The following is a 55431-nucleotide window of genomic DNA, read 5'->3' as shown; positions in this document are numbered from 1 at the left end:
ATCACTATCACATTTTTACTTACTCTTTATTATATTAGTATTGACAAAAAACAGTATCAGTTGGACCTTCATTGTAAATACTTGGTTCTTCTGAGGTGTCACAGCAGTCTTACTGGTGAATCACAGTGTAAAGCTGATTTAACATGAAAACTTTTATATGGAATCTGTGTCTTATTGTAAGACTGAGAGTGTAAGTATATAGTATATTAACTATAACTACAAATGGCTTTTACACCATCATGCATACACACACACACTGATGTTTATGGAATAACATTGCCACTGGTCTCCTGTATGTGCGTCTCCTGTACACACCGACACATGCAGACACTTACAGTTTATACTCCAAACAAAGAGGAGGAGCAGCCGCTACTTATTCAGGTAAAATAGAAAATACACACTTCTGACCAGGCAGTGTCTTGGAACATTCACACACACTCCTCTGCTCCTGAACCGCCAGCACAGGTAAGCACAGGTACTGTACAGCGAAGCAAGGCAGGATGGGAGTTAGGCTTTAGGGTCAAGGTCACCTTTCTGTGAAAACGGTGTGTATAAGGGATGTGATTCTTGAGTAATTTTCATTGATGCTGAAGGTTTTGGTGTGGGAGCAGAATGTTTTACACTATCAAAGAAATACCTGTGGTGGGTGGAAGCCACCTGAGGAATTTACTGAGAGACGAGCTTTTAAATTGGACATTTGGAGAAAAATTACAACAAACTGAATAGCAAAAATGCCTGTGATGAAAAGTGATTTTTTTTTTCTTGTTTTTACCTGCATTTAGGGGATGTACGGCTTCTTTTTATAATTTATGACATTATGATGAGCATAATGGTTTATGGTATGATTTTTGATTAGTGTTGGCTTATAAAACAGCATTTTTACTCTTTTTAATTAACCTTTTTTCCTTGACAACAGCACATTTTCTAAATTGAATGAGGTTTTGAAAACATTTTAAAAAGTCTAGCACTGCAGTGATTCAGTTAACAAAAGAGTAAAGAATGCAGAGGATGTTGACAGAACAGTAGAATGTGAAGGGCACTGAATTGTAATATCCACATTAGCAAGGGAAAAAATAATTTTATAAAATCACTTCAGATCCAAGCAGAAAAAGTCTGTATGTCGCTGAGAAGTGGGAGGCATTTTAAGACATGAGATTTTAAAGACAGAGGCCTGTCTGCAGTTTAACCTTGACAAATGTCATGCTGTCTTAGCTGCAGTGATGTTTTTTGACAGAGGACAGAGGCTGTCATTGAAGATATATGAACATAAACTCCATTTTAAGGAGTCTGTATTATCCTTGATTTTAGCTGGTGTCCATTTCTTGAATAGTTGGTGTAAACTGTATATCCCTGCAAGACATTATGCACAGAGGATGAAGATAGTACTTAATCTTATTGTAAGACTTATTAAACATCTATAAAAAATGTTAAATATGTTGTATCTATTGATAAGTTCACTATACTTTTGCCATGCAAGGTTTAAACAACAGGCAGACAGAGCAAAGGCACTGAATGCAGTGAATGGGACCATGGAGGACACCCACAGGTGTCCAAGGCCAATTAGAGGTGACAGTGAGGTCACTGAAATGCCCTTTTGCATGCCTAGTTTTCTAATACACATAGTATGTATTTTAAATGTCTGTAAAACATATTTTCATTCATAGAGTTATTTACCAGCATAGGGAGGACAGTGCAGTAAGTCAACTTAGCATTAATGAGCTTTTTTAGGGTTCAAGAACATGACTGTGCATTTGCCAATTTAACAATAATACTTATGTTATGACTATGCATATGTATCTATTTTAAAATGCATATTTTGTTTTATTTTAGTTTAGTTTAGTTTATTCTGTTTTATTTTAGTTTATTTTACTTTAATTTAATTTGAGGGGGACAATGCAAATTTATATGTATATGTGGTAAAAAAAAAAAAAAAAATGCCAAAATGATATTTTTAATCTATTTTAAAAATAAAATTAATTAATTAAAGCAAAAGTTACAAAACCTTCTAAAAAGTTTTATATATTTAATTTCTAAATGTATAAAGTCTATAATAAATTCAGCTGCTGATATTAGTTTGAAATCACAGGGTCAGAAAATCTGTTTAAGTTACTGTAAAGCACATGACAGTGTTTGGCCTGAAGCGATGAAGTCTTTCTGGGGTCTGAAGGAAAATTGTCTGGAGACCCACTGAGTTTTGCCCCAAGACAAAAAATGATCCGCTGTTTACTCTCCAAACACCCAGAATGCATCCCTGCTGACGAGACACTGACCTCTCACACAACAAGGACATTCTGCCTGGGGAGAGGGAGAAGTGTGCGGTTTGCGCTTGCGCCTCTGCAAGTGTGTGAGAAAGAAGAGAAAAATGATCATGGGAAAATGCGCTTTGCTTTTTAATCTTGTCTGTCTCAGAGTCATGTTTTTGTCCTTCTCTCTTTCTGTTTGACTCTTAGTTGTGTTGAAGATGGGACGCCTCACTGTTGTGGCCATTATGGCAGGTAAAAAAAATAGAGAACACACTTTGCATCTATATGCACTTATATACACACACACCTTCTCACATCACCAGTATCCTGCAGAAACAGAGTTCCTTTCTATGACTAACTAAAGAATAAAAACAAGGTCAACAGTTTCATCTGGTTTCAAGGTCATGGATCATTCTGTTTTCTCTGAGAGACTGTGTGAAAGACAGCACTAGAAAGTAACTAAGTATATTTACTCAAGTACAATATTTAAGTACAATTTATTGTTATACTTGTACAATATTTCAATTTCGTGCAAATTTACACTTCTACTCTGCTACTTCACTATGTGCTTATATCAGTCAGACCCAAACACTGGTTCAGGACCCACAGCTGGGTCACCAGAGATTTTATTAGAGACACCTGATAAACAAAAGACCATGCAAGAAATTCCACAAATTGAAGATGTGTATGCCGTGTGTATATTTTTTTACTGATGAGAGGAAAAAACAAGAGCCTGTAAATTTTGCCTAAAGGCAGTTATTTTGTCTCATTTATGAGATACACTGTAAAACATTACAGTCCCATTTAGTTATTTCCACTCTTCTTTAACTCAAGTAGCTCTGACGAGATTTGAATTTTAAACTCTGTAGCTGTAGTTCTGTGGATGTTAAACTTACAGTAATTCGTTGTGTTGATTGTTTGAGATTTTTGTCACATCTGTATGTGCTGATTGATCTCAGGTTTTCAAGTTAGCAGTTGAAACAAGAGAGAAAAATCGCAGGTGTGGGAAGATGGGAGCAAGAGAAAAAAAATGTTCCTGTGGCTTTCGAGTTTGAGAGAAACTTGAAACGATGGCAAGGTTGAAGAATGGACATTATCTAGTTATACACTGCAGAGGGAGGCTATGTATACATGAGGTTGGGTTGTTTTAACTTGAAAATATGAGTTACAATGATACAGAAATGCATGTTTGTTCAACTAAGTAAGAGAGGTTTCCTTGCATTAATAATGTAAAGTTCTTTGTTTTAACTCACAGTATTAAGTTAAAACATCAAGTGAAACCTCAGCTTTGACAACTTAATAACCAATGTTGAGACAACTAGAACATTGTGGTTAAACCAACTTTATTAACTTTAATTTCTGAATTGAAACAAAAGTAATCTTCAAGTTGAGATACATTGCACTTTCAAGGCAGCAGGTGAACTTGCATTTCCATGTTTAAACCAACTTGAAATGTCTCATAGTTACAGGCTAAAATGAACTATGCTGTTTTCCTGATGAGAGGAAATAAAAACAACAAGATGGACAGTCAACTCAGACTAAATACATTTATTTCTCACTTATGAAGTATTTAACATGTGTATATGTTTGTTGTGCATGTTAGCATGCATCCAGATGATATAAAGTGATGCAGTAATGACAGTAAAAATAGTCAGAAATGTTCATTTATGCACACATTAATTATCAAGATTTTTTAATAGGGGAAATTGTAAACTGGGATGTGATGGTTTGTCATTTTTAAAAAGTGGTTCCCCAGAAAAAAGTTTGGGAAACACACTGACGAAGTACAAGATTAAAATGCTCTTACATGTGTATATATTGCTGATAAAAACAGAATAATGTAATAATCTTTGATACTTAAATATCACTGTAAAATAAGCTGTTCTGCATAACTTTTGATACTTGAAGTACGTTTTGCTGATAATATCTCCGCACTTCTTCTTGAATACCATTTTGAATACAGGACTTGTACCTGTAATACTATACTACAGTATTTCTGCTAACACAAACAAAAGATTGTAGGACTTCTTCAACCACTGGTGAAAAATAATAATTTTGACAACAACTAGTAAACACAAAGCAGTTTAAAATTATTTTGAAGCTCAAAGAATTCAAGTCTGTGCATCAAGGATTATATTATATGCCACTGATTAATTGGGCATACTTAAAGGGACAGTTCACCCCAAAATCAAAACTCAAAACACACACTGTGGCCTGTAGAGGTATTTATCTTTCTAGATAGTAGTTGGTGTGAGTTGCAGAGTTTCAGAGATACTGGCCGAAGAGATATTCACCTTCTCTCCAATGTAATGGGCCTAAATGGCACTTGGCTTGTGGTGCTCAGAGGAAAAATTCAAACCAATGTCTAGTTACTCAACATACTCCACATACCCTGTTTTGAGCTGTTTCACGTAGGACTACTTTCTTTTTTACTACACAAAAAGTAGTTATAAAGTAGTTCCAGTAGATTCTATGGCAGAAAGAAGTTCCTACCATAAACTGCAAGCAGAAATCTACTGCCAATATCTCCAAAATTGGGCAACTTACACCAAAACTATCTAAAGGGATAAATAGCACTACAGGCCAAGGAAGAAATAGTCTTTCGTATGTATTCAATTTTTGGGGGAACCTTTCATAGCAGACTACAGTTTACACTACAGTAATGCGTGGACAACAGAATACTGCAGAGCCGATCACACTCACTAGGTAAAACCAAAAATCTTTCAGATCATACTGACAAAAGTCCACAAACTTTTTTTTTTTTGTTTTCAAGAGAATTTAAAACCTCACTTGTTCAAAAAACATATCCCTGAAACCTGCCAAAACTGAATTTGTTTTTAAACAAGAGGAAGTCTTTATTTGTTAAAAATGCTAACTGTCTATGAGACATACTCTAGCAGAGCACTGACACCCATTCAACAAAATTAACATTTTATTTGTCTCACTCTCTTGCAGTGCTCTTCACCCTTTTCATGGAAACTGAAGCAAGTAAGGTCAAAACTCTACCTCCATCCCACCTTGCTCTGAGACTGGTTTACTGAGAAACTGGTTTAGGAAGAAATCAAACACGTCTCTTTCTTTTGTCTCCATAACAATGGCTTGACAGAAACACTTTCTTAAACAAATGTGCCGTCTGCACTGCTACCTGTAAAGCTCTGAATATCTTTATAGCATGAAGGAGAGTAGACTAAAACTCAAAAATTTTGCTCAGTTTCAACTAATTCATTGAATCATTTACGTTGTCTAATTGTTTGAAGTTTGTTACTCATTATTCTTTTTTGTTCTTTTTTCTTCTCTTGTGTTTGGTCTGCAGATCCATTTGTTTACAGTAAGTACAGACACTCTTATCTCCTAATTCTTATAATCTACTTCATACAATCTATCATCTCACTTGTTTGACCGTATTATGAAAAGATTAGGGCATGTATCATGTATTCATTTGTACCTGATGACAAACACAACCTCTGAAAATCTAATTGTTAAAAAGCAAAATTTAGTTTAGATGAAGCATGAATTCTTTAAAAAAAATTCCAATCAGTTTTAGGATCCTTGCTTTGAAATATTTTTTTTTGTTTCATCAAGTGCATCAGGACCCTCTTAACTTGTAACATTATTGTCTGACAGACTATGAAAGGCTACGAATCGGAGGCCTGTTCTGTGCCTGCTTGCTGGTGGCTGGAGGACTCGGCATTATACTTTGTAAGTCCTGAAATCTCACAAAAAAATTAATACTGTAAGACAGTAAGGTCAGGAGGACCAGACTGGGGCCAGTTGTTTTGTCAGAGGGACACATTTGACCATAGTACACAAAGTAATAGCACACAAACAACACCATATAATGCCAATATTTGTTTCTATGTTGGCATTTAGCTCCATTAAAAGAAACTCTTTGCAATGTAGCCAGAAAACTTCCACTGAATTACTTTGATACTGAAAAAAAAATGTGATCATTCTCAGGCAATATCTGCAGTTATAAGGAGCATATTTTTTCTGTTTTGTAAGCAGATTTATGGACACTGCATCACTCTGTGTCAAGGGGTTAAAGAAGAAAGTCTGTCCACTAAAACAGAAAGTCTCCACCTTTGCAAGATGAAGTGTTTGATATTCTACAGGCTGTTATATACAGCAGTACTGTGTTTAGCAGAAACAGTTTCAGTAACATGGTATCAGCACCATATCACTGCAAGAAAATGCTAATTTTATTATTATTGCAGACTGTTGGGTGGTGGGTCCAAATTCAGTGTTACATTATATAAAAGACTAAAGGAATAAAAAAATATTATTTATTCATAGAGTCATGGAGACCACAATAATGAGTAAAAAGTTTTGTGCAAATAGTTTTTCTTTAAATCCCAAATTAAAGTCTTAGCTCTGCCAGTCTCGGAGTATTAATAAAGACATACTGATGTATTAAAGTGTGTGTAACCTCAGTAACAATTCCTGCTTTGTCTTCACAGATAACAGATGCTCCAGGAAGAACAAGTATGTTTTTCTCTTATAACTCTCACTAAAACTGTTTGTGTCTGAATGTGTGAACAATGTCTTACTGTCTTTTCTCCCAAAACTGACACGCTAACTATCTCTCCGCCCTCTGCTTTTACTTTATAGAAAAGGTGAAGACGACAACAGCGAAATCTGATACCGTGCTTGACAAACCGGTTTGGTCCAGGAAGAAGAGCTGACAGTGAAGGGGTGGAGACACTGGATGCATGGTGGTGGTGGAGGGGGGGGGGGGGGGTTGGAGGAAACACACCAGCTCAGGTCATTAAACCTGTGCAGACCTGTGGGAACAAACACCATTCATTTAAAAAAAAAAACAAAGCACCGCTGAAATGGTGCAACATGTGAAAGTAGTCTCATAGATTAACATGTCATGAGTAAGATGAAACAGATGAAGCCCCTGTCATGCGCTTCTGTTTTCAAATTGTATCCAGATCTGTAACAAATATGTTTCTCCCTTCTCAACATATTTAGTCTGTCTCACATATACCGTTAAGTTAGTCAATATCATAATGTTGCATATAGTTAACAAAGTAGTGCATTATTAGGAGCATTATGTGGTGTTTAGTCATTATCGCTTGCTGTTCATGAGATGTTTTGCTGTATGATATAAACTATAGAGTTAGATTATCCATGTGGTCAACCATTTCAATAGTGACAAGATTAGGAGAAATAAACAATTTCTTAGAAGCCTTTGGTGTGGACATTTAAAATAAATTATTAATAAAATAAATGTCACTATGCTAACCCAAATTTTAATATTTCTGTGTTGTTTTTCACATATGTAACGTACATCAGTTGGTTTTACTCTATGACCTTCAGTGACCTTAACTTCTACCACTGAAACTTAACACCTACAGATAAGGTTGATCTGTTGTCTTTATCCAATATTGTTAGTGCTATTCCTTCAGTTGTTTCTATTTTGTCATATTGATTGATTGATTACTTTACTTGTACTGTTAATGTTTTTTGTTTTATGCTGACTATTTTGATTTTGTTGACTCTGTAGCCCAGGCACTGTTATGAATTTTTTTAGGGAGTAAAAAAATGTTGATATCGACATATTGGCCAATATTCTTATATATTTAAAATCCAAAATGACAGAGCACTGAAACAGTAAACTTAAAAAGGTACATTCAGTAATTATAACAAACTATAATACAAAACATCCCAGCTGTATTATGAAAAACGACGATCAAATGTAGACTATATTAAATACTCCCTCTAATAAATAAATAAAATAAAATCTGCATTATATTTAAAAAATACTGGACAGTATGATATAGCTCGTCTCTGTCTGGCTGTATTATTATGCCATAGTATATTATAATTACTTTGCATCTTTTTCCAGCTTTGTTCTGCCTCTTTCTGTTAATACCCTTCACTTACACCACAGTGTGGAGGTAAACCAGCGCCCAACTCCACAGATTTCGACGTCTTCGTTCTCGACAAACAAACATTAAAGCTCCACTCCTCCTCCTGGGTTCAGCCCTTTTCTAAAACCGAGCCAACCTGTTGAGTGTGACAGTGGAGGAGCAGACTGCAGGGTGTGGGCGCTGCGTGTGGAGAAAAGTCGCTGTTTCTGACTCAGATATCCGCCTGCTTCACAGAAATTTCCTCGTCTTTTTTTTTTTGTCGCTGCTGAATTCGTCGCGTCAGAGGTAAGTGTTGAACAAAAGAAGCTCATATTTCACACGAGATTAAGTCTTCAAGGGGTTTTCTTCATTTGAGGAAATTTGTTTATGGAGTTTGAGTTTTCCTGGTATGTTGTGAGCATCTTTTTAAGCGGCTGAAGCACAGTTTAGCTAAAGGATACATTTACGCTTGATTTTTAAACAGGTTTACTTCCGATGGAAAACTGTTGTTAAATCACTGTATTTCTTATTAACTGGCTCATTCAGTCACTTAAAAAATAAGAAAAAAACACGATTAAAACACATAAACGTATTTTTACAGAGGAAAGTCCGTCCTGTTTTAAAATATTAAAGTACAATACAACATACGCATATTAAAAGCTATTAGTGTTATCCAGCTGACATTTTCCTTCGAGCCCACCACTGGCATTGAGCCATAGAAGGGAACCCCAGACCCGCGAAATATCTCGCGAGAGTGATGGTATTAACTCAAACCGTGATCTTTTCCAATTCGTAACAAGGTGTTTTCAGTCTCTAAACCCACCTATATCTTTACCACTGCGTTGTCGCATTATAAAGCGTAATTAGTTTGTACAACGTGCACAATGAAGAAACAACGTGTACAAACTTCGCGAGGGCTCACAGATGCAGGGTTACCTTCTAGATTTGACCCACCAGTGCCAGGACAATGGAACTGCGTGCGCCCTCAGGCCAACGTGCGTAATGGTCAGGATAGTCCTCCCTCACGCGCTTTGATCACATTGCTCCTGTCAACAGAAAAGTATATTGTTTGGTTTAAGTTCACTGATTTTCATAAAATGTTGCACTGTGTCCTTTTGTACCTTTAGTCCTTCTTTAAGTCCACCAGATAAAATGAATGACAGTCTTTATGCTTTATCTTTTATTACCATAAAATAAATAACATTTCATAGCAGAGTGGACAGTGGAGACATTTTACCTTGAAGTCCTTCCCTTGTGGTATTTTTCAATATCTGTTACATGCCTTATTGAACACATACTGTAAACCTGTGTGTGTGTGTGTGTGTGTGTGTGTGTGTGTGTGTGTGTGTGTGTGTGTGTGTGTGTGTGAAAAGGCCAGCTGATAAGACCAGCGGTGATAACAGTTTGCTACTATGTGGCACAAGGACAGATTGGGAGAAGGACAGACAGGAGACGTAAAATTATGCTGTCAAATGTAGAACTGTGAGAAAGAAAGAACTGCAAAATACAGATGATTTGTTGGACTGATCAAATTAATATTTTAGGTTAGGTTACAGTAAAAAAAAAGCAACAAAATTTTGTGTTTTTACTTGTTAAATAGTGTCAATAATTATTTGGTTATCAAATAGAGGCCCCGTGGGGCCTTACTCAAGAAAATTGGAAACAGCAGTCTATGGCAACAGATCCAATTTGAATTGTGTCACAAATTACATGTCCACACTTTGTAGCTGGACCTTGTAATGTTATCTTACCTAAAGTGTTATCCAGTGATTCCAGGTTCTTTTATCAGCTGGGAAGTGAAAGAATGAGCAAGACCTGTTGCTCCTGTGTCTACATCCCAGTACAGCATTAGAACCAGAGTAGAACATTTTCAAATGAATCTGTTTTATCTGGAGTTCTTAATCTTAAGCTCTCAAAACTCTGATTCTAATCATTGGAAAAATAATCAGTCGACCCATAGTTTCTGAATCATTTTTATACTGTTTATGAGGTACATTGAAGTGGCTGGCAAAATGACTTAAGAAATTAACTGATTGTAAAAAAGGCTAGAAATGCATAAATAGTTGGAGCAGCTCTGTTGATTCAATGTGTTCCTTTGACCCTTGATTACAGATACAGACTGGACATGGCTAAATGTCCACTCCATTGAATGGAGCAGAAACTGCTGACATTCAAACCATATACAGAGAGAACTCAATTGCACAAGAAGCACTGCGTTTGTATACTATGTTGTGTTGTCATGGCCGTAGACATGCCACAAAAGCTAACTCACATGCTACTCTTTGACAAGCTATCTGTAGCTCTGCTTCTTCTTCTTCTTCTTCTGCCAAACAAATCAATTTTGCCTTGCAACACATGACTATGCCTCATTAGCAACAAAGATTTAAGAATTTCCTCAAAAGTCTGATTAAAATAAAGAACAGTCCCAAATCTATTTTTGGATATTTTAGTATTGGGTCATGTGAAATGGTTTCAGCTAAGATTAACAAATATGGAAATGCAGTCTCCCTGCAGTCTAATCTGTACTTGGTGACAAAAATAGACTACATTTTTAAAGGACAAAATAGCCCTATAAAGTCAGGGCCCAGATGTTGTGGCAGTCATAAAACTGTATCTGCGTAGCATAATTGACTGGCAATTTCAAGCAAACGCACAGAGAGAAAAAGATTACACATCCAACTCATACCTGTCGAACTGCAGAATATCTGCTTTATTTTGTGTTTGACAGATTTAAACACGCCTTAATGCCACTGATATGAACAGAGGGAGAAAAACAAGGCAGAGAGAGATGAGAGAGGTTACAGGGTGAGAGACAGAGATGGAGAGAGGGTGACAGACAGAGTTGTCTTTCCTTTCACAGGTGAAACAGACTTAGCTCCCTGTCCTCACTTTTCCTCACATGACCACAATTTAAAAAAAGAAAAACAGTAGTGAGAGGTGGAGGGGAGAAGGAGAGAGTGCTCTCAGGCGAGACACTTTCTCCTCACCTCTCTTCGCATCTCTTTGGTGGCGCACAAACACAAATTTAGAAACCTCAACAAAAAGGCATTGATTTTGTTCTCGGTATGTGACTGTGACCTTCAGCGTATTACCCATGTAACCACAACGCTAAGCAGAGACACAGCTAATCACTTATGATTTGTTAACTCCTCCAAATATGTTTACTTAGAGTTCATAACAGTGTCATAACTAGAGCTGCAACAAGTAGTTGAGTAATTGATCAATTGTCAACTATTAAATGGATCACATACTATTTTTCTAATTGTTTTGAGGTTTTTTTTTTTTTCATTATTAAGGAAAATTTCCAAATTCTCTGATTTCATCTTCTCAGTGTGGATATTTTTTGGATTCTTAAGTCCTCTGTGTCAGTAAACTGAATATCTTTATGTTGTGGACAAAAGATTTTGGGATTTGAGGAAAAGTGATCAACTCTTTTCACCATTTTCTAACATTTTTTGGAACAAAAAACTAACTGATCAATTGAAAAAAAAACTGACAAATTGTTAGTGACCTAGTTATAACAGTGCACTACAAAACTGTGATCTTCTCAGAGGCACAGAGTTATAAAAGCAGAAACCCTGTTGTTTAAAGCATGGAAGGAATTAAGAGAAATGTAGTCCATCCTTTTATCCTGTGATTATGACTGCAGAGTGAGGAGCGTGCAGTTTGTTGCTAGCCGCTCACTCCACTCACTACTAGCCTTGTGGTTACCATGTGTGACTCATGGCTCTAGTATGCTCCACTCCCTCTTAGCCTCTGTCTGTCTCTTTGTGTCCTTTCTCATTCCCTCTCTTTCCCAACTGCTCTCTACCCCGTCTTCCTGCCACCCAATCTCTTTCCCCCAGGGTTGAATTCTTCCTCTCTCCCTCTCACGCTCACTTTTATTTCCCAACTTGATAACTTGTTTATGCTTTCCCTCTCCACCCCTTTCTTGGTCTCTCTTTCGCTTACTTCATGAGTGAAGTGCCTGCATTGCCTGCCCTCTTCCTTCTTATTTCTGTTGTGCATTTTTCCTTGTACATATCAATGGAGTCAACACTTCAGTGACATCTGTTGAAACTGAAACTGAATCTTTGGTCAGAAGTTAGCTGTTTTTGTCTCGCTATTTAGCGGCCACAGAGACAAAGAAGTCTGCTTTTTTCATAATTAAAAAAACCCATTTGAGGTCACATGCTTTATCATTCACATTTCCAGAGAAACATCATGTACTGTGAGTTCACTGATAAAGTCAAACCAGGGACAAGTTAAGCTGAGTTCAGCTGTGTCTCAGCTCGGATAAAAGCAGAGAGGTGTGTAAAGCAGGTTCAGAATGTGTTTAGTCCACGACTTGCAAGACTTTCCTGTGTGTGAGTGCGTGTGTGTGTGTGTGTTTATGTTTGTGTGTGTGTCATAAAGGATGTGCTGCACACTGGAATCCAGCGCTGCTAATTTAGGAATAAAACATGCCACTGAGAATAGGCAGCTGTCTTTGTAGTGCAGTACAGGAACACAAACACACACACGCACGCACGCACACACACACACACACACACACACACACACACACACACACACACCAACATTCAAACAGGTGGGTGTGCATGTTTTAGGGAGGGGGGCTTGGAAAAATAGAAACAGGGACGAAGTCACACATAACTACTGTGTAACACCACATCCCATAACATACATTCTCATACACACATGAAATAGAGGAGGCCCAAATTGAATCTCTGTTTGTTTTTTTTGAATGAAGTAACACAGTAGCATTAAGACAACAAGAAATATGTTCACACACACTGTTGATGAGTAGCATATGTTTTTTTTATGCACACATACACCTCATATAGATTCAAACACTTTTTCACCTGAACATGGGAAGCAGTTTTTAAGAATTAATGAGCTGCCTAATATTTGGCTGTTGTAGTAGAATGCTTTGATTCCTATTTCAGTACTTTTAAAGTTGGGGAAGGCAGTTTATTTTTGGCATCACTGGGAAAAAATTCTGAAATAACTTTTAATCATAATGTGATGCAGGTGGTCTGAGAGAAAACTTCTCTTTCTCCTCTTAGATTAGTTTGCAGGCTTTACAAAATCTAGCCCATGACAGGAGACTTTGGCCAATCACAGGTCAGTAAGATAGTTGATAGTAGGGTCTCATTTCTAAAAAGTCATTATTTCACAACCTGGGAATGAAACTCAACAATCAACCATCTTTGAGACACCAATTCAAAGCAGTGGTAATTTGACAACCTGGGAATTAGACTCAACGATCAACTTTCTTTCTCCAGAATGTCTTCCTGCACCTTTAAGGGACAAATGTTTGTTATTCAAAGGACTTGACTGTGTGTGTGTGTGTGTGTGTGTGTGTGTGTGTGTGTGTGTGTGTGTGTGTGTGTGTGTGTGTGTGTGTACATAGGATTCTGTATGTGTGTTGTCAATTCACGTAGTCACTCCAAAGTAAACACTTGTCTCACATTCAAAGCCAACAGGTAGTATTTCTCTGTATGTGTGCACTGTTGGCTGAAGTGTCGCAGAGAAACAGTTTCACAGTCAGAATTACGGTGAAGACTTTTTGTTCACTTACATATTTTGTTTTGTCCACAGTGTTTTTTTGTCCTGGTAACCGTTGAACTTAAGAATTAGATTTTGGTTGGCCATTCAGATAGTTTTGGTCCTATTTGACCAAATTTGAAACAAGTGTCGCTGATATTTTTACCTCCACCCCAGTATAACGGAGATTGATTGATTTCCTTTGTGTAATAAAAGATACATTTGAATTTGTTTAATCCCCAATGCAGATATCTGTGTGAGACCTACTTTAAGTAACTTACTAGAGAATAAAGACTTTTCATAGAAACATAGCACTTGCATAGCACTGATTATTATATTGTTGATATTGAATATTGGTATTGGTTGATACACTGAGAATAGAGTTGTAGTTCCCTCATAATAACATACACCATATATACAGATAATGAATACTACTACTACTACTACTAATAATAATAATAATAATAATAATAATAATAATAATAATAATAACAATTCAATTCTGAATGGAAATACATATATATACATATATATATGTATATATATATATATATATATATATATATATATATATATATATATATATATATATATATATAACTATACATACAGGAAATAATTTTGTAGTGCATTTTTGAATTTGTGTCAGGTTGAATGTCAACAGCAGCAACAAGATGGCGATGATATATGATTGCAGTGGCCAATGTTCATCTTTTGTGTTGCATTAATTTTGAGTTGGTTAAATGTTGTGTCGGTTAGTTGTGGTCAGACTCAGACATCAGTAGGTTACATACCCAGCTTCTGATTCAGAGATGGAGCCACTGCTCTGGCATGTCTGTTTTTTTTTATAATGAAAAAGGATCGCCCAGAATTTCACAATTGGTGTGTCCCTTATTTAAACCAGGAAGTGGATCCCTGGCTGGCTGATACAGAGCTACATTTAAGAGTTATGACTCTTATGACAGCCCTGCAGTGTATTGTGGTATTACTGGTGGACAAGAGGGGGATGGAAGAGAGCTGATAGTGTAATGAGTGTGAGATGGGCATAGAGCCTGGAAAGCCGGTACTCCAGGGAGTTTGTGAGGGAAGGGATAAATGAGTGGAAAAGACTTAACAAAAGGAGAGGACATGGGACGGGTGAAGGAGCAAGGACGTGCAGAAGTGTGTCAGAGAAGGGAAGTAGTGGAGGAGAGGTTTAAAGAGGACAGCAGCTCAACAAAAGCAGAAGAGCAGTGTGAAACAGTAGTTTTAAACAAATGGGCCATTCTGAAAGTTTCTTACAGAAGAGGGAAGGAGTATTGCACAGAGACAAGAGGACGGAATGAATGAGGCAGAGGATGTAGAGACACAGAAAGAGACAAATAAGTGGAAAAACAACCCTGAAGACAGGAAGAAAAAACAGAGATGCAGCAAGAGCTAAAAACAAAAAAACGAGGGACAGTCGGAGACAGGCAGAGTAGCGTGACAGAGCCAGAACAGAAAAGTCTTTATCTAAACCAGGCGGCACTGGAGAAGTGGCTCCACAGGGAATTTGTACTCAGGGGAAAATAAACTACTCTGTACGTGATATGAGATTCCTTCCTTAGCTATATTTGTAATAAAGCAGATTCTTTGCTGGTTGCTAATCATGATTGTTGTTTGTTTTCTAAAAGTTGTATGTAGGATGAAACTACAGTGAAAACCACTTATATCAATTATTAAGCTTGGGACAGAATCATTCCCTGCAAGATGCAGCAGCAAAATTTAATGTAATAAATAAACAAATTAGATGATAATCTAAATTAGAAATAAAGAACAAAACAATTTTGTTATAGTCGCCCGTTTATAGTGATCAATTTGACCCAGATAGATATTATCACTACAAGAGGTTTCCACTGTATAACTAAAATAGTTCTGAAACAATTTGTTGATTGATAGAAAATTAATCTGTAATTTTTGGATAATTTATTAATTATCACTTTTCAAGCAAGAATACCAATTTGCTAGTTTCAGCCTCTTCAGTGTGAGAATTTATTGCTTTTCTTTGTCGTCATGTTTTTGTCTAAGCGTGCTGAATATCTTTGAGTTTGGACTGTTAGTCAGACAAAACCAGCCTCGGGCTCTGGAAAAATGTGATCTGCATTTTTCATTACTTCCTCAGATTTTACAGACAAAGCAATTAGGCAGGGCTTGACATTAAGCATGCCACGATGGCCCGTGGCCACAAAAAGTTACTCTGTGGCCACAAAATATTCCATGTAGGTGGCCTCCAAGTTTTATGTTCATACTATGAACCTTCATCAACACAACATTACAGTTCAACAAACACCACTTTAAGCCTTTTAGTTCAGCATTTCAGGAAAACAGTGAACAGTAATTGCCACCGACGAGCTACTGACATGTCATGGCTACTGAAGTCTGGGTTTACTAAGTCTACTCAAACTACTCACATGAGCAGAAGAACCAGAAACATTTAAAACTATGAAACATTATCAACTATGAAAAAACGAAATATCAGTGAATTCAGGAGTGAATATGAAATAACTAAGGATGTAATATAACGCGGTGTGCTGCTAATTTCCTTAACTAGCCAAGAAGTCTGGCTCGTTTTTCATGGGAGACAATGTCTCCATGAAACACCACATCACAAGTGTCACAGTGAAGAAAGGCTGTGTTAAGTTGTGTTACTGTCTTTTCTGGATTGTTTTTACGCAAGTTTACATCTGGGCCACCAAAAATGTACTACTGTAGTTTAAAATGCTGAAAAATATTGGCATCTATCCCTGATTTGTCACAAAAATAAAATGCAGAGTAATCAACAATGAGAAAAATCTTTCGTTACACTCCACACACATAAACAACCAGAATCCGATACTTAATATTAAATGTCAGCTTTGCAAATATATTATCTATACCATATATGTACTTTGCTTATCCACCAGGGTGCTGTGTCTTTGTCTCTGACACACCTTTAGCACTCACCTCCCAGCTCCACCTACACTAACATTTGCTTCAGAATATGATCTTCAAATAGGAGGAGGGAGGCGCCACCTCTTTTGTACTCCCCTGCTGTCCTGTCTCTTTACTCCCCTTCACTCCTCTCTTTCTCTGCCTCGCCTTAGTTTCCAACAGTCTGTCCCTCAGTTTGCCCTCTGTGCCCTCTTCTCTGTCCCTGTCCTTCTCTCTCCTGTTTCTGTCTTTGCCCTCCATCTCCTCCACGTCACTCTCCTCTCAGTGTCTCTGTCTCCTGAGGTAAACCATTCTCTAGTGGTTGTTGGCTTGTTTCCCGTCCTCTACATTCCCCCTGACTCGCCTTGGGTTGCTGTGGAGAGGCACCAGGAGAGAAGCACTCATCCTGCTCTTCTCTTTTTCTCTCTCTGCCAAACTCCAAATACCAACAGCAGAGGAGGGAGACACATTGTTTTACATCTTACATCCTCCTTTTTTGGCACATCTGAGTCTCAAAGGTCACTGTTGTTTGTGTGTCCTCACAGAAACTTTACAAACTAAACCACATTTAGCGTGCATGAGACAAACAAAATAAGGACCCACTCATAAAAAAATCTCCATAGCTCTACCTTTAATGTACAACTATTTTGTCTTGAGTGTTTTCTTAAATTACCACCACCCTTCTAAAATAGGAAAAGCTTTAGATAAAAGATTAAAAAAAAAAGTGTGTCCAATACCCCCAGTAGCTTCATCAGGAATTCAGACCAGTGCAACAGGCAAACTAATTTGACTAGATGCTCTCATACTGCAGGCGTATTCAAATCACCTCTTCGATATAGTAAGTCAGTGAGTTAGTCGACCTCAAGTGAATTTAATGTCATCCGAGCATTTTTATGCATATGTGTTCTTGTTTGCGAGAGTTTTCCCTCACTGTGTGTAAATGGCAGTTCAAAATGTGCACGGGTGTGTTTGCTCTTCACTGTGGAGCGCACCGAGCGGAAAAGTGCAGTAAGTGGAAAATCACTGCGGCGTTATTTAAGGTGTGTCTCCTCCTCCCAGTGCACATGTTACCTCTGCTGCTGCTCCAGCATTACACAGCAGGGACACACAGCAACTCAGTGTCACTGTCAGGAAATTTACTGATTCATTAAGGATGATATATGTGAGATTATTGTAAATTCTGACTCAATGTCAGGAGAGAACTCTGCCCAGAATTATTCAACAGAGTTTTTTTTGGCAGTTTTTAATATTCAGGGTTTGTATGGAGAAGTATAGAATTTAGTCATTGCAAGAAACAGAAAAGAGTATGGACAAATATTTGTGTTTCCAGACTAAGGGTCCCTCTTCTGTTTTTTAAAATATAAAGTTCTGATTTTCTAAAATAATTGGATCATTTAGTTGGAAACAGTTATAATGTTTTACATGGTGTTAGGGGGAGGCAGCCAGCACAGCCAACATCTTTACCTCTATGTGTGATCGCGTGGGCCAGAGTGAGCATCATGTCAGTGAAAGCAAGGTGCCCAGTTGCCTTATAACTGTACTAAATCCAGACATCCATGACCAAATTAGTTTGAAAGAAAATGCAGCAATATATTTGAATAGCCTATATATCTAGCATCACAAATAACCAAATATTCAACTTGTCTGACTTTGTATGAGTAATGGAGTGATGTAGCTATCAGAAAAGTTTCTGGGTAATGAAACCATCCCTTCCCCTACGGAGAAGTCTGAAAATTTGAGTCTGGAAAAGTATGGAATTTTTAAATTTTATGTCTTGGTAAAATTGATCTTTGAGAATTATTGAAATCAAAACTCAATAAATGCATGCCTATAAAAATGCTAATTAGCAGCCATTATAAAATAAAAATATCTCTATATTGCCTGATGGAACTTAAAAAAACTAACGACCTACATGCTTAAAGTCCCATTTCTGCTGCAGCTCGATTCAGCTTGACTCAGATCACTTTTGACACCAGATACTTTTCTAAATTTTGTTTTCCACTGCAGATAATAACAGGTGACAACTGCTGTGCATTTCAAGTGCCACACAAACACAGAAATAATGGACAATATCAACAGGATGGTGTTCTTGATTCTTGATATGTTGTCAGCAGCAAGGAGACAAACTTTTTTCAGAAAGACAAGACAAAAGGGGACAAAAGACTGCAAAACAACAGGAGAGTTTGTGAAATCCTACATCAGAGCACCTGCATCTGCAATGTTTTATCAGCTCAGCTCATTTGAAATATGATACCCAAAAACATACCAGGTACCATCCATAACTTTTGCCAATGGAAAACCAAAAATGGTTTTGGACCATGCAGAGGAAATGACGCATAATGTACGCTAGAAATAATATTAAAATGACATTATAGAAGGAATAGCTTTGGAAGGGTGAGTGCACTTGATAAAATTCTCATAGATTTTTTCATCAGCAAGTGAAATCTAATTTTAAAAAAGAAAATCTGGGCAGTCTCAGGGGGTGACTACATGTACACAGATGCATACATTCTGCACCTAATATATGAAGGAGTACGTCTGTAGGGAATTAAAAGGTAACATTAAAAGAGAGGATTTAAGCTTTGAAGCTTTGCCATGGCAGCAGTGTAATGCGTTACCCAGAGAGATCCACTTGTCTGTTAAAGCTCCATTAGAGCACTTTGTACCCATCAACATCAGATTGGGTTTCTGCGTGTGTCTCAATGTGAAAGAGAGCAGCAGAAACCACTTTATGCCTGTCTAAATTCGATCAGATTTCTTTGTGTGTGCTCAAGAGAGAATGGATGCATATATTGTATGACTGATGAGTTCATTTTTACGTGTTTACGTCCTTTTAGTGCCTGTCAGAAAATACAGAGACCTTAAATGTTCCATCAGGTCTGTGTTGACTCTGTTGGCTGATATGAGCCAGTTTGGAGTAGAGTAATCAGCGTTTCTAGCATGCACACACCCCTTTAAAATTTGATTATTTATGCCATTGGGACTGGGGATAACGTTATTTACCCACGTTAATACAACTAGAGCCTTGTTCAAATGGCCCGTCAATGCACCACAATTAGATATCGTCATGCAAACATAAGTTAAAAGAAAAGATACAGATTTTCAGCTGCTGATTTTAAGGAAAATTTTTGCTGTGGTAACTAAATTATAAAAGCTGCGTATAAAATATGCTAAGAACATCAATCTAATTGTCAGTGATATTGTTGTTGATGTCAGTGTCTATATTTATCTCCACAGGTCAACAGCCTCAAGCTTGAAGATGTCAAAGATCTGCGCTTTGGTGTTGATGACCAGTGAGTACAACTCTTTAAAGCCTTTTCATTTCACCACAGTTCTCCTGAAAAATCCTCAAGAACTCAATTAAATAAGCAGCTTCCTGTTGTTAAAAGTCACACAGCAAAGTGATTTCATTTTTTTTTTTACTGCCGTTAAACTTTATTAATGTCATGTCAGAGAGGACTTGTGACCTGTTAGCTCCACTTCCTCTTCATGCAGGAAATTCTGCCTGAAGTTCTGTCTTCCATCAGCACATTGCTCAAGTATTTATATTTCTGTGACGTGAAGTGACATGTCTGGGGGTGAAACAGGAGACAGCAGGGTGGATAAGTGGTTAGCGAGATCCTCTCATCACTGGTTGTCTGGTTGTCCCTTTTAGACCGTTTGATTTGATCATGTGTCCTACAGAATAAAGTCAAATCCTTAACAGCGTTAAAAAAGATGGCAGATGAGGTGCTCTGTGATCGCAGAGCTGAAAAGGTGAGGCTAACAACATCCACAGCTCCTTCAGGTGTAATGAAAGAGAAAGGATGGGGTGATAAGGAGGAGAGACGAAACAGGCTGAGTTTTATGTAAGATTTTTAAACATCTGGATTTCCAATAAACACCGCCAAGATTTAAGAGCTTCTTAAGAGGTGTTTTATTCACTGATACTGACAGTTTCATTCATCTGACAGACATGGCATTTACCTGTCTTTCCTCAAAAGTAACAAAAAAGATATCTACTACAATATTAAAAGGACAGTTGACCTCAAAATCAAAACTATGTATCATCCTTCTGGACTGCAGTGGCAGTACAGTTTGCCATCAGCCGTAGAGATGTTTGCCTACTCTAGAATATTAAAGGACCTAAATGGCACCAAAAATACATTTAAAAAACTCAACATTACTGGCTTTTTCCCGAAATCATGACCTGATTACTAAGGATATTACAGTGAGCACTACAAGCACTACAAGCTAGAGGAAAATATATGTTTTTGATTTGGGGGTAAACTCTCCCTTTAAGTGCACAAAACCAACATAATTGAAACTGTCTGGGGTATTTTAGACCACATGAATCTTTACTTTCCAAATAAACCAACAACTGTGTTTTTCCATCCTCATAATCTCTAACAAACAAAACGAGATGCTTCAAGCTGTTCTCTGTTGTAAAGTGTCTCTCTGTCTGAACTCTTGCAGTTGTGTCGCTGGTGTTTGCAGAAGAACAGAACTGTAAGTACACTGCAGTAAATATTCGGGTGATATGATTAAAGGCTTTCTTTAATAATTATTTGACCATTATAAGAAAAGAGAGCCATAGGAACCATTTTTTTCTTTTACGTGTTCATCTAAAATTGAGTATAATGTTTGAAAGGTATTGATTTGATGGTCAGGTATGTCAATCATTAGCAAGAGAATCAAACTAGGCCATTGTGTCTGTTCGTCTCACTTTGTACTGTTGACTTTATGATGTCACTGTTTGATATGTGGATGTGTCTGTAAATCCTCATTCATCTGCTGTTCAACTGACCCTTTTTATTTCTGTTCCTACAGCGGAAGATGACCCATTTACCTTTGGTAATTTATTCTTTAACTTATTTTCACTCTCATTTTTTAAATCACTTTTTAAAGCTCTTTTTACCTGCAGATGAAGGTTTTGTGTAGTAATTAGGGCTGTGTATTGGCAAGCATCTGGAGGCATATCACAATACAGAGTTTAAGATCATTCAATATATTGTGGTATATTGGGATACTGTAATCAAGGTGATACATTGTTATGTTTTAATTCAATTTTAGGAAAACTGCCGTAATGTAAATAATACACCACCATATACATACAATCTGAGTTAGAAGTTTACTTTGTATGCAGTCAGAGCAGTGCAATATCAGGATGCACTCTTTTGAGAAGTGTTTCTTATGTATCTATTTATTTAATTATTTTTGAAATGGTAACCATGACCTTTCTGTGCAGACTACCACAGACTGCGTGTTGGAGGCCTGATTCTAGCTGCTGTCCTCTGTCTCATTGGCATCACCATCCTGCTCAGTAAGATGCAAATTAGACGCACTGACACACCCTTATTTACACATACGTAGTTATAAAAAAGACTCGAGTGACGCTTAAGTACACACAGATAATACATGATACATAAAGAAAGTCAATGCTTCTCTTCTCTTGCTCCAGGTGGCCACTGCAGGTGCAAGTTCAACCAGGACAAGAGGTGAACCTTCATACAGTTAAACATGAAAAACATCTGTGTAATTGAAATGAAAACTAAATGCTTACATTTAATATTATATCATAAAAGCAGTGTGTATTACCAAGTTCTGAAGATTGTGTAGTTTTAGTTAATGAAGTATTTGTAGATAAAAATCATAGAAGTCTACTTTTTTCCTTCCCCTTATACTCTCTTTTTGTTTTCTTTGCAGAAGGAGGACAGGAAGCAATGCTCAGCAGATGCTGTCCGACCAAGGTAATGTTAGTTCACCTACCAGAAAAGCCTCCTTTACCTCAAACAGCCCCCGTTGACTACAGTTTACTGTAATTGATCTCCACTAAAATATCTTTTGACCCACCAAGGAAGCTGGGTTTGTAGTCAGTGAGAGAAATGAGGACAACAGCTAAAACAAGAAGAGAGGTTCTCCTTTTCACATTACCACACACTAGTTATTCTAAATACACCTATGTGTAAATACTGTTTTGCTTTCAACAAAAATACAATTCTGCATATGTAGTAGACATACATGTGTAGACTTGTGTGAAGCAGGATACACAGCTTCAGATATTCAAGATTTCATCACCCGGTCGATGTTCTGCCAAGGTCTAAAGTTATATTTACTCTGCCCATCTGTTTCATTGTAAATGTCGTCACATCACACACTCACATACTGACACAGTATGGAAAGCTCCCATAGTGCTGGACTGAGATGCCATGAACCTCGCTGTTCAACAGGTGGTGGGACTCTGGGTGTCTGGCATGCAGAGTAAGAAGGGCGGTTTTACAGACAGCTCCTGTTTTATGTAGTGGTGCAGACATAAAAGGCGCTCTGTCTTGCGTCTGTAACATGCAGTACAAACGAGCAAATCAACAAGTAGATTCTACAAGTCTTAACATTTACAGAGGTACTTTCATAAAGTTGAGAGACCCGAAACTTTTGGTCAGTGATATAATTCAAACTCCAAATCACACAGGATCCTACACCTCCCAGTATACTAGTATCTTTTATTAGGCCTTCATTGCAGGGGAAACACCTACAACACAGACTGAGTTGTCCTTTTGAAGTTTTGCTGACATTGTTAGATGATACTGGAAGACAAAGCTTGTTTGATTTTAAATGCTTTGACATACAAAAATACTCTGGTGGCCCATATGGAAAAATGTGTGTGTGTGTTTTGTGTGTGCGCTGTCTAAGGAGCCCACAGGGACATACTGCACAAAGAGGCAATTTCCACTTGCAGTCATGACACACACACACACACACACACACACACTTTCTCTCTTGGCTCATTATCTTACTGGAATGAGTGTGTTAATTCTTCATGTCAATCTCCAAAAGCAGAGAATGATTCTCATATTATAGTTAGAAATACACAACAAATATTTGCTGATATTGGCCAATTCAACTGTATCTGCTGATATTATATTAGCCAAAAAATATCATCTATACTAATATCTGACTTGACAGTTTGTCAAAGCATTTAATTTGAATTATTAGGCAAAATGCTCTAAAAGCCAAAGTATGTTTGTTAAGCTTTTTAATGAACTTCACTATAAAAAACAAATGAACATTTGAAGACTAAGAACTGTTGTTTGTTTTTGTTGTAACGGTGATCTTTGCTCACTTCATTTAGCTGTTCCTACCATCAGGTGCATAAACTGCAGATTATAAAAAGACAAAATCCTCTCGAGTGATCGAATGAGCATCTCTTGTGGGGATACTTAGCATGGAAATGTTTGGAAACCCCAGTTTTATATCACTGGCCACATTCTTAAGCAGGAAGTTAACCATCTGAATTTCCTGTCTGTCTGTGTGTTTGTCCGCAGGTCGTTCCTGCGACTGCTAAGATGTCAACCAGAACACACACTGACTTCCCGAACCTGCAACCAACAGACAACACAGAGGAGCAGCAGCGGGATTTGACACCACCAAGAGGCTTTTCTTTTACTGTTAGAGAGCAACAGAAAGTAGTGTGTGTGTACCTGCTGTGAAGAGTGTGATGCTTTCTGCCTGATAACTGAGCTACTGATCCACAGCCTGCACCTTCACACGCACACACACTCGGACCTACACACACTTTTTTTTGTCACTTTCATTTCAATCAGTTGAAATTTTTGTGGTATTTAGAAGTTGAAAAGTCTTTGACATGAAGAAACTGACATATCCAGCGTTTAGAGAATTCCTCCTACAACTGAATTCTTCCTTGATTGTTGATAGTTCTGGTTGATTGAGCTGAAAGTGATGTCATACATCAGTAACACAAACCTTTTACCAAAAACTTCTTTAAATGTCCACATACTGTAGGTTGTGTCAGTGTCTCGCACTACTTCTGTTGTCTGTACTCTGTGTAAGGTAAACATTGATGTAGATATTAGTTGCTTATTGTGACCAACCTAACCCACTGTCCATGCTTTCATGTCAACTATATGAAATCCACATAGTTGTGAGTGTTTAGAGTGGTGTTGATAATTGATGATAATCTGTTAATGCCCATGTTTAGCTTTATGGAGGAGAGTAGTGGATTGCACTGTTCAGAAATACAGAAAGACTCTGTCATGTTTCTATAAAAGAACTGTTGAAACTAACTATGAGCTGTGGACCTTTATTTGTGTGTGTGTGTGTGTGTGTGTGTGTGTGTGTGTGTGTGTGTGTGTGTGTGTGTGTGTGTGTGTGTGTGTGTGTGGTGACTCATCTTTTAACTGAACTCATGCAAAAGCTATAGAAAAAACTAATTCAGTGAATTATTTTTGAAAAAATCCTAAAGAAAGGAATGGTACGGAAATGCAGAAATCCTGGGGTGCATTCTGATCGTCTGGTAGTTCCCTGCAAAGTGGACTGCACAGGATATTCATCCATGTTTCAGTGAGATTCCAAGGGAACAATAAATAGTCAGTTCAGAGGGATCTGTGAACTGTGTAGAGAAGAACTAAACAAAGGTTTTTCACTTGGCTGGAAGATGGAAAGCCATCAGTCGTTGCACCTAAAATAAACAATTTTATTATGTGTTGGCATTTAAACAAACGTTACCGGTCAAAATTATCAAGGACAACATAATATAAATGTTACATATTGATACGTTTTGTCATGTTATCAGTTCATGTTATGTTTCTTTTGTTTCATTAAATATTTTTATTTCAGCCATGTAAAATTTTCACAGGTGCAGCGAAAGGTATCCAGGTGTTTTACGCTAACAGGCTGACGACCAAAGGAATGATGTCTGCTTTACTGACATTCCCTAAACAGGGAGTTGGTTTTTTTTCCAAGTAAATGTTCTGTACATTTACACAGGTGTTTTCAGTGAAGTTAATTAGCTGATTAGACCTCTGCTCAGGTTGATGATTGCTGGAAACGGTGTGATATCACCAAACTGGATTAGACCCAAGAAGTGGACACAGGTAAACATAAAGAAGGGGAACATTATAAATATATTTCTAAAGATGGGTAGTAAGTGAAAACACCTATGTGAGTATATGAATGTTTTTAATTTGGATATTAATATGCCTTTCCAGTGTTTGGTATTTCAATTAAAAAAAAAAAAACATGTCAAAAACATAGACCTTGTATCAGTGAGAGCCTGAGTGCAGTATAGAAACTGTAGAAAGACAAAACAAGATGTAAATACAAGCTTCATGCAGCTGACTGGTCATAACAGGAGAAGCGCTGGTGTGATTATTACCATACAAGGCAGTTACACCTGTCCTTCTGTTATGTCATGTTTAAGTGAAAGTCTGCTTGAGAGCCTTTTTAATAAAGTCTCTGGCTCCATCTAGTGGACACTCATATCCTGTCATCTATAAACCCATTCAGTCTGCTCTCTGACCATATGCATTCCTTCTGTTTCTCCACAGGGATATATATAGATTTACATAAGGGAGGGAGGAGAGGAGAGTGAGAGCAATAAACTGCATGATGTGTGCAGAGAGGAGCAGGATGACAATGAGTGTTTGTTCGTCCATACTTACATAACTGTCCAGTTTTGTCAATGCAGCCTTATAGATGGCTATTATATGTAGGCATTTGTTTTCCAGTTTATGCGAGTCTGAAAGCTAAGAGAGGCCCAACCTCGCCTCTCTTGGCCCCTCCCCCTGCATTTATTGGCTGGCTATAATGAGGGTGTCCGCAGCATCAAGTCAGCCATCAACAGCCAGAATATGACCGGAAATTAGACGAATGCTCATTAAAAATAAAAGTCTAAAACATAAAATGTGTTACTATGTTACTATGGAAGTTTTATTTCACAGATAACATTTTTTTTTCCACAGATTTCTTTATATCGAACCTTGCAGCTATGTAGGCTCACAGCAACACACAGCATCGTTTGCATACAAAATATGCTCATGATAAAGTTTCTCTGGATGGGTTATTGTCTTCAAGCTTTTAATGCTCTCTGTATTTCATGTTTGTTTGATGATTATAGAGTGTTTTAAAGTGTTTTTTGTTTTGTTTTGTTTTCGTTTTTTGTTTTATGTGTGTGAGGCTAAGAATAGAGCTTTATTATTATTATTATTCAAATGCGTTTCAGTGTCTGCTGATGTGTTTCAAAGATCTCCTTCAAGGTTAGATGGTTCATCCCAAGGACTTTATTCTCGCAACAGTGTAATCTCATGACACACTGCATGCTCCTTTATAGAAATATTCTTGAAAGGGTAGTGTGGAGGAGAGGTAGGCACTGGTGGAAAGCAACTAAGTACTTTTACTCAAGTACAATTTTGAGTTACTTTTACTTCTCGGAGGCAAATATTGTATTTTTTACTCAGTATATTTCTTTGATTACTGTAGTTAGGGTGCCACTTACTTTTCTGGATTCAAATTAATAATACAAAATAAAGTATAATCAAGAAAAAGCCAGTAGCTCAAAAGCTACTCAGCAGGTTATAAAGCCATTAAATTAGTTCTACCTTTACTTCCTTCAACAGTAAAGCAACGGACACATTAATGCATACACAGTTATAATCCAATATTATAATAAAGCAGCACTTCTACTTTTAGCACATAAGTATATTTTGATGCTAATACTTTTGTACTTTTACAAGTAGCGGTTGAATACAGAACTTTTACCTATGCAGTATTTCTACTCTGTTGTAGTATTTATTTATTTATTTATTTATTTATTTATTTTTACCTAAGTGAAGGATGTGAGTACTTCTCCCATCACTGGCAACAGTAATACAAGCCTTTTTGCTGACATTACCCAGAGCCATATACTACCATTAAAAACGAATTAATTTCCCGTCTGACAAAAAACTACTGACTTTTTGTCTAAAAGGGTAAATAAATATACTTTGGAATTATTTTGTGTATTTTGAATTATGTGTTCAAGCAATACAACTGTAATAGTTAGAGTTAGGCAAAATCCAAACTCACATCAGTGAACCAGTGTTGGCAAATTGGTTTTCTCATCTCAGTAAATCTCCGCGCAAATTCGTTGGGCTTTTATTTTGACAGTCTTGAGCGGAAGTTTATTATTTATTCTGCGTGAATTGACGCTGATGAGAAAAAATTTGATCAGACCCTCACTCCGAACAATTCACCTTGCGGTTGCAGTGGAGTAAGAAAAGTCGACAGTGGTGAAAAAAAAACTCAGTTAATACTTGAAGATTAAGAAGAAAAGATACTTTTGCTCGACGGTAAAAAGGAGATTTTTGGAATCTAAAAACTCAGAGACCCAGCTGGTGCATTATGGACCCCAACAAGTCGAGCGCTCCTCCAGCGGGATGGGCTGATGAGAAGTCCTCCATGGGCCAGTCGCCCCCTCCGCCCTACCACGACAACCCCTACCCGGGAGGGTACCCTCAAGCCGGACCAGGATACCCACAACAGCCGCAGGTAAGCAGCCCTCACACATAAAAAATAAAAATAATCATTTATAGCAGATAAAGAGATGCCTTTTGTTCTTTCTTGTGTTTAATTACACTGCTAAATATGGCAGTGCCCTGCAGGTTTCTTCTAAGGAGTTTTCTTCATTTGTGTTAATAATGTAATGCTGACATTTCTCAAAGCAACTTGAGACGCATGTATCCTTGTAGCCTAATTATTTATTACTAGCTGCGTGGCTTTTAGGGTAGGGGAATATATATGTATATATGTGTAAATATATGTACACTACCGGTCAAATGTTTTAGAACACCCTCAGTTTTTCCAGTTTTTTATTGAAATTCAAAGTCCAGTCTCCAGACTTAAACCCCATCGAGCTGGTTTGGGATGAACTGGACAGAAGAGTGAAAGCAGAGCAACCTACAAGCTCATTAATGGGAACCTCTGCAACAGAGTTGGAAAGAACTTTCTGAACAATATTTGATTTCCATTGTAGAAAAAAATGCTACGAGTGTTTTCAGCTGTTATATCTGCCAAAGGTGGCTACTTTGATGAGTCAAAAGTTTAGAATACATTTTGGTTTATAAATTGATTCCATTATTTATTTTTTAACTTCAAATGTTTATTTGTTCTATGCTTTCAGAGTACAATGAGACATTTAACATGCATAATTCTCAATAAAAAACTGGAAAATTTGAAACTTTTGACTGGTAGTGTATATATGTGTGTGTGTGTGTGTGTGTGTGTGTGTGTGTGTGTGTGCGTGAACTTAGATCATATTGAGATAAATATAGATAAAATGAATGTTTGCTGTATAAAGAAATCAGCAGTAATTACAGTAACTGAGATCTAATGGTCTGTTTGATGTAATTCTAACTGTAAGCCGAGCCAGAGCCACAACTGTGGTCACAAAAAGCACCAAAAATCAATTCAAGGGACACCCAAAAATGAAAATTCAGTCATGCGCTAGTCACCCTCATGCTGACTGAAGGTCAGGTTTAATTTGTTAGTCCAGTGCTGGAGTTTCACAGGAAATCAGTGTTGCAGACTCTCTCAAACACTGCAAGTGAATGTACTGTCCTGTGGTCAAACTGCAGTTTCATTTATTGTGAAGCCTCCCACCTAAACCACTGGCTTCCCCTTGATTTCACATCATGTCTGTTTCCTCTTACCTGAAATTGAGTTTGAATTGTATTTCACGTGTGTGGCCTGCAGGGCTATGGAGCCCCGACCCCGCCGCAATATGGAGGGGCACCATATGGACAGCAGTCGTACCCCATGGGTCAGCAGTACCCAGCACAGCCGGGGACGGTCACTGTCCAGCCTGCAGTGTACGTGACTCAAGGCCCGCTGGCTAACCCTGTCAACGACTACCTGTGCTACTCCATCTTCACCATGCTGTGCTGCTGCCTGCCACTTGGAATTGCTGCCCTCATCTTCTCCATCTCAGTGAGTTTAATTCAAAATTATTATTATCGTTTATGGACTGGTGCACAGCCACAGACTGACCAACATCTCCCCACATCCGAGATCCAATTCCATTTAATTCTGAATATGTGCCAATGCAGAGTCCATCTTACAGCTGAGCGATGCATATTTCAAAATGAATTAAAACCCACTTAATAGTCCAGTGTGTCAGATTTACAAGGATTTATTGGCAGAATATGGCAGAAATGTAATATAATACTCATAGCTATGTTTTCATTCATGTAAAATCACTTGTAAATAAAAATTGTGTTTTTCCACCTGAAAATGATGAGTGTGACATCAGGCATTTGCAATCCTGAAGCCTACCTCTAGATGCCACTGAACCGATGCACTGGTCCATCAGCATCACCCTCCCCTTCCAAGCCTGTAGGAAAAACTACAGTGGCCACAAAACCTAGAAAAACGCGAAAGAAGATTTGTGTCTTCTAGAGCCAGTGTTTGGTTTGTCCATTCTGGCTACTGTAGAAACATGGTGGTGCAACATGGCAGACTTGGTGGATAAGGACCTGCACCTTCTGTAGATTCAAATGGCTAATTCTAGGGTAACGAAAACACAATTCTTATTTTCAGTGACTGTATTGCAGAGCTTATCTATTTGGTAACCATGGTAATTATTTAGGATTGAATTGATGTAGGAAAAAAAGCCAATACAGATTAACAATTTTTAAGTCACTGTTCCTATTCTGACTTAAGCTAGGAATTGTGTGATACACAAACATCCTAATTTCCTAAATTCTCAAATGAACTCTAATAACTTTTAGATAACTGTTGAGCTGTCCTAACTTTTCCACTTTTCCACCAGTGGTAGTAGCTGTTTTACTAATTAGCTAACAGTAGTGTTAGCAAACTTGTTTAATCTGCTTAGCTGCTCTTTCATTGCTTTTACTCAATGGGTGCCTGATGCAGTGAGACTGTCTGCTATTTCAACCCACTTGCTTTCTTGTTTCTCCAAGTTGGCATTGTTGTTTGTTTCCCCAAAAAGAAAATCACTGTTTTTGCTCCATTTTTGTGTATTTCAGTATGTTTCAGTGAAGTGGTTTAGCTCGGCACAACATAAAAGTTAAAAAGCAAGGATGGATTGAGTGTTTAAGATCTCCTAGCCCGAGTTAATAAAGTATGAAGCCAGATAAGATAAGATATGATTCCTAAGATTAGGAATAATAGAAGTTATTATAGAAGTTTCTTTAATATAGCCCCAGGTCATTATACATTAATGAAGAAAAATTTATGAATATTCTATTCTATTCTTCTTGTATTCTGCCAATAAAGCTTTATAAATCTTACACACTGGACCTTTTAAGTTAGAAATACTAAGAAAAACAGTCAAACATAGTATGCATTATAGCTGTAGATCAGATGGTGGAAAATCTTCTATTCCAAATATTTAGAAAATGGCCGGGCCCATTCAGAGGTAAATACAGTATCTACAGTGTTTTTTGGCCGCATGAAATGAGTTCCACAATGGCGAAATTGTTGTTCAGTTCCATTTCCAGTAAATTATAAATAGAGGTAATGGCAATTGCCAAGTTTGGGGAAGTGACAGAACAGAGATGCTGGAAGGGGTTGAGGTCTGCGAGATAACAGGGAGGATGTCAATACAAAAGATAGTGGGGGATGTTTTTGTGCCTCTGGATGTTGTATTAGCTGAGATGTGCTTTGGCCTGAGTTAATAATATATTTTGCATCACCTTTTGCTCCTGGACATCCTCAGACATTTACTTCCTTGTTGTTCCAAGAACTAGACTCAGACACCATTGTGAGACTTTGTGCGATTATGGCAGGAAACACTTGCCTTTTTTTAACTCAGTAATTATAATGTTATTGTTTGTGCTTAGTTGTATGTGTTTATCTGTGTTTATTGTGTTGTTTTTATCAGTCTTTTTGAAAAGTAGTCGTAATACAGTGTATTCCTTTTGGTTTGAAAGTCTAATCATCTGCCTGTTATCGCAGTATCAAGTTTCCTCCTCTGCTGCTGTAATTACAGTGTGGACAATTAATTATGTAGTACAAAAAAATGCTGCTCTATTGTGAAATTGTTCAAAGATAAATATTTGTCATGTATCAGGATAACCTGGAATGTAGTTTTTTATACTTGAGCAGGCTAGTAAAAAATTATAGGCTGCATTACATTACTTTAGGACTGATTCTTTAGTTTATAGGTAGTCATGTGTTTTTGTTGTGCGAGGTAACTCAAAAAGTTAATGAGTTTGTTTTTACACTGTGTCTCATTAGAGCGGTGTGACGTAAGGAAAGTAGACACTTAAGGAGGAAAAGTTGGTCAGTTGTTTCCATGTGGTTGGTGTTTACTCCTCAGAGTGGAAAAACACTTGACTTCCTACACATTTCTCCAACATATTAAAAGCCAAATTTAACATTCATGTGGCCCTAAAACATTTCAGTATGCTGACTTCTTCCACATGGAAAGTGGACTGAAGTGTGATATGGTCTGGTGGCTGATTGTTTGATGATGCATTTCCTTTGTGTTTCTTGTGTGATAATTCTAACATATGAAGAGTACAAAAGTATGCAGATGCATCATATTTAATGCGGCTAAAAAACACTTATCCTACCAATTATTTTAATGTTGTTTCTTTTCTTGGAACAAAACCAGACTTTGCTTGTTCATGCACACGCTTACATACTGCATATACAGTGTGCAGTACACATTATTTGCAAGCACACTTAAAGTCAATGTACTATACCACATTTAGGAGGTCTGTGTGTGTGTGTGTGTGTGTGTGTGTGTGTGTGTGTGTGTGTGTGTGTGTGTGTGTGTGTGTGTGTGTGGGTGGGTGTTTGTGTGGGTGTTTGTGTGGGTGTTTGTGCTGGTGGAAAACTGCCGAATGTCGGATAGCTTCTATAGTTGCATGTGAAAAACTCTATATTTAGGCTTTGTCCACCATCCAGTATTTACCTTGATGTTTGAAAGCAACACACAATGGAGTCCCACAGCTGGACTACATGGCCGCAGGCACCTTAACATTATTTTGGGCCGATTTCAGAAAGCAGGTTTAACAAACTCTGAGATTAACCCTGAACTCTGAGTTGACTGAGCCTGAGATGCCATTCGTTTTTGGTTGTAGAGCAGCTGATCAGAATTTCTTCAGTCAACTCTGAAAACTAACTCTGAGTTAAACCCGTGCATGAAAACCACCATCAGTCGAGCTTCTGTGCTATGATTCGCCATGATAATGCGGGCAATGGGACCATGTGACATTTATTGGAAAACTACAGAGGGGGAGAAAGGATTCAAGAAGTTATCAGTTCTCATGACATCCATATTAGAACTTGTCAGCAACCCCACATAAAAATAACCAAAAATGTAAAACCTCAAAACTTTTTATTAAAATTAGGAGAAAATTTCAGGGCAACAGAGACAAAGAGCATTCCTGTAACCGTAGCAAGTCACTTTTACTCCTGCCTGCATTGCGAGAGGAGAAGGACAGACACTGCTGCCAGAAGAGATGCTGACTGAGATTACTCTGAGCAAAATGTGTGAGAATAAATTAAAATAATATAGTTTATGTTGTTTGTATGTTTGTATGTCACTTTCCCCTTAATGGTCTGAAAAACTCACTGCTGCCCTGTGCCACTCTGTCTTGTCTGTTCATGCACAGCCAACCTTATCAGTTGTTTTTCATTGCATGTGAAAATGGATGTGGGTGGTAGTGTGTTAAATGAGTACTTTTGTCACCTAACGCTGTGGTTTGGCCAGGGTGGTTGAAACACAGCAATATGGGGGTGGGGATGCGAAGCTCATGAGCAATGCATCCTGGTACATGTGGGCACCTCTGGCCCAGCTCTGTGAGAAGGAGCTTTCTTGATCAATATAGCATGTATTGACAGATTTACTGCTTTGACTACATCTGCCATCAAAAGTCACTGTAGACCCAAATGAAAAGCACTATTTTCCCTTAAAGCCCTGGTAAGCCTGAGATTTAAGGTGCCATTGTACATGGCTGTTGTCTCTATGTCTCTGTCCTCAGTCTGTTGTTCCTACAGGAACGCAGCCCTGTCCTGCTCTTTGTAGAATATGCTCAGGTTAATATGTACAGAGAAGTGTCCTTGACAGAAGTCATGTTAAATTATGGCCACCAGGTCATTTGACTGGTGCCTGTCTGCATCATGATCATGAGACAGAACACTGTAACTGTAATTTGGAGCAGCAATTCAGCCAACAACCTAATTTGGCTTCTGTTTCCAAGGCTGTTGCAGTAATTAACAGATACTGTATGAGGATCATAGCTGCAGGTCTGAGCTGAGAAGCCACGATGCAGTGAAAGGTAAACCAAATTTAGTTATCCCCTACTGTGTGTCTGTGTACCTTCTCATCATGCGCTGACACAACAGCAGTAGTAGCTCAGTAACAACAGATAGGAACAGATAGGAATTTTTAGTCTTAATTCAAGTATTTTACTCCCAAAATCAGACTGAAACTGAGATGAACTGGGTCAGAAGGCAGAAATTGAGGTCAGGGTTAAGGAGTGACAGAGAGGGACACCGAGAAAAAAGAAGCTGGCATTGGTGAAGCATGACCAGAGGAATATGGCGACTCTGAAGGTGAAGCGGGCTCAGCAGCTACACGTAGTGCCATCCATAAAGTGGTGAGTGAAGTCATGGCCAAAGAAATGAGCGACCTAAAGTCTGACATGAGGAAAGAACTGTCTGAGTTTCGAGCCAGCTTTCAACAGGATATGAAAGCACAATTAGATGACCTGACTACTGAAATCAACCAGAAAATACAAGTTGCCCCTGGCCAAATTTAGGAGGCAACATGGCGCCTGGGAGAGGTGGAGAGGCTTGGCAGGAACAGAAAATTGGGATATTGGGGTTAAAGATACTTTCATCCAGCTACTCAGCAACTAACAAGCACTGCAGGACAAGCTGTTGGACTTGGAAGGGCGCTCTCTGTGCAAAAATATTCTTATATATACGGAGGTCCAGAAGATGCCAAGGGAACCTCCATGCACCGGTTCATCAATGATCTTATTGAGAAGGAAATGGAAGACTCCATGGGCTTGTTCCAGGTAGAAGGACTGGGAAGTGAGAGAGGTCATCGAATACTGGCTCCCAAACCACCTACGGGCATGCCACCGTGCTAAATTGTGGTTTGGTTTCTGCAGTTTACAACCAAGGAAAAGGTCCTGCATGCCGATTGCAAGAAGAAAATTTGAGTGCAGGAAAAAGGGGTTGTATTTTGACCATGATTATGCTGAGGATGTGCAGCGGAAGAGAAAGGAATACACTGTGATTAAGAAAGTGCTTAAGGAAAACAAAATATGTTTCCCAACCCCACTAACAAAAATATGGGTACATCTCTAATTTGGCGCCGTCACATACAACAATGCCGTTAAGGCTGCAGAGGATCTGGCCAAGCAAGGTTTTTTCAGCGGGACCTATCCATGCCAGCAGGACTGAGGGCATCATGGAGGAGATCCTCAGTAAGTTGCTGCCATGGAGTACAGTTAGAGTGCGTCAAGCTGGGAAAAGAACCTGATTTAAAAAGGCCATACTGGAGAAACTACAGGGATTTCAGCAGACAAACCGAGGCAGCGCAGCAGAAAAGGACTGATTCTAATTTAAGGCGTCTAGGAAGAGGCGAAATAATATAAGGTTTATTGCCAAATACAATTCAGTATGTGAAACCAAGGCCAGGGACGTGTCAATAAGGGTCTGACCTGCAGATTACAATTTTGGTTTTCAGTCTTTCTAAGAACTATAATTGACAGCATTCACAAACATTTTTGCTACTTTTCTTGTAAAATTAAATTGAATGTTGGAAATTGGATTGGATAATAAAACACTGACTGTTAAATAACTTAAACATTTTCTTCAAAAGTGCTCCAGATTACAGACAGCCTTAATATTAATACTATGTATTAGAGGGAACACAAGATTTCGCAGAATCTCATGATCTCTTGTGGAAGCAGATGTAGACAAACCAGATGAGACGATGTGTGAAAACCACAACCAAATATAACCTCCTGAATAGTTTTTAAATTGATTAGACTTCCCCTCTCTTGGCGAAGAGCAAACTCACTTCTGAAATCTCAAGTAAGGAAATTGATAAAGCAGTTTTAGCCCTTAACGCAGGTAAGGAGGGATACCCACCTAAATGCTTTAAAGCAATCAGGGAATCATTGCCTCCACTTCTTAAAAACGTTTTCAGTCACATGTTGGGAGGGACCCTCCCCTCTTCCTGGAGGGAGGTCTATACCTCATTATATGACTGATTATATTAACACAGAAAAAAAGCAGTGCAATCCTTCTCAGCCTCGATGCTGAGGAGGCTTTTGACTCTGTTAGTTGGGAATTTCTGTATAAAGTAATGGATAGATTTGAGTTGAGTGAAGCATTTATACAATGTATAAACATACTGTATTCATCCCAGATGGCCAGGATAAGTATAAATAAATCTCTCACACTCTTTTGCCATACAATGAGGATGCAGACAGGGCTGCCCTGTTAGCCCAACCCTCTTCAATCTCTTTATTGAACCTTTGGCTCAAATGATCAGACAGGAAACCAGTTTGTAGTGTATAACTGTGGGGGTAGGGCATAAAGTCTGCTTGTACGCAGATGATTTATTAGTCACACTGCAAAACCCAGACTCAGGGGTACCATTACTGATGAATATCCTTAAGAAGTATGTGAGTTATTGTGGATACATCCTTAATATCCATAAAACACAAGCCCTGACTTTCAACTACACCCCAAATAAAGAATTTGCAGATAAGTATAAGTTTATTTGCCACTTATCATATATTCTACCAAAAGATACCTCCTCCCTGTGTGCCATAAATTATAATTGGATTAACAAAAAAAATCCCTTACAAATCTGGACGGGTGGGCTGTGCGCCCCCTTGATCTAGGCAGTAGAGTGGGATCAGTCAAGATGAATTTTCTTCCCAAATTATTGTATTTATTCACAGCTTTGCCAGGAGAGTTACCTTCAACACAGTTTAGAGAATGAAACAAAGATTGATATTTCCAAGTTTCTGTGGAATAAACAGAGACGTTGAGTAAAGGATTCAACCTTGCAGCTGCCAAGGAAGGAGGGAAGCATGGCACTACCATGTCTGAGGGATTATTATTTATCTGTCCAGTTAAGACCATTAGTGCTTTGGTGCAATCTAACTTAGGAATCTAAATGGAAAAACATTAATTTAGTTTTCCCTGGTGGATAGACCAGTACAGTCGGATCTGGGCTGTCTGGACAAGGCAGAAAAAATAAATAAATACCACAGCTGCAGAATCAATGGGCCTCATGCAAGAGCCACTCGTACAAACAGATTTGTTTTTAAGTGGTGCTTACAAGTGATTTAAGAGAACTTGTGGCGTTCATCAGTTTTCTTGTATTTTGAATTTTCTTTCAGAAAATCCAGACCTATTGTAGAGTCATGTGCAGCAGTTTTTCACTAATGAGCGTGTATTTGACGTTTTGAGTAAGAGGGTCTGTTACTTAGGGGTTACTAATAAGGGTTAGGGATTTACCTATTTCACTCCTTTTTTTTTCTTCAACTTATTCTCCTTCCCACTTACGTTACGCACTAATGCTGAAATGTTAAGGTGACAAACGGTACCTGTCAACCTGTACTTGATGATTGCTTACTTTATGTTATGTGAGACCTCATGTTCTTTGATTGCCCCTAAAATGTGTTTTTAAAAAAAGAAACATTTGTTCAGGGGTATGTAATCTCCTGCTACAAAAACTTGATTCTGTGTTGTCAGATGGCTTAGAGGACTACTTTATATTAATGGAATGCAAAACAAATTCTAAGTTAGAAGGTATTGTTGGTACATCTGCAAAGTAAGCACACTCCGATTGATGTACATGGATCAGGCCTCTCTGACTGGTGGTCCGTAGGCCGAATCCGGTCCCCCAATGACCTCAATCTGGCCCTTCGATCATTTATAAGTATCAAAAAAAGTAATTATTGTGATTTTATTTAAATAACATGCTAACATTCTAACTTACACATTTAAATGACTAACTTTTCAGGTCAGTAAACCTGTAAACAGATGGTCCCTTGGCACTTTACTGTTTTTTAATTAAATCTGGCCTTTCTAAAAAAAAAAAGTAATTGAACAGGCCAGGTGTAGATGACATAAAATGGCTGCCTTTTCCAGAAACTAAAGCTGCCTGGTGCTCCAGAGAGCAATGAGTAAATGTTTAGAAAACATGAACTTCAGCACGTAGACGGTTATGTAAGATCGGATCAACAAACTTCACTCAGTATATTTACATTGACCAGCCGGTCCAGTTTATACATGTTAAAAGCAAACCATTTAATGTTGGTCAGTACAGCTTCCTTTACTGGGAATATGTTTTTCATTTCTGTACTGAAAGTTTCTGTTGACTGATATAAGATATCTGTGAAAAGCTGACATGGACTGAGCCTGATTATCGTCGGCCAACAGTTGTTTACCTTTTGGCAAATGTGTTAGCTGCTAGCAGTCACTGTTGAACTGTTACCATGGATGTAGAAACAGCAATCGCAAGTTTTCTGTTGATACTGGACAGTGGACATATTACTCAATATTCCTGGAAATTTTTAACTGACTCCAGTGGCATGTTTAGGTTTTTTTTATGATTCTGAGAGGGAATGTCAGTTAGTTATAGTCATAAGACTTAAAGTGCTTTGTCATAAGATTTTATTATAATGGATGATCCGGTCACAAGATGTCTAAAGTACACTGACAACTTGCTGAACTCAATGTGACACAAACACACTGCCCACCTCCTCGCTCTCATCCACTGCACACAGAGTAAAGTACAGTGCATGTGGAAAGGCCTAATAAACAACTGGACAGATACACTGGTTTATTGTGTATGTAATGATATGTTCACAACAACATTAAAAACTGCTCAATTAACTATTAAAACTATATTTATTGACATTTTGCTTTACAACTAATTGTTCAGTTACTTATTTCCTATTAATTAGCCATTTTGAAACCATAATATGAGTCAGATTTTAATGAATTCAAGAAGTCATTTGTGAAATGTTAAAAGGGGATTAGGGCTACAACTGATTACTTTTTAAATTGTCAGTTAGTTTGACAGTTACTTTCTTGATTAATGGATTAGTTGTAAGTTTTAAGTTTATCTGTAAAAAGTCAGAAAATGTTGAAAAATGTCAAATGTCAAAATGACGCCCTGAAATGTCTTTTCTTGTCCACAACCCAAAGATATCACAACTATATCCCAAATATGTTTATAATGTGGGAATCACAGAATTTTGATATTTTTCCTTTCCTAGATTATTCAAACTGATGAATTGATGAGCAATTATCAGTTGACAAATTTTATAGTTGACAAATAATTGATTAATTGTTGCAGCCCTTAAAGGGATGGTTTGCAAAAATTACAGAAGAAAATTTAGATATCACTATCAACAATTTCTCTTGGAACTACTTTCTGTCAAAGTAATCATTTCTATAAAAACATATCCTGTAACCCAAAATAAAGTACAAAATGTTCTAAATGTAATTCTTGAAACCTGTGACTTTACCTGTCTAAAACACAGTCTCCCACCTCCTGAGAAATCACAGGTCCGTGAGCATTATATCTGCAGGTGTTTGAACATGACTTTACCTAAATAATCTGATGTTCAGCCCTTTGCAGCCGAGGCTGAATCTTCAATCGCTCCTCTTATCCTGTCAAGAGGAGGCATGACCCTGAAAGGGTTAAGAACTGAACTGAAGCATTGACATACATTTTATCTTTATTTTGTTTGAGTTAAGCCTGGTGGAAATCCCCAGTCTGACTTGTCAGTTGACAGTTCACTTGTTTGACAATTCATTTGTTGCTGTATTTATGTATCTGAATAGCATGCCCTGCTAATCTGGTTTCTTTTCTCTCTAAATATGGCTGCACTGTTAATTAAAATATTATTTTAGCCACAATATGGCCAAGTGTCAGATCAAGCTAATGTGTCACAAAACAGCATTATAATGAAGTACTGTGGTCGTGCAAAGAGTTGGCCTTCAAATCTTATACCTGTAAGACACATAATTGTTTGGCACAGACCCCAACTAATGTCACATCAGGTTATTTTTCAGTGGAAATGAAAATTGCAATGCAAAAATGATTCCCACTAATCCTGAATCATATCGCAATCATTGTTAGAATAATCACAATATGATTTTTGATCCTTCATTCATTTTTATTCTGTGCACTACTCAGGCAGACCTGTTTCCTCCTCTCCTGCTTTGATGCGTCTTTCTCATAATCTCACATCTTTGCTCTCCATGGACATATTCACAAACTTATCATCCATTACTCTCCGTACAGACCTTATTAAGAAACTTAAGATTTATGAAAGTACAAAGACCTTTTCCACCAGAGGAACAGGTCACGACAGCAGTTTCTCTCTAATAAAGTTGCCTTGTAGAGTCAGATATTGGAACAAGAGACGAAAACAAACGGTGACATTTCCCAGATCAAAATATACTTTCTGCACAGACCAGTTCCATTCCTTTGAAGACCTTGTGTGTAAAATTGTAGCTGTATAAATAAATATCAGAGCAGTGTTGAAACAGAACATGCATGAGTCTCAACAGTCATTGCCTCTTAGGTATTTCTGCCTGTGCAGCCCTCAAAAACTAGTTGTCTGTATGACAACTGATGGCACAAAGACGCAAAGTTTGGCAGCAGCAAATTGACTGGCGAACAAGACCGTGGCAAAATCTGATTGGATAGTAAAGAGGAAAGTGAACACCCACAATCAGCTGATTAGAGGGAATAGGAGGAGTGTGAGAGAGAAAAGGAAGGTTGTAAATGAATGCGCGTAATTACTGATTGAACTTACGCTGAGCTTCATATAATGTAGTTTCTCATCAAGGTGACCAGAAGTGTATTTTGGCACTTTATTTATATCATATTTTAGCAAAACAGCTTTCATATAGTTCAACTCATTTAATACACAGTGCAGTAGTAGTGGAGATGACTAAATGGATTTGCAGTTGTCAGTTTGAGATAAAACAGGAACAATATGAAGTCATTGTACAAAGCTATAAAGCTGTGTGCACACAGCTGTAACAGGTTGCAGTTGCCGTGATATATTTACACACTTAATAGTGGCTTTTGGTAGATAAGACTAACTGTAAAATTTGATTTATCTCAGCGCTGATTTGATGGTAGCTGCAGGGTGACTGTAAGAGATGTTCATATTTGGAAATTTGTTGGGAGTCAGTAAAACTTTAGGTTCTCATAGCAGGTGTCATAGAATTTACTACTGGAGTTGAAACATTTATTACCTCTGAAACACTGAATGGATATAATTCGTCATAAAATGGTGTTAATTCAGATTTTCCCACATACATTAGATTGTGTGGACAGTTTTACTTAAAATCACAATATCTTTGATGTAGCAACCAGACAGAGTCCGCAGCCATGCTAGCAGCTCTGTGAGACTGTATTTTAAAGGGCTCTGGGCAAGTAAAAAGATGACAAATTGAGACATTAAAGACATCACTTTGGACTTTGACAAACTGGGATGGACTTTTTCATTATTTTCTGACATAGGTGTTGCAGCCCAAGATTAAATATGCCGATTAACTCTAGTCTGTGTTGATTTTTGATTGCCACTATTAAATAAAAGAATTTGTAAATTTTAAAAAATGACTTCGGGCAAATAGGTTTCTAACAAAGCAAAATATTTCATTAATGCTATGTTGTGAATACTTAATGCTTAGACATTAGCCTGTTTGGAAATTAACCTTGTTAAATGTTAAGCGAACAGGATCATCCAGCTAGCTTGCACTGTATTAATAGTCAGATAAGTATACATTTGACTCTTCATATCTTATTTCAGAAATTAGAGCACACCACAGTAGTGCTTTGAGCTAAATGCTAACATCATTATCCTAAGGTAGACACAATAACAATAATAAGATTGAATTTTAGTAATTTTTTCCAGACTTGTCATCTTCCTTTGTTCAATTAGTATGTTAACATTAGCTAACATTGCATATCAGCAAAGTAAAGCTGAGGTTGATGGGAATTAGGGATGTGCGTGATTCGTCAACTACACACTGTTTGTCAGGTTGACAGCTTCAGCTCCGGGTTGTTTACCCACCAACACTGTGATCCTCTTGGGTGTGAAAATTTGAAGCATTTAGTGAGTTGTTGTCATGTTTTGTATATTAATGTGTAAGGTTTGTACTGCACAGCACAAAGTAGCGCGCATTTCAAGGATGATTTGGTGATTGTAGACTGTGATTAACAGCTTCAAATGGCTCTTAATATGCACTTTATTTTTCGGACGGTGTTTAACATAATAAATTAATAAATTCTGCTCAATTTTAGCTGCTTTCTGAGTGTTTTCTTTGTGTTAGATGAGTCAACACGTCTAAATTAAATTTTGCATTTAATCGACAGGGAAATTAGTCGCCAGAAACATCCGTGCTGAAGATATTTCACTGAACGCCGAAATTGTGATCCTCGTGGCAGTAGAGATAAGGTCAGGGGAACACCAAAGTCATTCTCTGGGGATCATGAATGTCTGTGTAGAATATTGTAGCAAACCTCCTGAAAGCAGATTTTTTTTTTTTTTATCATCATGTAACACAGGCCGCGTGATTAGTCTGAGAACGTTTACAGTGCTGGCTGACCTGAGGTTATCACTACATGGGGTAGAAGGAAAGGGAAATCCGTCTCATTCAGCCATTTTAGTGTGCTGTACAAATATGTGGCATATTTTCAATATTTAGCTACTGTGTGGTGGCATTAATGATGTTTGTGGAAGGTGTCTTTGTTTCAATATGTTCACAGTCTTTGGAGACACGGATACATAAAGACACAAACACACATGCTAATAACCCTGGGTTTCCAACGATATTATTTTGTGGTTAAAAAGACTATATCTTTATGTGTTGTCTTTGGAAACACAATAATTAATTAATAATAATCAACCCTGCTGGGTTTACACTGCAATCAGGAGTAGACTGAATGAAAATAATTTGTTGATCCTCAGTACAGCTCTCTGGGTGACTTAAATTTATGTGCCTTTTTTCTTTCCTGAAAGTCTGACTTGGATTACTTTCTCTTCCTTGTTTTTCCTGTCTTTTCTGGATGTTTCCGTCCCTCTCTCTGCCCTCTCTGCCTGAGTAACGCATGTGGTGAACAGGCTCACATTCTCTGATCTAAATGAGAGCACTCCCACTTTAACTTCAGAAACAACAACACAGTCTTCTGAAGCTGTGGTTCGATCGCTCTGTTTCATTCTGTTCACGTAACTTTGAAGGCTCACATTTAGAGCAAAACCAAATGGAGACCCTCCTGTGATTTCCCTTGAAAACTGAAAGAGAAAAAAGTGTGAGAGGAAACAGTGCCTGGTAGTGCTCCTGTCCAGTTATTTAGTGGCAACCAGTGGGAGTGGATGGCTTATTGCCTCTACATTATCCTCTTTTGGCTACATGATGAGGGAGCTGCGAGAACGGGGAGGAGATGGATTTGAGAGAGATGCAGAGGAAAGATACAGAAAAAAAAAAAGTTCAAGAAAGTGGCCAAGATTTGGAGAAAAGAAACAGACAAAGAGAGGCAGTCATGTTGGTGTGTGTATCAAACTATGTGTGTTCCTACGTCAGTTTGAGAGTTTATAGCTAGAAGGCCAAACAGAGAGGAAGCCAGAGCGAGAAACAAGATAGAGTGGAAATAACATGAAGGGGTGAAGTGGTGTGGAGATATGGAGCTGGCTTCTGGAATCTTTCTCACTTAACATTCTTTCTCTGGCATTTTCAACCACGACGGACAAGAGCGCAAAGTGACCGTACAGATAAACTTTTTTGGGAAACTAGCTTAATGTCAAATTTAAGCTCACATTTTTCCCAATAAAAGGTTTACTGCTGAGAAAAACTACGCTAGACAATGTCTAGAGAATGAGAATTATTTTCTGTTGAACCCTGGATGAGCGGTGGAAAGTTGCAATGCTTAACACTGGAGTGTCCAGACAAGCAATGCTTTTGTCAGGATCAGACATCAGCGCTCTGTGTTTGGTGCCAAGCCACTCCTCCCTCCTGTAACAGCATCATCAAACGGCCCTTTGTTTCCCAAAACATGAGCTTTTCCTCGCAGCTAATCTCTTACTGACAGTGGATGAACATCCAGACAGTAACTTGCAGGGGTCCTTACAGTGTGAGGCCATGATTTGTTCTGCAGAACCACACTGCACGCAATAGTGCATAGGACATAGGACTATTGCACAGAGAGGCAGTATAGAGGCCCTCCTTAAACTAAACTCTTTCCTAAACTCAAAACGGCTAATCTGCCAGTATATACAGTATTCAGTAACACTAACATAAAGATTATTTACTACTGGCGAGAACATTCCTATCATTTCATTCCTATTTACACACACTACATGTTGTTCCAGTGCAGGGTTTGACCACACTGTGGCTACAAAAACCTACTCTGTGGCCACCAATATTACATGTAGGTGCCCCACCCCCCACCGTGGATACCAAGTTTTACTGCATACTACAAGCCTTTTCCAGCACAACTTTAGATTTCTTTGCACCTTTTAGTTCAGCATTCTACAAAAACAGCAAAAAGTATGAATCACTGGCTAGCTACTGATATGAAACACAAAAGGAGGAGTGAATGGAAGGAAGAGATTAAGTGGTTAAAATGTGACATATATACAACATAATGTACTGCAGTGTGTGCTGCCAGTTTCCTCAGCCAGCCACGAAAACAGTGCCCTCAGGAAACAACACATCACAATTCATGGGAAAAGTGGACAACACAAGCGTCAAGGTTATGAAGGGCTGTGCTAAGATTTGCTAAATTGCCTTTTCTGCACTCATTTACATTAGATTACACTGGGGCCACCAAAAATGTGCTTTGATCACCGCATGCTTGGTGGCCCGTGGGACAGAGAGCTTAAAAATATTAGTCTCTGTCCCTGCAGTAATATTGCAATAATAATTATTTGACAAATTTGAAATGTCTGACAAAGCAGCAACTCAAATTCTGGTCTGCAAGTTATAAAATAACCCTACACCATGAATGATAAAAGGCATGATGGTTACACTGTGATTGTATTTTAGCAGTTTGTTTTACCATATTTGCATCATCAAATCTTTTCTTTACTCTTGTTATAACACATTACACTGATCAAAAACCACACGTAAGAGCTTTCCCCATTTCTAAACTGATATGATTTCGTAATCCCACATGGATGAGATATTGAATACAGACATCTAAAATGTCCCAGCTAAAAGTAGACAGAAAATTCAGACACATTTAGAAATGCAGGGTTGTTATGGGTCCAGTTTTAGGAATACTTGTCCCACTGGAGGCAGCTATATGTGTTCCTGTAAAGGCAAACACCTGTTAGCTGTCAGTCAACATGACTGTGAGCTCACTGAGTGACCAGCTCTGCAGCATGGAGCGCTGTAACTGTAAAAAGCTCAGTATTTTTAATACAGGTAATATTCACTCTAAGTTGTAGTGCCATGTAGTTGTGACCACAGTTAGGAAATTTTAGTTCAGCAGGGTCCCTTGCCCTAACTGCCGCAGGATGACATTGTTGACCTTGATTTTGTGTGTTGATAGGTTTGAAATACTCTGAAATAGCAACCTGCAGATCTTCCTCTGAGCATTTTACAAGTCTAAAACTTATCTAAAATTGTTGATTGCCAAATGTAGCTTTAGAATGACTTCTAATGTCTGTCAAAAATGTATATTAAAGCTTGATCACTGCTAGCGACTCACACTGCACACCTTATTGACAGACATTCACAGAAAAAGCCTTTAAGTCTGAGCTTCTGGTAGTGTTGAATTTCTGTTAACAGGCCACATTTATTGAAAACAACAGTTAATTTCTTTAAGTTCTCAGAGAACTGTGTTCAACAACTGGAACTTATTGTTTGTGTCATAATTACCATTCATAAAAATTTTGATTTTTTTTTTTAGAATTTACCATCCATTGTACATTCCTAGTCATTAAAGCTACATTAATTCTTTTTTATGGCCTTTTCTGACCTAAGTTGCCATTAAGCCTAATATCACTCTCTCCAAACCAACCAGACTCCACTGGCAAAATCAACAGTTTTACCTTGCAGATTACAGGACTATGGCTGGTGTACCACCACCTAAATTAGTTGGTTAGTTTGCGTTATTGTGTTACTTCTGTGTTTCATAGGGTCAGTTTGGATTCGCCAAAGCCACACATTAACAAAACAACCTAACAGATCACTGCTACCATAGATGAGCAACTCCTTTGATCTGTAAGGTAAAATTTCTGTTTTTGCCAATGGAGTCTGGTTGGGCAAACAAGAGCAATGTTTGGCTTACGTAACAGTAGATTACCCAACAGAAAAAGGCTGTCTGACGGCAAGGTAAAGGGCCAAAACATATTCTAAATATGGCATACAATTGAAGAGACATTGATCTTAAAACATGGTCCTTTTTTTAAGAGGCTAAAATGGATTTTTCATCTGACCCTGTCCACAGCATTATGTTGCTTTGCTTCTGGGCTGGGACTCTACTCTTGTTCTCCAAACTGTATGTAATGCACTGACTATTGATAAGTGCCTCATACAGTCTCACTTTAAATAATCTGACCAGCTCTACAGTAAAATATTTTGTCGCAGCTAAGTGCTCCACTGTGTTCACCAGCTAGTTTTGATGGTGTGTCACTGGGTACATTAGATAAGGGGTACAGAGCGTACAGTTTGTTTATCAGAGTTTTTTTACTGACAACAGCTGCTTGCCAAAAATATTGATTAGTGCAGAGTCAACATGAAATGAGGAAACCACTAATCCTAACTATGCATCACTGTGACACTTGGCCTGATGTGGTCAATGTTAAAATATATCCAGTGTTTCCCCTGTGCTGATAACAACATCTAGTGTCTTTTTCTCTTTGGGAGAGGCACCAGGCACAGGCCTGTTCCCTTTGTGGGCCTCACCCCAGAAAGCTAGACTATAATAAATTCCAGATGGAGGTTGGTAAACACCTACCTACTGGACCTTTGAAGTTAAAAATCACACAGAACTCACTGTGAGGAGGCAGGCGACTCTGAAATAGGATGCAGCCTCTAGGCCACGCCTGTTTAGCCTACATGGCTGCACGGCGGCCACATGAGCCCAGGTTACCAAAAAAATATCTGCAGAACACAGAGCCTGTGTGCCTGCATCTGTAAGTGACTGTGCTTAGTATGAAAACATGTACATTTGTGTCCACCAGAGGCACAGAGAGCAGTGTCACAGAGTGGAATGCATCCCCCTGTTGACCCCGCCTCAGTCGGATAAAGGCTCATGACTGAATCAGGGGTGAAACTGTAGCAGTGAAGGATAGGGGCAGGGTGTCGTGACATGTACCAGCAAATAGTCAAAGTGATACAAAGTGAATTAACAAGTGGAAGAGGGCACAAATACATCGAAAAGTTTTTTGTTACAAATTAACAATACTTTCTCAATAAATGTATCAAAATAAAATACCATGATGACATGAGAAAATGTATTTCACTGAAATGCAAGTCATTTGTATATTGAAAATGCAAAAACACAAACTGATATTATCACATTTTAGGTCTTAAGTAACCTCACAGGTCTGATCTTAAATCAGCAATATGCAAGAAGTTTAGAACATTCAAAAGAGTGTAGAAAAAATGGTTTAGACATTGTCAAAGTCTGTTTATTGTGTTGCAGTGATATCTACTTAGCATGCTAACAAGCTACATCTGGCCTGTCCTGTCTCATAATACCACTTTCTGTCAACCATAAAAGCTTATTTATGCTCTACGCTAGATACACATACAGGTGGATGGAGCCTTCTGTCTATACTCTACATTCATTTTGTCCATACTTTTGCATGTTTTTTGAAAAGCTACAAATGGGAACATAAGTAAAGAACGTAGAAGCCGACTGGTTACACTAATGTTGTAATTAGGTTCATTGTTTTATAGTATTTTATACAGTTTACACCAGATGAGTAAAACTTTTTCTGCCCAGCAAAATTCAAATTACAAAATACTCAAGAGTAAATAGATACAAATTTTAAATATATTTAATTGAAATACTGCTCGTCGCTGTTAACAGGTTTGACTCTTCAGCTGTCTGGTGTGAGAAAGGCCCTGCAGGCTTTTGATATCTATTCCATCCTCTCTTTCATCAGCTCTATTCACTTCTGCTCTCTGCGATTTTCTCACAAATATCAACCCCCAGCTTTTTCATCCCCATCATTTCTCACAATGAGTCAGAGTCTCATGCAGAAGAAACCACAGACAGAAACACTGACATCCAGACAGAACCTCTCACAGCGATAGGACATGCAGACAGTGTCGCAGGATAAATAAGACTGGCAGACGTGCAGATGGACAGGCAGCCAATCGGGTAGCAGTGGAAGAGCTGAGCCAATCTGGCAAAAAGCATCTAATATAATTTAAGTACCAGTGTGTCAACCTCTATAATATAATTTAAGGTTATTGGCTTACAGGACATGGAGATGCATTGAAGCAGCAATTCTAAAGAAGCACTTTACATTCACCTCAAGTCAAGAGCTTTTATACTACGCATACAAAACAGCCTCAGTAACAAATACTGCAATGTACATGGCATTTCAGATCATGTAGTATATTTCTGGTTTTGGTATTTTTGGTTGTTTAAATTTTGGTCGTTGATGCAAATAGATTTCATGTTAAAGAAATTTTAGGCAAAACTTAATTTGTTCTTCACTTAATTCCTGCAAATAATAATGTAATTTGGTGCTAATGATTGCAGAAATCATGGTTGAACACAGTCAAGCGAGTGGGTCAGAAATCTACTTTCCCAAAATCAATTTTTACTTGTCCCTGTACAAATATATCTTAGCAGTAATCAAAGTCCAAGGTGATGTCTTCAAATGTCTTGTTTTGTCAGTGCTGTAGTTGAAGTTATTAGGTGAAATGATTCTAATCTGATTGGATAATTGACTTGAAATTGAATTTTGAAACGAATTGATTGGGATAATTTTGTGATCTGCTGTGCACTGGCTTCCCTTTTTAAAGTTTCAGAATAGACATATATTTATCCACATTAGTGCACGTTTAGTATTTACATAAAGACAGACATGATATAGACTCACATACACAACCACGTGAGGTTTTGTGTTTGACCATAGCCATTGCGAATTTGTGCTTGTTTGATCTTTGAGCTACAAACAGTGTTTCTGATATCAGCTTCTTTTGTGTAGAGAGATATTACTCTGTACTCGCAGAGTAGGTCAGTTGTGATAATGGCTGTTAAGTGAGAAGTGAAACTACACTGCTGGGTTTATCGACAGGTATAATTCAGTTTCATTTCCTGAAATCAGCCTTTCATGGTGGACTGGCCATCAGGAGCACTGGGTGGAATCCAAGCCGTATTGCTGTGTGGACCACTTTGGCCTATTGTGCAAAAAAAAGGTGTCAGGTGTCAACTTTGATTCTGAATCAGCCCACATCCTCCTCAAGATCCTTGATATTAGTTCAGCTGTTAGTTGAGTTTTTGCAGCTGAACCTGTCAGACTGAAGATGATAGGGACAAGATAAGCAAGATTTGAGTTTGGCTGGCCGGTTGGCTGTTTCACAATATCAGATGCCTTGAAGCAAGTTAATCTTCTCATAAAGTCATTCATCACAGCCTGGTTAGGGCGGGGCATTAAATAAAGGTTTATGTGCCACAGTTAACTGTCAAAATGATGAACATTAAAATTATGCAATGAAGGATTAGAGCATAGTAGAGTGGTAACAATACCAGGATTTTACATTTTGATACACTGTTAGCTTAAAAAAAAACTTGATACCTCTTTCAATGCCATGACAAAAAGGAATATAAGTCCTAAGCACACATTATAGATCTTTTTTTTTTCTTTTCCTGCTAGATTTTCATAAAGTTGTTTTGGTTCAAGAGCAATGTATCTGCACGCACAGGGCTATGTATTAATGATCTTTCTTATTCATTATGTGGGAAATTTCCAAAGGTCACTCACCAGGTACTGTTTCACAAGGGTTTTTAAAATCATCATCCTAGATGCCAGTAAAAAATTGCTTGCTTACTGTAATATTCCTGTCTTCTTCCTGCTAAGTGTTGTGCAATACATTGTTAGGAAATGAAAGTCTCTCCTGAGCGTTATGAATGAAAGAATGTGAAACTAATGTTTTGAGTTTTGAGTGTAGAGATTCTGACAGAGTATCAGGACAATCTGGGGAATTTCCACAACCATACTGCACATAGCAGTGATATACAACACACATGCTGGTCTGATTGCACTGTTGAAAAGACTTTTAACAAGGCTCTGAATACCAGCCCCGGCTGCTGCCACCCATCAGCTAAACCCTGAGCCCTCTGTACAGTGCAGGGAGCGACGGAGTCTGATGCATTTCTCTCTGTATCTTTGCACAGAACACAGTGTTTTCTTATATAAAACTATATAACAGATGTCATGATCCTGCTCCATACTGCAATACTGCCAATACTCCAGTCATGCTGACACATTTACAGGATTTTATTTTTAATTTCAGGTAGCAGTAATGGCATTGTTTGCAGCTGTAATCCCATTACTAAAAGTTATGATATTGAAATTATGTCAAAATAATTACTGTTATATACAGTTTATGTAATCATAATCAGTAGGAAGCATGTACTGGAGCTGAATTAAGGTTTTAAAAGTATAACTGACCACAATATATATAAAACATTATTGCATTTATTAATCAGATAACTTTATTTTTAACATTGTGTAGCTTGTGATTCAGTAAACCAGCTACATGTAAATCTCAAACAGTATCAGTTGTTTCAGAGGCTGAAAGTATTTAACAGTGAAAGAATTGTATGCATTAAACACATTAAATATTGACTGCATTGCAACAGACCAGCACTCACTGGGAACAGCTCCAGATGTCTTTACTGGATTCAGGGTTTTGGGAGAGAGTTGCTTTTGTCTGCACACATTGATTGAGCAATTTAACCATGTTGAATCAGCACAAATTATGTTTAGATTTTTAATTCGCTGAAAGCACCTGAGAGTTGAAGATGGGAAGAGGGTAGTCTCACTTCATCTGATCATTTTTTGACAGGAACTGAGCGGAGAGTTCTGCATTCATGCAACAATGGAGGGAACTTAATCATTGTCAGTTTGTATCTTCTACCCACGCAGACCAACGTCAAACATCCCCCTTTAAATTATATTAAATAAGAAGAGGAAATCAAACTGCAGGAGGAACAAGTGACTGTGTTTGTGAGTCATACTGTAATAGTAATCTGTTCGACGGTAGCAAAATCTACCTGCATCTCTCCAACTCATTTATTGACACGTAATGTATTGGTTTTGTAATCTAAAAAGAGACCTGCTGTGGTTTTACAGGAGTAATGTGCTGCACCTTTCCTTGAGTGGGCACTGGAACTCGGAAAGAGCCAAGTTAGCTGTTTTCTCCTACCATTATTTAATGGACAAGTGTAAGATTGTGCTGGAGCACCAACATATCAAACAAAACCAAATGGACATATTGGCCACACCTCCTAACCAGAAACAGCTGTTTTGTTATAACTCTCAGAGCTACCAGACTCTATTTACAAAACAGTAATCCTACCTTGCAGATCATCGTAAAACACACTTCATTTAAACCTGACAGAAACAAAATAAAACTTAGCAAAAAAGTCTTGTTTAGTCCTTCCACTGTTCCAACAATCACCAAGTGTGTTTTGGTCAAAATAAACCCTTTATTCAGGGAGTTAGATGTGAAAATATTCTGGCTCTACATGCTGTTTTTCCCCCCAGTGCACAGTACATTAGTACAGTACATTAGTAATGCATTCAGCTTGGTAAGGAGCTATTTCTTCAGTCTGCAGAGTGACCTAAATTCATGTAATGAAAATATTAGCTTGCTAGATATCTGTCCAATGCTAGCTACCTAAAACATCAAGTAAAACTCACTGCAGGTAGCTATAGTTTGATCATTTCAATTGAATGTGAATGTGTTAGCTGAGGTTTGAACTGCAGTCTGCCGTCTTGTAGGGCCGAGTAATGCCACGCTAGTTTGCATTTCCCTTCCCAGTTATAGTGTGCCAAACTGTGCCAACCCTACCCCAAAAGGCACTATCTTCCATACCGACCTCCAGGCAGGTGGCGTCGACTGTGGCCGGCCCTTGACGAGCCCCTTTACCCCCCACAGGTCTGTGCAGGAGAGCAGAGAAAAAAATAGTTTTTATTATAACTATATGTGTTCAGCTCTCAGTACTATTCTGTTTGTGCTGCTGTTTTTACTTTTTATTATGAACATGAAATATTTATCCTAATCTCTTTTACAGTCATTTGACTCAAAAAAAAAGCACATCATCAGTCAAAAGACACACCTTCAGACAGGTAGTCTGTGTCAAGCCAAGTCAACCCAAGCCAGCACATGTGGAAATGGGTCTCTTTGTAAATGCAGCAAGGGCCAAGGGTGGGCGGGACTAACATACACACAGTGCCAGACAAGCAACGGGAACAAAGAGCAAAGCAACTCGAATTACACACACAGAGAGGGAGTGTGACTTGATTCTTTGTACAGGACGCCATTACTCCACCATATTTTTACATAACAAACAGTTGTTTGCTGCTATATTGATATTCTAAATCTCATATATAGAACCTTTAAGATTTGAGATGATGCAAAGTTGCTTATACATCAGGAAGTAAAGCTGTCTACAAAATAAATAAGAAAAAGAAAAAATCTAAATCTTACCCGGACAGTATCCTGTATAAATCATGTATGTTCGGGACGACAGAGTCACAGTTTGTGGAACAGAGCTGTGGCTGAGAGTGAGTCTGACAGCTGCTGTTAATCGTGACCAGCTGTACTATAGCAAACTGGGCCTTCTCACGACACCTACAAAACACGCACATTCACTCATATACACACTCAGTCACAATCACATACACACAGAGATGTGATGGGGTGTGGGAGTGAGAGTGGGAGTTTGATTTGATTAAGACTATGGGCTGGTCTCTCATTAAAGGCACAGGGCTTTCTCATGCTCACTGTCAGTTTAAAATGGCCGCTAGCTTCATCAGATCCGATGGCATAATATGTTTTGAAACAAACAAATACCAGGGATGACTACCTTTATCATTTCCAAGAATTTGTCGTTTCCTTTTATGGAGTCTTTCTTCCAAATATTGAGATGCACTTTTATTGTCACAACATGTGTCAGTTTATCCGAAAACATCTGTATTCAATCTTCCTCCTTCTTTTCTTACTTTGAATAGTGGAAATAAATAAGAGCTTGGTTCAGCCGCACAGTTTGTGCTGTATGAAAAGGACTAACTGTACCATATTTTGTAAATCTGACAGATTACAGTTTACGCAGAGGAACATGAATGCAGTAATGATCAGTCTGTCAGTGCCTCCTCAGCAGTTGGTAAACAACAGTCTGTATCAGCCACCGGTTGGTGTGAGGGGTGTTTTAAAGGGTACTACAGATCGTTTTCTCACACATGGCTGGATAGTTGACTTGGTGTCAGCGTTTTTGAAAACACAACACAATCTTTCACAGTTAATGACAAACACAGAGAAGCATTTAGGATCAAATGAAAAGTGCTCTACAAATAAAAATATCATTATTATTATTTAGCAGAGTCAGATATTTCCCTCACGAGACCATAAACAGACCTAAACAGTGTGAATATTGGATTTACATTGAAACTGGGTGTGTAAATAAGCCAGCAAGTTGAATACTGAATTAGGGCTGCAACGATTAATCGATTATTAATTGATTATGAAATTAACCTGCAACTATTTTGATAACCTAGTAATGAGTTTGAGCGCTTTTCTAAGAAAAAAATCAAAATTCTCTGATTTCAGGTTCTAAAATATGAATATGTTTTGGTTTCTTAACACCTTTATGGCAGTAAACTGAATAACCAAGACATTTGTCATCTTGTGGTTTGGGAAACACTGATAGACATTTTTCACCATTTTCTGACATTAAAACAAACAATTATTAATCAAGTGTGAATGTTCTCATTCATCGAGGTCATTGTGATTTCAGGATAAAATTAAATCAAAGGCAGACTAGTCTGAGCTAGTCTCAGGTCAGTTATCACGGTATAAGATTAAATTTTTTTTGTCTCACCTCCAGGCCCGTGAAGCCAACCACATCGGGGACCAGATGGGAGCAGAGCGGGCCAGCAGGACAGCCAGGACACTGAACCACGTCGGCCTTGGACTCGGCATCGGGGTCATCATCCTCAGCATTGTCTACGTGGTGGTTGTTGCTTCTTTGGTTCACCATTAAATCTGTTTCAACATCTTTCCAACATTTATAGTCCCCATTCTCATTGTATATCAGCTATCAGTGCATCAGCAACATTACCTGGCATCAGTTTGAATTGAGAATGTGTAACCCCCAACGTCAACTGATTGGCTAAAAGACCTTTCAACATCGAAATCAACAGTAGATGGCCATTAATTGTAAAGATGCTCATTAATGTAGTCAGTTACTCTCCAACACTGGACAGGGTAACCACTATAACATCCCAGAGATTCATGTTTTATCTACAAATTTTGTATTTGTGATTGTTCTTCTATGTTATCACACATCAGGAATCAACATATTTTGATGCCTTAAAAAGTTTAGCCTCAAGTGTTCCTACACCACACACGCAGAGTATTATCCAAAGAGAATTTTTACTTTCATATTCAAATAGCAAATGATTATCAATGTGGTTTGTAGTATGTCAGATTTTATTTGGAGTTGAGTATCGCTAAGTTCTGCAGTTGAAAGAAATTTGTCTGATTGTACAATGGGCGAAATATTACTGTACTGCCCTTCAACAGAATAGTTGGCTGTAAATATGCACTAACACCCTCTAACTCTCATAAAAGTATGCTAACATAGTATTACATATAAAAAAAAACTAACCAATCAGAATAGTCAGAGAGAGCAGAGAGAGATTTGGTTTTGTTTGGCTCGTGCTGAACAAGTTAAAAACAACAAAGGGTGAGCATGTTTCTCATCAAAGTGTATCTGATGTGAGAGTGCACGCCAAAAACCTCTGTTTTCCTGTGATTTTTGAATTGCACCAATGTCCTCTTCTATATTCCAGCTGAACAGGAATGCACAGCTCCACACAAAAGCAGCAGAAAGTTAGCAGCAGTGAAGCCAGTATGGCCGACACAGCCAGTTGTTCAATCAGTGGCTCCTGTGCATCAGTTCAGAAAGCTGTAGTGTGATGTGTGTCACTGGCCTGAGTGTTCTTTGTCATGCTGTCTGTGTTCTTTTCTTTACCAATAAAAAAAAGTTAAGATTTTAATGTATTCCAAATTTCTTTATAAATAAAGTTGAAGTATATTAGAAAAAAAATGACTTGTGCTGTCTAGTGTATTTAGATGATTTTCATGTGACCAGTGCCAGAGCCTAATAAGGTCTGTTGCAATAAAGAAGAACATTTGCTGCAGAGCTGAGAGTGGACCTACAGTGTGGATCAGAAACAGCGCTCTGTCTCAAGCAGTGTGTGAGACAATCAATATCCTATATACTGTAAAATAGTATTCACATGTAAGAGTGCCTTTGTATACAGTTGAAATATGGTGTTAAAAAAACATTTCAAGTCTGGGTTGCGCCAACAAGGATTCATTTTTAAACTGGAGAAAACTGGAAAAATGGTTTAGCTTTAAATTATATTCCACTGAACTTTAAAGCTATCTTAAAATTAAGAAAGGTTACATTTGAACCTCTCATTGAAACAGGTTTTTACTAAGATTGACTTTAATTCTGTTGCACTAAAACTTAAATTTAAACTGTGATCTAGTATTAACTTTAAACTTAGACTTGAGGTGGTTAGAAAAGATTTTTTTTTCCCAGCCTGTTTCATTTATATTTCATTCAAGCATGTTGAATTGCATTTGATTGATGAGTGTTACATTTACATTATAAAAAGTGTCTTACGTGTGATATCTATAGGTATTTAAAAGACAAACTACCACTGAATTTAGTTTCTCCAAAAAATTCAAGAAAATATTGTAAAGGTTTGAATTTACTTTAAGGTCTGGAACATTTTCTCCCACTTGCCGTAAGAAGTAATGTTAGCTACAAAATATTTTTGTATCTGCTTGGTGGCTGTCTGTAGACCAAAAGTGGTATTTTT

At 38.0% G+C, this 55431-nt stretch overlaps 3 protein-coding genes across 4 annotated transcripts; all 3 read left to right on the top strand.

Annotated features, from left to right (window-relative positions):
• Positions 1-381: 381 nt before the first annotated feature.
• On the top strand, positions 382-7496 carry fxyd11 (FXYD domain containing ion transport regulator 11). 2 transcript variants are annotated; one of them, XM_084726188.1, is made up of 7 exons: positions 382-465; positions 2451-2495; positions 5199-5231; positions 5557-5571; positions 5868-5942; positions 6701-6725; positions 6852-7496. In XM_084726188.1, exons 2-7 carry the CDS (start codon positions 2462-2464, stop codon positions 6880-6882), a joined length of 213 nt encoding a protein of 70 aa, XP_084582314.1. In that variant the 5' UTR covers positions 382-465; positions 2451-2461; the 3' UTR covers positions 6883-7496. The 2 variants fall into 2 exon arrangements, with proteins under 2 accessions (XP_084582314.1, XP_084582315.1); XM_084726189.1 differs by having other exon boundaries at positions 414-475.
• Positions 7497-8245: 749 nt separating this feature from the next.
• fxyd3 (FXYD domain containing ion transport regulator 3) lies at positions 8246-24615 on the top strand. Its single transcript, XM_084726187.1, has 8 exons — positions 8246-8404; positions 19793-19848; positions 21011-21043; positions 21365-21388; positions 21783-21857; positions 21996-22032; positions 22241-22284; positions 23857-24615. The coding sequence occupies exons 2-8, from the start codon at positions 19815-19817 to the stop codon at positions 23874-23876; spliced, it is 267 nt and encodes an 88-aa protein (XP_084582313.1). The 5' UTR covers positions 8246-8404; positions 19793-19814; the 3' UTR covers positions 23877-24615.
• A 2914-nt stretch (positions 24616-27529) lies between these two features.
• LOC146321146 (uncharacterized) lies at positions 27530-54647 on the top strand. The gene is made up of 3 exons (XM_084726186.1): positions 27530-27856; positions 29060-29293; positions 53424-54647. Exons 1-3 carry the CDS (start codon positions 27710-27712, stop codon positions 53577-53579), a joined length of 537 nt encoding a protein of 178 aa, XP_084582312.1. The 5' UTR covers positions 27530-27709; the 3' UTR covers positions 53580-54647.
• The last annotated feature ends 784 nt before the right edge of the window (positions 54648-55431 follow it).

The sequence above is a fragment of the Lutjanus erythropterus genome, chromosome 9, assembly GCF_056507025.1.
Source record: "Lutjanus erythropterus isolate fLutEry1 chromosome 9, fLutEry1.hap2, whole genome shotgun sequence".
In the NCBI taxonomy this organism is placed as follows: Eukaryota; Metazoa; Chordata; class Actinopteri; order Lutjaniformes; family Lutjanidae; genus Lutjanus; species Lutjanus erythropterus.
The sequence above is the reverse complement of the archived record's forward strand: the minus strand, read 5'-3'. Positions and strand labels throughout refer to the sequence as shown.

Coding starts and splice junctions, on each gene's coding strand:
- fxyd11 (XM_084726188.1), top strand. CDS start 2,462: ATGGGACGCCTCACTGTTGTGGCCATTATGGCAG. Junction 5,943..6,700: donor AGGACTCGGCATTATACTTT/GTAAGTCCTGAA, acceptor TTGTCTTCACAG/ATAACAGATGCTCCAGGAAG. Junction 6,726..6,851: donor AGATGCTCCAGGAAGAACAA/GTATGTTTTTCT, acceptor TTTACTTTATAG/AAAAGGTGAAGACGACAACA.
- LOC146321146 (XM_084726186.1), top strand. CDS start 27,710: ATGGACCCCAACAAGTCGAGCGCTCCTCCAGCGGGATGGGCTGATGAG. Junction 27,857..29,059: donor GATACCCACAACAGCCGCAG/GTAAGCAGCCCT, acceptor TGTGGCCTGCAG/GGCTATGGAGCCCCGACCCC. Junction 29,294..53,423: donor CCCTCATCTTCTCCATCTCA/GTGAGTTTAATT, acceptor TCTCACCTCCAG/GCCCGTGAAGCCAACCACAT.
- fxyd3 (XM_084726187.1), top strand. CDS start 19,815: ATGTCAAAGATCTGCGCTTTGGTGTTGATGACCA. Junction 21,044..21,364: donor GTTTGCAGAAGAACAGAACT/GTAAGTACACTG, acceptor CTGTTCCTACAG/CGGAAGATGACCCATTTACC. Junction 21,858..21,995: donor TGGCATCACCATCCTGCTCA/GTAAGATGCAAA, acceptor CTCTTGCTCCAG/GTGGCCACTGCAGGTGCAAG.